Consider the following 72,089-nt stretch of genomic DNA (forward strand, 5'->3'; position numbering starts at 1 on the left):
CAAATTGTAATATTTACCACATGTTGGATCGAGTGGCCTCAGAATAATTAAGAAGGGGGGGTTGAATTAATTATTCCTAAACCTTTACTAATTAAAAATTACTCTTTTAAGGCTTTTACAAAATTGTTAAGAGAATGAGGAGTAGAAGAGAAAACTTAACAGAAAGTAAAAGCAGAAATTAAATGCACAGCGGAAAGTAAAAGAGTAGGGAAGAAGGAAACAAACACACAAGAGTTTTTATACTGGTTCGGCAACAACCCTCTCTTGTTCTCAGTCAAACCCAAGTAGATGTACCCTCTACTTGTACCACAAAGGATGTACCCTCCAATGTGTTGAGACAAAGATCTCAGGCTATTAAACCTTTGATACTTTGTGAATGGGGATACAAAAGAATTCTCAGGCGGTTAGTCCTTTGAACACTTTTGTATTAGGGAAATGGAAGAATCAAAAGAATTCTCAGACTGTGTCGTTTTGAATTCTTTGATAAGGGAGAAGGGAGACACAAAAGAATTCAGGCGGTTAGTCCTTTGTTCTTTTGGAAAAGGGAGAAGAGAGACACAAAAAGAATTCAGACGGTTAGTCCTTGGCAAATTCTTTTTGGCAAAGGGAGAAGAGAATGAAAAGATGAATAGCACAAGTTTTCAAGGTTTGGAAAACCAGAAAATTTCAGAAAGCTTTTGGTACAAAGAAGAAGAAGTTCAAAGAGATTTCAAGGCTTGTAAAGGATTGATTGGAAAAGCAAAATTATTCAAGATATGAAATGAAAAACAAAGCCTTGCTTTTATAGACTCTCCATGTCTGGTCAAGAAGACCATTCAGAAGAGTTATAACTTTTAGAAAAACTTAAAACCCATTTGAAAAAGTCAAAACCTTTTTGAAGAGTTACATCTTTTGATTTTTCAGAAACAGTCACTAGTAATCGATGACCAAATAAGTGTAATCAATTACACAAAACTTTTGAGTGAAAGGATGTGACTCTTCACATTTAAATTTGAGTTTCAACGTTCAAGGGCACTGGTAATCGATTACCAAAACATTGTAATCGATTACTGCCTTTTGAAAATAATTGGAACATTGTAAATTCAGTTTGAAAACTTTTTCAAACTTATTTTGCTACTGGTAATCGATTACAACAATATGGTAATCGATTACCAGAGAGTAAAAACTCTTTGGTAAAGGTTTTGTCAAAAACTCAAGTGCTATTCAAAGTTTTGAAAAAAAAATTTAATACTTATCTTGATTGAGTCTTTTCTTCATTCTTGAATCTTGAGTCTTGAATCTTGATCTTGATTCTTGAGATCTTGAATCTTGATTCTAGGCTTTCTTCTTGAGTCTTGAATTCTCCTTGATTCTTGAACTCTTAACTTGTTCTTGATTCACTTGAGATGTTCTTTGATCTTTGAGCTTTTTGTTCATCACCTTTGTCATCATCTTTTGTTGTCATCATTGTTATCATCAAAACACCTTTGAATCACATTCACCATGAAGCCTTGCTTCTACAATCTCCCCCTTTTTGATGATGACAACTTCTGAAATCAAGAAACACACACACACTTTTTCCTAGTGGATCACTCTCATAAATTCTCCCCCTTTGTTTTTGAATTTATGCTTATCTTAAAAATAAGTTGATTACTCATGTGAATTTTTGATTTAATCCCATTTCTCTCCCCCTTTGGCATCAACAAAAAGCCAAAGTGCGTATCAAACAAATTTAATTTAAACATCCATACGATGTTCATAAAAAATATCAAACAAATCATGAAGCAAGAAACAAGAACCATGAAATCATGAAGCAAACAACCATGCATAGATTAATTATAAACTCCACATAGTCAAATAATATACTTAATATTGGTCCAAACATACCATGCAAATAAGGAAATAATAAATTGTTCAAATACCATACTAATATAGCCAAAATACATGAGAATAGAAAATAATCAAACAAGATATCATAACCATTCATCACACTAAAAATATAATACTTCATAGAATGTCATATAATCAAGAAAGTCATTCATAATAACCAAATAAAAGTACATACCACTAGTCATATATCATCAAAATAATTGAGTTTAAAACTCATAACCGTAAACAACCAAGAGCAAGTAAATATAATCATCATGTTCAGTCATACTAATCAAATAATAAAAGAAATACTAAGTATTTAAATGTCATAAAAACATACCAAAATACAAGGATTAGAAATAAAATATAATCATTAAACAAGAAAAGAGAAGCTTATAGAAATCAAACACGATAATAAATTATCCTCATATTATAATAGAAGCATGTGCATAAATAACAAATAAGTCATAAGTCATCAAAACACAAATCATTTGTCTAAGTTAGAAAGAGTATTTGGTTAGTGGTTTTGTGAAGATGTCTGTAAGTTGATTTTTAGTATCTACAATTTTTTTTAAATACAGTTACTTTTTTTTTAAGACTAAGTGCTAATTGACTACCAACACTTACCAAGATGAGTTTTTGTTAATATAGAAGGTTCTATCATATCAAAATAATTTTGTTTGAAATACAATATAATAATTTTGAAAAGCATAAAAAATATTTTGAACAATCAATCAAGTAATTCAAACATATCAAACAAGAATCATACAAGGATTGAAGGATATAACAGGCATTATCAAACATTCAGATTTGTTAAAGATAATTTAAAAACTTAGAAAGTTCAAAGAACTCAATCAATCATGTAATCATTATTTTCTCTAAAACCTACATGCTCAATATCTTTATCATGCTCATGCTTGATAATACATTTTTCATAATCAAAAAGATACTTTATATATGAAAATTCTTATATATAAAAATAAATAAATATAACATAATGGATTTAAAAAAAAAACTTTATGAATGAACCTTAAGCAAGTAATTCACATGTCGTATTTAAAAATTATACAAGAATCATACAAGAGATATAAAACCATACATAACCATTCATAAATGACTAATCACATATCACATCAAAAATCATGCATAATCATTTTAAAATTATATTATCAAAATAATCAACATAACTTTTTTTAAAAAAATCATAATAACTCTCAAACACAATCAATCATCAAACATTTCAAATTAATTAAATTTAATTAACAATCAACTAACTATGCACAATTCTTTCAAAAATTCAAATTTCAAAATTTTAAATTTCAATTTTAAATTTCAAATTTCAAATTTCAAATTTCAAATTTCAAATTTTAAATTTTAAATTTTAAATTTTAACTTCCAACGTTTAATAACTTCCACTTCTAATTTTTCAACTTCCATTTTCAACTTTCAACTTCTAGTAACTTCCATTTTCAACTTCCAACTTCTATTTTCAACTTTCAACTTCCAATAACTTCCAAATTTTAATTTTCAAACTTCCAATAACTTCCAAATTTTAATTTTCAAACTTCTAAAAAGTTGGACACAATTTCCAAAGAAAAAAAAATCAATCATGTATATTGAAATTCTTTTAAACTAAATATAGTTAATTAATCATGATAAATTTTAACATAAGTATCAAATAACAATCATCAACACATATCATGGTAATTATTTACTTAATTCAATTAATATATCATGTCAAAACAAACAAAACATAAGCAATTCAAACATTAATCAATTTAAACAAAATTAAATTTATCATATATATTCAAAATTAAAACTAAATATCGTTAATTAATAATTGTAAACACAATCAAACAATTTCAACAATTATTTTCTATTAGCCACAAACAAATAAATTAACTGAAAATACTACTCATACCTTAATTCATAGAGATGGCTTAGATGTTACCTCTTTTGAGATTTTATTGATATTGTTGTCGTCGTATGTAACATGTCCACTTTTGGGGGAAATGGTTGTAAACTTGGATATATCTCCCATCATATGCTTGGAACATCCACTGTCGATGTACCACTTCTTCCTTACAGAATCTTCTTTGTTGTTTTCATGAGATTTTGTCATGAGACAAAAGTTGACTTGGTCTTCATCATGATCTTGGAATAACCTGTTCCTGAAAATACGTTTGAAAAACAAAGAATCTAAAGAGGCCATTAATCTTGAAGTTGTCAAACTTTCTACAAGAAACCTGCTCTGATACCACTTGTTGGATCGAGTGGCCTCAGAATAATTAAGAAGGGGGGGGGGGGGGTTGAATTAATTATTCCTAAACCCTTACTAATTAAAAATTACTCTTTTAAGGCTTTTACTAAATTGTTAAGAGAATGAGGAGTAGAAGAGAAAACTTAACAGAAAGTAAAAGCGGAAATTAAATGTACAGCGGAAAGTAAAAGAGTAGGGAAGAAGGAAACAAACACACAAGAGTTTTTATACTGGTTCGGCAACAACCCGTGCCTACATCCAGTCCCCAAGCGACCTGCGGTCCTTGAGATTTCTTTCAACCTTGTAAAAATCCTTTTACAAGCAAAGATCCACAAGGGATGTACCCTCCCTTGTTCTCTTTGAACCTAGTGGATGTACCCTCCACTAGAACTGATCCACAAGAGATGTACCCTCTCTTGTTCTCAGTCAAACCCAAGTAGATGTACCCTCTACTTGTACCACAAAGGATGTACCCTCCAATGTGTTGAGACAAAGATCTCAGGCTGTTAAACCTTTGATACTTTGTGAATGGGGATACAAAAGAATTCTCAGGCGGTTATTCCTTTGAACACTTTTGTATTAGGGAAAGGGAAGAATCAGAAGAATTCTCAAACTATGTCGTTTTGAATTCTTTGACAAGGGAGAAGGGAGACACAAAAGAATTCAGGCGGTTAGTCCTTTGTTCTTTTGGAAAAGGAGAAGAGAGACACAAAAAGAATTCAGGCGGTTAGTCCTTGGCGAATTCTTTTTGGCAAAGGGAGAAGAGAATGAAAAGATGAATAGCACAAGTTTTCAAGGTTTGGAAAACCAGAAAACTTCAAAAAGCTTTTGGTACAAAGAAGAAGAAGAAGTTCAAAGAGATTTCAAGGCTTGTAAAGGATTGATTGGAAAAGCAAAAGTATTCAAGATATGAAATGCAAAACAAAGCCTTGCTTTTATAGACTCTCCATGTCTGGTCAAGAAGACCGTTCAGAAGAGTTATAACTTTTAGAAAAACTTAAAACCCATTTGAAAAAGTCAAAATCTTTTTGAAGAGTTACATCTTTTGATTTTTCAGAAACAGTCACTGGTAATCGATGACCAAATAAGTGTAATCGATTACACAAAGCTTTTGAGTGAAAGGATGTGACTCTTCACATTTAAATTTGAGTTTCAACGTTCAAGGGCACTGGTAATCGATTACCAAAACATTGTAATCGATTACTGCCTTTTGAAAATAATTGGAACATTGTAAATTCAGTTTGAAAACTTTTTCAAACTCATTTTCTACTGGTAATCGATTACAACAATATGGTAATCGATTACCACAGAGTAAAAACTCTTTGGTAAAGGTTTTGTCAAAAACTCAAGCGCTATTCAAAGTTTTGAAAAAACTTTTTAATACTTATCTTGATTGAGTCTTTTCTTCATTCTTGAATCTTGAGTCTTGAATCTTGATCTTGATTCTTGAGATCTTGAATCTTGATTCTTGATTCTAGGCTTTCTTCTTGAGTCTTGAATTCTCCTTGATTCTTGAACTCTTGACTTGTTCTTGATTCACTTGAGATGTTCTTTGATCTTTGAGCTTTTTGTTCATCTCCTTTGTCATCATCGTTTGTTGTCATCATTGTTATCATCAAAACACCTTTGAATCATATTCACCATGAAGCCATTGTTTGTTCAAAATATTTTTTATGCTTTTCAAAATTATTATATTGTATTTCAAAACAAAATTATTTTGATATGATAAAACCTTCTATGATGATAAAAACTCATCTTGGTAAGCGTTGATAGTCAATTAGCACTTAGTCTTAGGAAAAAGGTGATTGTGTTTTAAAAAAAATTTTATAGACACTAAAAACCAACTTGCAAACATCTTTACAAAACCAACCAAAGACTCTTTCTACACCATTAGAAGAGAATTAGGACTTCTAGATGCAAATGACTTAGACAAATGATTTATGTTTTGATGACTTATGACTTATTTGTTAATTATGCACATATGCTTATAATATAATGTGAGGATGATTTATTATCTTGTTTGATTTTTATAAGTTTTTCTCTCTTGTATGAATACATTCATTGTATGGTTATCCATTTTTATATAATTTGACATGATTAGATTTTTGTCAAAATTATATTAATATGCTAAAATAATTGAGATAAGTAATGAGTTACCATGTATGTGTTCATAACTAATTTTTGTTACTTAGAATTAAGTTTTGATTCTCTGATAATAGATTTAGATTATAATTATATTTTGTTTTTTAAAACCTTGTATTTGGCTATGTTTTTATGACATTTGAACACTTTTGTATTTTTTTTAATACTTGTTTAGTATGACTGAACATTATGATTATATTGACTTGCTCTTGGTTGTTTATGATTGTGTGTTTTTAAACTTAATTACTCTAATGATATATGACTAGAGGTATGCACTTTTATTTGGTTATTATGGATGACTTTCTGGATTATATGACATTCTATGCAGTATTATCTTTCTAAAATTGATGAATGGTTAAGATATCTTGTTTGATTGTTTTTCTATTCTTGTGTATGTCACTTATGTTGTTTTTATATATATATTTGATCTATTCATGTTTCTTGCTTCATGATTGGTTTATATTCTTCCATGATTGTCTTGTGAATGATTAGTAGTATATGTATGTTTCATACTTGTTACGCACTTTGGCTTTTTGTTGATGCCAAAGGGGGAGAGAAATAAGGATTAAATCAAGAATTCACATGAGTAATCAACTTATTTTTAAGATAAGCATAAATTCAAAAATAAAGGGGGAGAATTTATGAGAGTGATCAACTAGGAAAAAGTGTGTGTGTTTCTTGATTTCAGAAGTTGTCATCATCAAAAAGGGGGAGATTGTAGAAGCAAGGCTTCATGGTGAATGTGATTCAAAAGTGTTTTGATGATAACAATGATGACAACAAAAGATGATGACAAAGGTGATGAACAAAAAGCTCAAGGATCAAAGAACATCTCAAGAGAATCAAGAACAAGTCAAGAGTTCAAGAATCAAGAAGAATTAAAGACTCAAGAAGAAAGCCTAGAATCAAGAATCAAGATTCAAGATTCAAGATCTCAAGAATCAAGATCAAGATTCAAGACTCAAGATTCAAGAATGAAGAAAAGACTCAATCAAGATAAGTATTAAAAAGTTTCTTTCAAAACTTTGAATAGCACATGGTTTTTTGACAAAACCTTTACCAAAGAGTTTTTACTCTCTGGTAATCGATTATCATATTGTTGTAATCGATTACCAGTAGCAAAATGAGTTTGAAAAAGTTTTCAAATGAATTTACAACGTTCCAATTGATTTCAAAAGGCTGTAATTGATTACAATGTTTTGGTAATCGATTACCAGTGCCCTTGAACGTTGAAATTCAAATTTAAATGTGAAGAGTCACATCCTTTCACTCAAAAGCTTTGTGTAATCGATTACACTTATTTGGTAATCGATTACCAGTGACTGTTTCTGAAAAATCAAAAGATGTAACTCTTCAAAAAGGTTTTGACTTTTTCAAATGGGTTTTAAGTTTTTCTAAAAGTTATAACTCTTCTGAATGGTCTTCTTGACCAGACGTGGAGAGTCTATAAAAGCAAGGCTTTGTTTTACATTTCAACAATCTTGAACACTTATTTCATACAATCCTTTACAAGCCTTGAATCTCTTTGAACTTCTTCTTCTTCTTTGTACCAAAAGCTTTTTGAAGTTTTCTGGTTTTCCAAACCTTGAAAACTTGTGCTATTCATCCTTTTCATTCTCTTCTCCCTTTGCCAAAAAGAATTCGCCAAGGACTAACCGCCTGAATTCTTTTTGTGTCTCTCTTCTCCCTTTTCCAAAAGAACAAAGGACCAACCACCTGAATTCTTTTGTGTCTCCCTTCTCCCTTGTCAAAGAATTCAAAATGACACAGTCTGAGAATTCTTTTGATTCTTCCCTTTCCCTAATACAAAAGTGTTCAAAGGTCTAACCGCCTGAGAATTCTTTTGTATCCCCATTCACAAAGTATCAAAGGTTTAACAGCCTGAGATCTTTGTCTTAACACATTGGAGGGTACATCCTTTGTGGTACAAGTAGAGGGTACATCTACTTGGGTTTGACTGAGAACAAGAGAGGGTACATCTCTTGTGGATCAGTTCTAGTGGAGGGTACATCCACTAGATTCAAAGAGAACAAGGGAGGGTACATCCCTTGTGGATCTTTGCTTGTAAATGGATTTTTACAAGGTTGAAAAAAATCTCAAGGACCACAGGTCGCTTGGGGACTGGATGTAGGCACGGGTTGTTGCCGAACTAGTATAAAAACTCTTGTGTGTTTGTTTCCTTCTTCCCTACTCTTTTACTTTCCGCTGTGCATTTAATTTCCACTTTTACTTTCTGTTAAGATTCTCTTCTACTCCTCATTCTCTTAACAATTTAGTAAAAGCCTTAAAAGAGTAATTTTTTAATTAGTAAAGGTTTAGGAATAATTAATTCAACCCCACCTTCTTAATTATTCTGAGGCCACTCGATCCAACACCACGTCGCAGTTTTTGTGGTTTTTAAACTCTTTGCATGGAGGACGTTGTTGGACCATTAATTTTCGTTAAATAGATTTTGTAGTTGCAAACAAAATTGGTTTTTCCCTCTTTGATTAAATGAAACAGTAGTTTTTTGGGACTTTGCATTACTCTATTTGTTAACCCTGTGATGAAATTCCAATATGTGGATTGTTGTTGTCAAAATCTTAATGGATGTAATCAATTCAAGTTAGCTGATGAATTAATTTTGTGTCCTCTGCTCAGTGCTAATCAAAGAGACATTGAATACAAGCATTGTTTCGATTCAATACAAGGATGTTGATGAATGTTAACGAGTCAAGATAACTGATAAAGACAAATTGAATACAAGGATTATTTCGATTTATTACAAGAATGTTGATATATGTTAACAAGTCCAGATAACTCATGAATTAAGGTTTTTTTTGAGGGAATTACGCATGAACTAAAATATAAGCTGACATTTACTAATTAAAAACTCAGTTTTTTGACTACTCAAATATTAATGGTAAGTCATTAGAATCAATAAAATAGGAAATTGCTATTGCACAACTAATTTGGAAATTTAGTATAATCAGTACTAAGTGAGGACAAATTCAAGGCAAGGATTATTTCGATTCTATTAGAGATGATAATTGCAAATATGACACATTGATTAATCAAAGAGAGATTCGACAGCGTTCCATATCAAAGTTTTCTCTACCCTGCATCTTTAGTTGTAGTTTTGTGTTGTAATTTCAAGTTGATGCTAAATTTTTTTTATTACAATGATAATTGTCAAAATGTCTAATCACATTTAATCTAGCAAACACAGATTTGATATTTGCCATCTCTTGCCTTATGTCAATTAAGATTTGTTTATTAAAATTTAGGCATGAATCTTTAGCTGTAATTTTGGATGCCAAAATAAATCTGTTCATTAATTATGAAATCCATTATATAAAAACGTCAAATCACATTTAATCCCCCAAATCGGCATTTCATATTTGGCATCTCTTGCTTGATGTCAATTAACATTTGTTTATTAATTTACAAAATATTCCATCCTTTGTTGTAAATTGCGTTCTGAATTCTTGACCTCTGAAAGTGCAGATCTGTTGCATAGTCGATTCTATATCCAGAACTTACTCCTCTATATACAATATCTTTATAGCTGAGTCTGATCATTCCTACATGACTGATTTTCGAAACTACTTTAATTCAAATTGCATGTTTAATTTTGTTTTTATTACACAATTGAACATTTGGAATTACTTTGATGTATAATTTCGTCTCTGTGTATTTCAAATCTTTATTGTGGTGAATTGATATACCAAACAGCTTCATTGATATCAACTGCAAACATGCAAAAAAATGTACATGCAAATGCATATACCTCTGGTAAAGCCAGAATGTATAGAAAAGGTATCCTTAAAAAAAAAAAGGCTCAGCCTGACAGATCACATGAGGCAAATATAGATTCCACTCTGAAAGATATACAATGTCATGGTGAGAAATTATAAATAAGATGTTTTCTTTTATAAAAACATTAATTTGTTCAACTTGACTTAATTTGTCTCTATTCTTAACTCATGACAGCTAATTCATTAGAAGATATAAATTCTAAATCTCCACAAGGTATGATGATAGAAAATCCTTACTCACTTTTTTGCCCAAATTCTAATATTATCAATTATATCTAACGTAAATTGTTACAACATCTGATTCTAATTCTTTGTCTGACGATGAAAATTGCGAATCCAATAGTAATGAACCTGCAATCGATACTGAAGGTAATAATTATAGCTCTGATATAACGTTAACGATATCAACTTATATCCTTTAAATTAAATTCCACTATCTCATTATACAATTTCAGGCTATTCTGACTTAGGTGATCAGGCCATGGAATGTAGACATTGCAATGCAAAAATGTGGTATGATGAAAGAATTTCAAAAGATAGAAATACAACAAGTCCAAAATTCACCTTATGTTGTGGAGATGGAAAAGTTGAGCTTCCGTTATTACAAAATCCACTGAAATATCTGGAACGACTTCTGTTTGATGGTAAAGCAAGAGATAGTAAAAATTATCAATGTAACATACGGACATACAACATGATGTTTGCCTTTACGTCTGCTGGTATTAAGCTAGACAAATCAATTAATGAAAGTAGAGGACCTCCTACAATTAGAATTCAGGGTCAACCATGCATCGAATAGGCAGCTTATTACCAATGCTTGGAAAGCAACCAAAATTTTCACAATTGTATATCTTTGATACGCAGAATGAAGTTGAAAATAGAATTAATACAATGAGGTAGTACTTCTTTTGTTTCTTTTATTATCAAATATGAAGAATTCTAATTCGGAAAGCATGTTTTGTGACACCAATGGATTATTTTTATATTGTTTTTTGCAGTCAACATGTTGAAATTCAACCAGAGATTGTTTCAACTTTAAGTCAAATTTGGATGAGTACAATGTCCATGCAAAAAGTTTTAGAATGGCCAGGGACAGATTGACAGATAGTCAAGTCGATAATGTAAAATTGAGATTGATAGCTGCACGTGAGAAAGATGGTCGTACATACAATCTCCCAAATGTTTCTGAAGTTGCTGCTCTGATTGTTGGTGATTTTGATCCAGACTCAAGAAGGGATATTATTGTTGAAACTCAAAATGGAGAATTACAAAGAATCCATGAATTACACTCTAGCTATCTAGGACTCCAATACCCTTTACTCTTCCCTTATGGTGAAGATGGATATAGACCTGATATACTTCACCGTTGTACACCTAGCAGCACAAAAAGGAAGAGAAATCATCTAACGATGAAAGAGTGGTTTGCTTATAGACTACAGTCCAGATCAAATGAAACACAAACTTTGTTGCATTCTAGAAAACTATTCCAACAATTCATTGTTGAAGCATACATGATGGTTGAGTCTGAAAGACTTAGCTACATTAGGAACAATAAAAAAAACTTAGAGTTGACAAGTATTGTAGTTTACAAACATCATTGAATGCTGGAAGCAGTAAAGGCTCTTCTAAAGGAAAAAGAGTGATTTTGCCGTCAACCTTTGTTGGTAGTCCACGTTATATGGACCAACTTTACTTTGATGGTATGACAATATGAAGCCATGTGAGTTTCCCAAATCTTTTTATTACTTTACCTTGTAATCCAAATTGGCCTGAAATCCATAGAGTACTTGCACCTTTGAATCTAAGAGCAACAGATAGACCGGATCTTATCTCACGTGTTTTTAGATTGAAGTATGAGCAGATGCTTTTTGACTTAACAAAAAAACACCTGCTTGGAAAAGTAGTCGCATGTGAGTATGCCATTAATATGCTTCTTAAAGTTACACATTTGTTTATTGCTTTTCATGTTTCCTTGATATAATATAACTATACAGAATTTCTATATTACTGTTCCACTATTAATACAATCAGCTAACAATTGCAGATATGCATACAATTGAATTTCAAAAAAGAGGACTTCCTCATGTGCATTTATTGCTATTCTTACACCCAGATAATAAATATCCATCTTCAGATGACATTGACCACATAATATCAGCAGAAATTCCTTTGCATGAAAATGACCCTGAACTCTATACATTAGTCCAAAATCATATGGTACATGGCCATGTGGAATTCTCCAATCTAAGTCTCCATGTATGAAAGAAGGCAAGTGTAGCCGTTTTTACCCTAAAATGTTTCACCCTCAAACTATTTTAGATTCAAATGGCTATCCAATCTATCGTAGAAGAAATGATGGCCGTACCATTTCAAAGAATGGAGTTATTATTGATAATAGATATATAGTACCTTACAATGCAAAATTGCTGAGGAAATACCAAGCACATATAAATATTGAATGGTGTAATCAAAATACTTCCATTCAATATCTATTTAAATATATAAACAAAGGTTATGACAGAGTCACTGCTGTTGTTATTCATGATGCTAATGGTACACTTGAGAATGCTATCAGTCAAAATGATGAGATTAAAGAATATGTGGATTGCAGGTAATATTAATTCAACATGTATACTTAAGCTACTCATTGTTTCTTTAATTAATTCTTTAATTATGAATTTTTTATGTCAGATATATTTCTCCATGTGAAGCTACTTGGAGAATTTTTGATTTTCCAATACATGCTAAAAAGCCTTCTGTGGAGAGATTACATTTTCATCTGCCAGGACAGCACAATGTTCTTTATGAAGATGATGATGATATAGATGTGTCGCAACCTACCCTTCGGCGGGAGGGCGACGCGAGACTCGCGGGATGCGTTTCCATGAAAGGAATACGCGCGGAGTCGCCACCAACGTTTATTTGAGGAAAACGTCGGAAAAATCGGAAAAGACGCGATCTACGAACTTTTAAGTGAAAGGTTCGGGAGTTGTATTTACGCACGGGGAAGGTATTAGCACCCCACACGTCCGTCCAAGGGACGGCAGCCTTTAATCGAATGTGCAAACATGACTTTGATTTTTACGTTCCCTTTTATGTCTTATATCTTTATACCTTTATATTTTTTCCTTTTTTTGTGGTCGACAAGGGTGTTTCCCTTTGCTCCTACGTATTCCTCAATTTTGGATGAGAAATCAGACCTACGTAGTTCTTTCGGAACAAAGTGTTTGGTTAAGTTGTTTTTGTCTTTTTTGCAAATATGTTGTTATTGAACAAAAGTCATTTGAGGTGTTGGACCATTAAACGTCTTTTGATTTTGAAAGGAGAGAAACGTTAAGGCGTTGGACCATTAACGATCTCTTGTTTTTGAAAGGAGAGAAACGTTAAGGCATTGGACCATTAACGATCTCTTGGGGTGGTCGACAAAAGTGAGGCTTTTGCTCCTACGTATCCTCAATTGCGATGAGGAAATCAGATCTACGTAGTTCTTGCAAAAGCGGTAAAGTTACATGTTGATTTTATGCTTTTGAACGGTCCATGTTAACCGATAAAAGCAAAGAGGACCGTTTAAGGCGTTGGACCTTAAAACGGTTTTTAGTGATTTTCGGACAAAACTTGATTTGTGAGTCTATTTTAGTCTTAGTTTCACTTTGGTTATTAATCAATTCATTCAAGGAAACTTCCAAAGAAAAACGTCCGATTGATTTTTTTATTTATTTTATTCAAAGATATTTTGATTATTTTATTATTATTTTTCAAGATATTTTGATTATTTTATTATTATTTTACTTTTTTTGGTTTAACCGAGGTTATAGCGTGAACGATCGGTTAGATTTCATTTTAAAAGTGATTAAATGAGATTACAACACAAATGATCGGTTGAAATTCATTTTATCATTTATTAGATGAGAAAACGGCTTAAATAAACGGTAAAAGCGCGTTAAAGACGGAAGAAAAGAAATCGAAAATAAAGATGAAAGCTTAAAAAAACAAGAAATGAATTGAAAGTGTCGGATTCGAAAACTTACCCGTTGAAGAATGAAGAACGGATGAAGAACGATGAAGAACGGACGAAAACCTTCACGATTTGCTTACGGAAACATCTCGGAAGCGTTACGGAAGCACCTCGGCTTGGATTTTCTTCACGGAAACAATTTTTTTCACCCAAAACAGCTGAAATACATAGCCAGGGGGCTGAGGGATCCTTAGAACAGCCCCCTTTAGCCTTTTTATAGGAAAAAGGGGGAGGAGGTTGCCGCCCAGCTCGCCCAGGCGACGTTAGCTCGCCCAGGCGAGTTGGGTTGCTTCCTCCAGAAGCAACCCAGCTTCAAAAAACGTTCGGAAGGCCTAATTCAAAATTTCGAAATTGCTATTTGCACCCCCCAATTTTGATAAGTTCACCCCCCTTCTTTCATAATTTACGGAAAAGTTATGAAGCCTTACGGAAGCATATAGGACTTGATTTTCTTCTTTTTTTCTCTTCCGTCTCACCCGTATTAAGTTAATTATGCTTATTTAGAGTTATGAGAATTTTACGGAAGCATTACGGGTGTCCCGGAAGCCCTGGAATCCCATTTTTCAATAAAACGGGGGGTATGGTGGCCATCTAGCTCACCCAGGCGAGCTAGGTTACTTCAACCTTAAGCAAGAAATTGCCCAGAAACCTCTAGAAGGGCCCAGATTCGAAAATTACTGTTTGCACCCCCCATTTTACTAAATACACCCCCTTTGGCTTTTTTTGGTGATTCTTTTTTCGTAAAGTTACGGAAACTTACGAATTTCGTAAGATACTTGTTTTCTTTCCGTAATGTTACGGAACCTTGCGGATTACATAATCATCCCCTTTTTGACTTACGGAATGTTACGGAAAGTAAAGATAAGACACTAATTTCGTTCCTCTCGATTGACGAGAGTCGCGGGTAACCATAAAATTTCCGCATGCAATGACTTGTTGTTCCCGGAATTTCACAAATTGCCTAATGATGGGTGCCAAGCACCTCACAAGGACCAAAGAAAGGTCGCATGTCATCAAGCAAAGGTCCCCGGACGAAATTAGGGTATGACACTAATTTCGCTCCTCTCGGTTGACGAGAGTCACGAGTGACCATGACTTTTCGTTCCCGGAATTTCACAAATTGCCTAATGATGGGTGCCAAGCACCTCACAAGGACCAAAGAAAGGTCGCATGTCATCAAGCAAAGGTCCCCGGACGAAAATTAGGGTATGACACTAATTTCGCTCCTCTCGGTTGACGAGAGTCGCGGGTGACCATGACTTGTCGTTCCCGGAATTTCACAAATCGCCTAATGATGGGTGCCAAGCACCTCACAAGGACCAAAGAAAGGTCGCATGTCATCAAGCAAAGGTCCCCGGACGAAAATTAGGGTATGACACTAATTTCGCTCCTCTCGGTTGACGAGAGTCGCGAGTGACCATGACTTGTCGTTCCCGGAATTTCACAAATCGCCTAATGATGGGTGCCAAGCACCTCACAAGGATCAAAGAAAGGTCGCATGTCATCAAGCAAAGGTCCCCGGACGAAAATTAGGGTATGACACTAATTTCGCTCCTCTCGGTTGACGAGAGTCGCGGGTGACCATAACTTGTCGTTCCCGAATTTCACAAATCGCCTAATGATGGGTGCCAAGCACCTCACAAGGATCAAAGAAAGGTCGCATGTCATCAAGCAAAGGTCCCCGGACGAAAATTAGGGTATGACACTAATTTCGCTCCTCTCGGTTGACGAGAGTCGCGGGTGACCATGACTTGTCGTTCCCGGAATTTCACAAATCGCCTAATGATGGGTGCCAAGCACCTCACAAGGACCAAAGAAAGGTCGCATGTCATCAAGCAAAGGTCCCAGACGAAAATTAGGGTATGACACTAATTTCGCTCCTCTCGGTTGACGAGAGTCGCGGGTGACCATAAAATTTCCGCATGTAAATGACTTGTTGCTCCCGGAGGAACAAAAGGTGCAGAAGACTATGTCAGTCTCTGCATGCTATCAAGCGTTCTGTCTTACAGATAGCAAAAGAAAGTTTATACGGATTACCACTCGGGTATTTCCGCGTATCATCGGGCCCGCCGCCTCTGGATGACACAAGGGTGCAGATAACCGTAAGGTATCTCCGCGTGTCATCGGGCCCGCCGCCTCTGGATGACACAAGGGTGCAGAATGACCAAATTTTGTCTCTGCTTGTCATCGGCCCGCCGCCTCTGGATGACAAAAGGGTGTGGATAACCGTAAGGTATCTCCGCGTATCATCGGCCCGCCGCCTCTGGATGACACAAGGGTGCAGATAACCGTAAGGTATCTCCGCGTGTCATCGGGCCCGCCGCCTCTGGATGACACAAGGGTGCAGAATGACCAAATTTTGTCTCTGCTTGTCATCGGGCCCGTCGCCTCTGGATGACAAAAGGGTGCGGATAACCGTAAGGTATCTCCGCGTATCATCGGGTCCGCCGCCTCTGGATGACACAAGGGTGCAAATAACCGTAAGGTATCTCCGCGTGTCATCGGCCCGCCGCCTCTGGATGACAAAAGGGTGTGGATAACCGTAAGGTATCTCTGCGTGTCATCGGGCCCGCCGCCTCTGGATGACACAAGGGTGCAGAATAACCATAAGGTATCTGCTTGTCATCGGGCCCGCCGCCTCTGGATGACACAAGGGTGCGGATAACCGCAAGGTATCTCCGCGTGTCATCGGGCCGCCGCCTCTGGATGACACAAGGGTGCGGATAACCGCAAGGTATCTCCGCGTGTCATCGGGCCCGTCGCCTCTGGATGACACAAGGGTGCATGTCACATGACCTCAGGGTCAGTATGACAAAGATTATGGGGCGGCCGACAAAAGCAAGGCTCTTGCTCCTACGTATCCTCCAATGAGGAACTCAGACCTACGTAGTTCTAGATAACTTGTGAGACTTGAGAAAGTCTCCACTGGAAGATGCTGACATCTCCGGAAAAGGCGCAGATGACCACATTGGCCTCTGCTCATCAATCACACTTGGGGTCACTGAATAACGAGGTGCGGATAACCGTAAGGTATCTCCGCAGGCTACCAGCTCTTGGATCATGGTAACAAAAAGCGGTGCGGTCGATAAAAGCGAGGCTTTTGCTCCTACGTATCCTCCAATGAGGAACTTAGACCTACGTAGTTCTGGATAACTTGTGAGACTTGAAAAGTCTCAGTGTTTTCTCCACTAAAATGCAAACATGCTTTAGCAAAGAGACAAATATTCCAACTGATTTAGAGCAGCATATGCTTTTTTGAGTGAAAACAATGCGTCTACCGGGGAAGGAGAGTCTGCTGATGAAATCTCCCATAACCATAAATGAGATTTTGGATGTTAGCATTTCGTTTCTAAATGACCATTTAGAGGAAACACTGGGTTCGACAAAAATAGAAGAAATCCACTCAAGTGTATCAATCTTGCACAGGTAAGTGTTTGATCCTAATTCTGAACCATAGATATGTCATGACTTGACTTTGCAAATTATTTCCTATCAAATCAAAATTACATGCGTGATCATGGATCAAATAGGACTTCCTTGGGAATGGGTTCTTTTAGGGAGTTTTCGGCTTTGATTATTTTTTGCCTTTTCCTTTTTTGTTTTGGTTTGCACGAGGCGAACAAGTCACCGACGCACAGGATTTTGGTTGGTAATCAAAGGGAGAAGACCACTTTAGGTCATGGTTTCCTTTTCTTTCTTTGTTCATTTGATGACAATTCTGTACTGTTCAAGATATTGTCTGGTCCAAAGACCTCTCTGCACATTTCTTCTGGTTTCTTTGACCAGGAGCTTCCTTCTTTTTTACTTTCTCCCATTCTTTGGTTGGGAATTTTCTTTCTTTTCTTTTTTCTTTCTCCCACTCTTTGATTGGGAATTTTCTTTCTTTTCTTTTTTCTCTTTCTCCCACTCTTTGATTGGGAATTTCCTTTCCTTCCTCTTTTGCTTTCTCTTTGATTGGGAATTTCCTTTCCTTCCTTTTTTGCTTTCTCTTTGATTGGAAATTTCCTTTCCTTCTTTTTTTTTTTGCTTCCGAGGGTAAGGTTTATGGTGAGTCAGGATTTTGGCTCAAGGCTTGTAGAATGGCTAGACATGATACATGTCAGGGTTTGGTTTGGTTCAAGGATAAAAAGGGATGCCCCACATTATTTCCATGACACAAATGCAAAAATGATAATTTGGAAATTTTATGTAAAACTGGTTATGCATGCACCTATGCGGACACTCAAGTGTCAAATTTTTATGGTCATGTGATGCTAGGGCTCAGGATTCATTTCCTCTATTTTAGTCAACCCAACGTTTCCAAAATATGTTCTTTTATCAATTTGTGCATTCATCCGAGTCCATTTTGGGCGTCTGGGAAAATCTTCACAGCATTCACCCTTCAGGTGTATACACCTTTTTTCAAAAACTAGTTATGATCAGTGAATTTTTCCAAAGAAAAGTTGGAAGTCATCTCTTTTCAAAAGCATGTTGGTTTTTCAGCTTGACAACTTATTTTTTCTTTTTTCTCCTTCTTTTTTTTATCATTATCATTTGTTTATTTCTTTTTCTTGTTTTTTTTTCTTCTTTTTTTTCATGAGGTATTTTGCTACCTAAACATGTGCATATTTTTGTGAGGTATTTTTGCTATATACATGCATATCCAAGGTATCTTGCCACCTAAACATACATATATATGTTTTGTGAGGTATTTTTTTGCTACATACACGCACATCTAAGGTATCTCTCTACCTAAACATACAAATATATATTTTGTGAAGTATTTTTTTGTTTACATACACGCACATCTAAGGTATCTCTCTACCTAAACATACATATATATATTTTGTGAAGTATTTTTTTGTTTACATACATGCATATCTAAGGTATTTTCACTACCTAAACATACATATATATATTTTGTGAGGTATGACTACCTTCCGAGCTTGCGCTTGTTTTATTTAAATCCCCAGGATCATGAGTAACTAGGTGCGTCCTACTATAAAAAGTGATCAAATAACAAGCATAGATTCAAAAGGTACTAGGTTGCCTCCTAGTAGCGCTTCTTTAACGTCTTTAGCTGGACGCCTTATGACTTGTCGGTCACTGACCTAGTACTTTGCTTACCTTTGGCTTTGGACTTGGTTGCCTATTGGTCGGCCATGTGTCGTAGGCAATACTCAAACCTTTTTGTGGATGAGCAGAGGTGAACTCTAAAGGTGGTGGCGGTGCGTCTATTGCCCGCTACCGACCATCCCCAGGCTGCTGTGGTGTTTCGCCCTGCGCCTGCCTGGAGACGCAGTACTTCTTGATGAAAGCTCGATTAGTAGGGTGCCTGATGCCCTTGCCGGAGGTGACAGGTACTCCGTAGAACTGACAGAGACCCGTAATTAGAGCTTGACAACTCCAAGACCCTGTTGGACTTCTTCGGGTCCACTGGGTGTCTTGCAGGCGCGATCCCTGCAAACAATAGATGAAATCAGAAATCAGTTGAGCGATGTGCATACTTACCTATGATGATGTGACCTTGTCGGGAGGGTACGAGCACCCTGTAGGACTGATAGAGGCCCGTAACCAGAGCTGGAAACCCCAGGGCCCTGTTGGACTTTTCCGGGTCCACTGGGTGTCTCTTGGGTGCGATCCCTGCAAACAATAGATGGTATCAGAAATCAGTTGAACTATATGCATACTTACCCATGTCAGGACGACACAAACCAACTGATACTTTTGCAGGGGGAGATTGGCATTGCGGTCGCTGGGCAGAATGTTGCTAAGTAGCAATGTCATCTATATCTGTGTAAGAGTGGTCATGTTGGTGCGCATGATCCACACTCGTCTCTTTGCAGCGGCACGGGTGAAATCTTGCCCCGGTATGCATAGTAGCTGTGTGATAGCCTCCCTCTCTGGTTGTGCTCGCACAGTTGGCCCTCCTCCAATATCAGGGGGTGGCCCAGGAACCGTTAAAAGGAAACTACTGGCCCCTTAACCGGAAGTGCAAGTCTCGGTTAAGCATTTAAGGGCAGAGGACCTTAAATTCTTTTAAGGTGTGGATGTCGAGCACACTGAAAATGAGGACACGTAGCCCTCTAAAGGTGAGGGCGTGCAGCCCTCTCAAGGCGAGGAGGTGTAGTCCTCTGGAGGTGAGGGCGTGCAGCCCTCTGCTGGCGAGGACGTGTAGTCCTTTCAAGGTGAGGGCGTGTAGCCCTCTGACGGTGAGGGTAACTAGTACCCAAGGTGAGGAGGTGTAGCCCTCTCAAGGCGAGGACATGTAGTCCTCTGGAGGTGAGGGCGTGCAACCCTCTGATGGTGAGGACATGTAGTCCTCTCAAGGCGAGGACGTGTAGTTCTCTCAACGGTTAGGGTAACTAGTACCCAAGGTGAGGGCGTGTAGCCCTCTCAAGGCGAGGACATGTAGTCCTCTAGAGGTGAGGGCGTGCAGCCCTCTGATGGTGAGGACGTGTAGTCCTCTCAAGGCGAGGACGTGTAGTCCTCTCAACGGTGAGGGTAACTAGTACCCAAGGTGAGGGCGTGTAGCCCTCTCAAGGCGAGGACATGTAGTCCTCTAGAGGTGAGGGCGTGCAGCCCTCTGATGGTGAGGACGTGTAGTCCTCTCAAGGCGAGGACGTGTAGTCCTCTCAACGGTGAGGGTAACTAGTACCCAAGATGAGGGCGTGTCTCAAGGCGAGGACGTGTAGTCCTCTGATGGTGAGGGCGTGCAGCCCTCTGATGGTGAGGACGCGTAGTCCTCTCAAGGCGAGGACGTGTAGTCCTCTCAATGGTGAGGGTAACTAGTACCCAAGGTCCACCCTTATGAGAAAGCAAGAGATCGACTCATCGAGAGGGCCGGTCATCCCAAATCCACAAGATTTGGACATTAGATGCAGGAAATCTATGCAGTTAACATGATTTTTAGGGATGCAGATGCATGCAACCTTTGTCGTGAAATTTGGTAAATGCGGACTTCATTTGAAACAATGCAATGTAATGGAAAGTTGTACAATGTTCATGACATTCTTTCCCTATTTTGTGATTTTGATTTTGATTTAATTTTTTTTGGAAAACACAGATTGACTGTCCTTTTGAAAGAGGTGATAATTCATGCAACCTCATCCTATCTTTTTTGCAAATCTCTCCGGGAACTCCCTCAGAGTGTGTGTTCTGTTTGATTTAGTCACTTGACCATTTTGGAGTGACGACAATGGAGTCGTTTGATGTTTGATCAATCCATTGAAATCCTAGGGTTTGTCCCCCTTTTTTTTTTGTTAAAAACATCGATGGGTGAGAACTTTTGATCGGCCCCTATGTTCACTTGAGGCTCATGCACGGTGCCCCTCATTGCCCCAGTGTAAGGCTTTGAGGTATCAATCGTTGCCTTTCGTCATGACCTTGTAGGAGGGAACCTATTGGGTGAGAACTTCTAATCTGCCCCTAGGTTCGCTTGAAGTTTTTGCATGGTGCCTTTCGTTGCCCCAGTGTAGGGCTTAGAGGTACCAATTGTTGTCTTGTTTTCACGACCTCGTAGTGAGGAAGAATGAAAGAAGCAGTTGATTCTTGCAAAAAAGAATTTTCCAAGGACGAGAAATAATTGAAGGATCTTTCAGTTGATGGATTAAGTCAAATGACTCCTATGTAGAAGCAAGATGTTTTGATGTCTTGATGATGCTAAAGGATCAAGTGCTTCTAAGTTTTATCCAAGAAAATCAAGATATATGATCAAGTTTGATCTCTTTAGAATCTTTAGGAAGAAGTTTCCAAATTGAAACAAACAAAGGTTTGACCAAAGAATTCTATCATTTCAATTTGAGATTTGCTCTCTGGTAATCGATTACCAGTAGTTAAAAATGTTTTTATTCAAATTTTTAAAACCTGTAATCGATTACGTAAGTCTTGTAATTGATTACCAGAGGGGATTTTCAGAAAATAATTTCCAAGAGACATATCTATTCAAATGTTTTATGAACGGCCATTCAAATGTTTTAAAGAGAGTTTTCATTGCCCAAACAGTTTTATCCTCTCGAAAGATCAAGAGTTTTTCTGAACTGAAATGTCTTATCCTCTCAAAAAGATTCCTTGGTCAACCACTTGCATATTCAATAATGAATTTTGATTGGTCTTCATTGTACAATCTATCCCTTTTAAGAGAGATTTCTTCTTCTTATTTCTGAAAAGGGATTAAGAGACCGTGGGTCTCTTGTAGTAGAGGATTCTTGAACACAAGGGAAGGGTTGTCCCTATGTGCATTGTTAATCCGAAAAGAGAGAGTGAAAGTTTAATTGGGGAATAATATTCGTATCTTAATTCAATCCCCTCTTCTTCTCAAGGTAACTGAGGCCATTTGTCCAACATCCTATTCTTGATAACTCACTTCTCTCTAAAAAGACAAAATGAGGTCACATGAACGTCTATATTTTTACTTGAAAACACAGTCAATCAAATGCCTTTTTATTTTTTATTTTGAAACTTATTTTTTATTTTGAAACTTATTTGTTTTGAACTTTGCTCGTTGTTTTACAGCACCCCCACCAACGTGCAAGATGAGTAATCTCTGATTGAACGGTCTTGGAAGTCAACACTTAGGAGCGCATGTTGCTTGAGCAAACAGACCAATGGCTTACACTCACATTCCGGTGGAAGTTGAATAAGCAAAGATGTGTTCGTGAGAGGATGTCCATTTTATCTATATCATTTAACATTGTAACTGTGGTTTATGGCATAAACTTGAAAATCCTGATGAGTCATAACAACAGCTTCCAGAATTGCCCCATGTATGGTGTTGCTTGTTAATGTTAGGATTCAACAAGCGATTCTCCTCAAATTTCAGCCAGCCCGTATCAATTAGACCTTGCACCTTACGCTTCAGAGCCCTACAATGCTCAATGGAAAGCCCTGGGGCTTCTCCGTGACAAGCACACGTTGCATTCGAGTCGTATTCTCAGAGAAATGGAGGTTGATGAACCTTGGCTTGGGTTATGGCTACCATTGAATTATCAAGTAGATATGGGATCAAGTTTAGCATATGACAACGGAATTTGGGGTGAACCCTACAGGCTTTTTGCTGCAAAATTCCTTTTTGTTGGTGTTTTTTTTTTTGGTTTGTGCTAAAGGTGGTCTTCGTCATTGGAAGTGCGGTAGACAGACTTTGTGGTTGATTTAGGGATGGCCTTTGTGGATAACTGGGTGGTGGGTAAGGAGGAGGTTTGTTATTGGCTGAGTAATGACATTGTTGGGTTGGTGGGAAACTTGGCCGTATAGGAATGGCAGTCACAGCATGGGTTTCTCCCTCTTTCTCACCCTCTTCATTTGCCCCAGTTTTCTCAGTCGTCCTAGTAGGATGATCAAATTTTCCTCTTTTCGGATCCACTTCGATCTTTTTGCTGGCGAAGACCAAATCTGTAAAACTTGAAGGTGTGTAACCCACCATTTTTTTCATAGTAGAACACCGGTCACGTGTCTACTATCATTGTGATAATCTCTTTCTCTGTTTTTGGGGGTGCTACTTGAGTTGCCAAGTCTCTCCATCTTTGGGCGTATTCTTTGAAAGATTCGTGCCCCCTTTTTGCACACTTTTTGTAGTTGCATCCTATCCGGAGCCATATCAGAATTGTACTGACACTGCCTAATGAAGGCAACCATTAGATCCTTCCAAGAATGGACTCAAGAAGGTTCCTAAGTTAGTATACCAGGCGACAATTGTCCTAGTAAGACTTTCTCAGGAAAAATGTATCAGCAGTTTCTCATCTTTTGCGTATGCCCCCATCTTCCGACAGTACATCTTTAGATGGTTCTTGGAGCAAGTAGTCCCCTTGTACTTGCCAAAGTCCGGCACCTTGAACTTGGGAATGACCATGTTTGGGTATTAGGAACAACTCTTCTAGGTTAGCAAAGGCATAATCTTCACCTCCTTCAATGGCCCTGAGCCTTTCCTCTAAATGATCCAACTTTCCCATTCCTGCCATAGTCATGAGGGTTTTTAACCACTGTGGAATGCAAGAGGTGCAGTTGTGGGTGATACTGAGGGCCCTCCAAAGGGTTTTGTAGGGGTATACCACCAACTGCTTGCCCTTCAGTGGTATATCCGAGCCAAGGCTCGAAGTCGGCTAGATTGTGATAGGGAATTTCATGGGTCTCTTCCACGGTTTAAGAGACATGTGCATGATCAGTTTGGGGTTGCTGGCTTTCAATGGGTATAGGAGTGGAGTTATTGACATTCTTATTGGGAGTGTACGCTACATTGGGTGGCGTATAGTTGAGAGGCAAGCCATATGACGGGAAGGCGTGCTCGTTTTGAATTTGCACATCATGGGGGCCGCCCGTACTTCCTAAATCTTTGCCTACCATATTTGAGGTTGGATGATTCATTTGCTTGAGGCCGGATGGGGACGTCGGGTTCACCTTAGCAACAACGCTGGTAGCGGCAATTGCAACCGCATTGGCTTCCATTATCTTCTTCACGCTCATCATGGCCTCCATCATTGTGGCCATTTTCTCTTTAATGGCCTCCATGTCGGCCTTCATCTTCTCTTGTACCTCCTCTACTTCACCCATTACTCTAGCTCTAGCACGAGTTCGGTAAGGGCATCGTAAAGCGTGTCCCTTTCTTTTTTATAACAATGATTAAGTTCATTTTATTTTATTTTTCAAGGAAAGAATGCAACGAGCAATGCAACCAATGAAAAGCATGGATGCATGCGAATGATGTACAGTTGAAGTATTGCGAATTTTTACGCAAGATATGGGGTTGAATCAATTTAGATTTTCAACATGGTCCATGACATCTTTGTCAAGGTGAAACTGGAAGTAACAAGGACATCAATAATCCTAAATATGTTTGGCAGTAGACGAAGCAGTGATGTGACTCGATTCATCTTTTGCCCCAATTTTGCAAGACGGTTACTTCCATATTTCAACTTGACTTGATGAACCTTTTTGTAAAAGCATGAGCTTGGTTCAACCCTATAATCCAAGGAATGGCAATTCTGATCGCCAATACTTCAACAACATCTCATAGGGATGAATGACTTGGGCATACTTTAAGCTTATGCACGGAAAATGTAATTATGAAATTGAGATGCCCGAAGAAACACCATTTCCTAGTTAACCATGCATTAGGTACCATGTTCAATTATTTTGTTTTTAAGTGAAACGGGTTTATGATCCCAACATGGTTGGCTCGTGGTGCCTAACACATGAAACTAAGAATGTAGTGTGAAGTTTCACGCTTCCCCTTTTTTGTTTTGTTTTGTAGAGGAAAACGCAAGGATGAGCAAACATGAAAACAAATGGTATCCAATTTTGCAGATCAAAAAGTTTGTTGAACGCATATGCATGATGATGCCATGACTCATGCAAAATGTGAGGCTGGAATATGATAACGGACAAATGCAGGATATGTCCATTATGATGTTATGAAGAGATGCTTATGCGATGCATGATATGAATGCATTTTACGGACACGAGAGCCCGGAAAATTATCTCTTCTTACTTGCGCATTTGGGGGCGCAGTGCCCCATGTGTACAATTAAGAAGGTGATATGGACCTTCCGGCTTCCCGTGACAAAGGACGAGACCAACATACAATGCATGCTAGAGATAAAATGCGGGAGTGACTTGATTCGCACTGATTTTTGGAGTAAAAACGTGGGATAAACTCATTTTATTCAAAAAGTTATAACTAGTCAAGATCTGAGCGACAATACAAACTTCCTAGCGGTTTCTAATCATATGGTCCATTAAGTCTATCATATGTTGACAATAGCTGAGAAGTCCGTGGATCTTCTTGGGGGCGGAGTAGGTGTCCGCCATTGCTTTGGCCTTGGCTAGCAATCGGGGAAGTTCTTGACTCCTATTCAAAGTAAGAGCAAATCGGTCCGTCCACATTGTTGCCTCTTGGTGCCATGAATCAATTACCCTCTCCCTTGCTTCGCTTTCTGCTGATATCTTGGCGTACTCATCCTCTAGCCTTTGCTCGTGAGTCGCCGCTAGATTTAGCTTCTCTTTGCACTCATCGATGATGGCCCACATATTCCCTTCAGTCTCGCTTAACTATTGGGACAAATTTCTTTTCGACCTAAGGTAAGCCTTTAGCTCGTCCTTCAAGATCATGCCTTTGACCCGTGATGATTCCTTTCACCTCTTCGGAGCTTGAGCTTACTATTGCTGCCCTATAAAGCCCCTCAAAACTTTGCTGGCACATGTTCTTCCTTTCGGGCCTTCTTGGTTTCTCGTTCCAAGGCTTCAGCGGTGGCCATATTGACGTCCCTTAGTTCATCATACTCTTTTCAGACTATGGACTTGAACTTCTCTTCGACTACTCGGGCTCTTTCAAGCTCTGCCTTTAGGGCTTGTACCTCATCACTTTCTTCCGAAGCTTTAACCTCATCGTCCCTCACAGTCTTTAGATTTGGGAGCCAATCCAATCCTTGTGTTCGGACTCTCAGCCACTTATGATAGCCGCCGATGATCCCATTACTGCTTCCCCTAAGCTCTCTGTCCTTTCTTCACGCCGCATCCCATGCCTTGCGAACTCCTTGGAGTACCCTCGCGTTGTGGTCACTAAAACCCCGTGCGATGAAAGGCGTGATGCTTTCGTCTAATGGCGCTCCTCTCATGGGGTAGCCAAGCTGTCTTATGGCGAGAACGAGATTATAATTAATACAACCCCTTATTCCCATCAAGGGAACATTTGGACATCCTTCGCATGAAGATAGAATCTTGATTCTTCCTTCCTTCTAGCGAGGGAACCAATTAACAGACGCCCCCCCATGCTAGCCAAGAGTTGGTCCCAATTCGCCTTTCCTTTTTCGACGCACGAGCGGTAACCTTGTAGCGGATAGACGGGCCTACCTTCTTGGAGAAAAAGGTGTGAAACCAGCCCCACATAGAGAGCTGGAGTACAGCAAACAATCCTTGCATTGCTTTCTTCACATCTTCGGTCGAAGGTGTCATATAGGTCGGCTAGCATAGCGACAACCGGACTTTCCTTGTGGTTATGATAGGCGAGAAAAACGTCGATCGCTGCCAGGTCCACCAACCCATCCACATTTGGAAAGAGGACTCCCTCGAAAATCAACAGTGTGAGAATATCTATGAATGGGGTCCACTCGCCTTTATCTGCCAAGATTCTTGCTTTTACCTCCAAATATTTTCTCGGTATTCCGACCACCCCATTTTCGACTTGCCTTTGGCGGTCTAATTCCTGTGCCGAGATTTGGACTTTTTTAGAAATTCTGGCCAATGAGGGGTAGAACCCTGAGAAGAGGTATGGTTTCCTTCCCCCTAGAGGACATCCTAGGATCTCTTCAAATTCTTCCACCATTGGTGATAGCTGGAAGTCCCCAAAGATGAAGCACCTCAACGGCTGATCATAATACTAGGCGAGGGAGGCAATTGGTTCCATGGAGACTTCTACCCTAGCTAGGTCCCAAATGCTTACCATAGGCTTTGCGGAAGGCTTGCCGTTGAAGTTGACCCATTAATTGCCCCAACTTTCGTAAACTGGTGACCTCTAAGCTCTTGATTTTGACTTGATAAAACCTCTTTTTAAGCGAAGGCTTTTGACTTGATCCCATGTTTTACTAAAGTGAAATAAAATCTAGTGCGAATCAAAACTCCGACATCTATCATGGGTGGAATGGATGAATGCATGAAGGAATGCATATGACACGGATGCAATTTATGAATACGGGAGCTCGGGAAATTGTCTCCTTCTTAGATACAACGTCTTGGGGTAGCAAAGTGCCCAACGTATGTATTTAAGAAGGTGACACGGACCCTCCGTTGGTTTGCCCAAGAGAGGGGATTAAGACGGAACCCGCACATGATGCACATGCGAAAGGTACAATACGGGGATGTACATAGTATGATAATATTCACTGAACATAAGCAAACGGGTATATGATACTTATGCATGGCAGTGTGAAAAATGGCACGCAGCGTGTTTGCTCCGTGCCCCTATTTAAGGGACCTATAAGGGAGAGAACTAACTAGGCTTTTAGCAATAATACCCAAGGTAGTCATATCTCTCTTGATGGTTTCTAGAGGTATCATCCCCTTCGAAGAACATATTGCAGCAGTAGGGACTACTAGCAACAATAAGTTTTCAAAGAGAAAAGCTCTAGATGAGGGTTCACTGTAATCAAGCAAGTCGGAGACCTAGCATGATCACAGATTCACCTCCACTCCTTATGTTCCCATGAACCCGGGTATAGGGCCCTTTTTCACTCACAGTGTGTGCAAATAGTGTTAGTGTTTGTGTGCATCAAATGAATAAATATTTACCTCATGCATACATTCTAAAACACACTAAAAGCAACAAATAGTTTATATACACAAGAACATAAGACAAATAAAGGGAAACCAACAAAGGAGAAAGTCATGATAAAACATTGCACAAGATTAAATGGCCTAACTCTCTAAAAAACAGTCCCCAGTGGAGTCGCCAACTGTCGCAACCTACCCTTCGGCGGGAGGGCGACGCGAGACTCGCGGGATGCGTGTTCCATGAAAGGAATACGCGCGGAGTCGCCACCAACGTTTATTTGAGGAAAACGTCGGAAAAACCGGAAAAAGACGCGATCTACGAACTTTTAACTGAAAGGTTCGGGAGTTGTATTTACGCACGGGGAAGGTATTAGCACCCCACACGTCCGTCCCAAGGGACGGCAGCCTTTAATCGAATGTGCAAACATGACTTTGATTTTTACGTTCCCTTTTATGTCCTTATATCCTTTATACCCTTTATATTTTTTCCTTTTTTTGTGGTCGACAAGGGTGTTTCCCTTTGCTCCTACGTATTCCTCAATTTTGGGATGAGAAAATCAGACCTACGTAGTTCTTTCGGAACAAAGTGTTTGGTTAAGTTGTTTTTGTCTTTTTTTGCAAAATATGTTGTTATTGAACAAAAGGTCATTTGAGGTGTTGGACCATTAAACGGTCTTTTGATTTTGAAAGGAGAGAAACGTTAAGGCGTTGGACCATTAACGATCTCTTGTTTTTGAAAGGAGAGAAACGTTAAGGCATTGGACCATTAACGATCTCTTGGGGTGGTCGACAAAAGTGGGGCTTTTGCTCCTACGTATCCTCAATTGCGATGAGGAAATCAGATCTACGTAGTTCTTGCAAAAGCGGTAAAGTTACATGTTGATTTTATGCTTTTGAACGGTCCATGTTAACCGATAAAAGCAAAGAGGACCGTTTAAGGCGTTGGACCTTAAAACGGTTTTTAGTGATTTTCGGACAAAACTTGATTTGTGAGTCTATTTTAGTCTTAGTTTCACTTTGGTTATTAATCAATTCATTCAAGGAAACTTCCAAAGAAAAACGTCCGATTGATTTTTTTAATTTATTTTATTCAAAGATATTTTGATTATTTTATTATTATTTTTCAAGATATTTTGATTATTTTATTATTATTTTACTTTTTTTGGTTTAACCGAGGTTATAGCGTGAACGATCGGTTAGATTTCATTTTAAAAGTGATTAAATGAGATTACAACACAAATGATCGGTTGAAATTCATTTTATCATTTATTAGATGAGAAAACGGCTTAAATATATGGTAAAAGCGCGTTAAAGACGGAAGAAAAGAAATCGAAAATAAAGATGAAAGCTTAAAAAAACAAGAAATGAATTGAAAGTCTCGGATTCGAAAACTTACCCGTTGAAGAATGAAGAACGGATGAAGAACGATGAAGAACGGACGAAAACCTTCACGGATTTGCTTACGGAAACATCTCGGAAGCGTTACGGAAGCACCTCGGCTTGGATTTTCTTCACGGAAACAATTTTTTTTCACCCAAAACAGCTGAAATACATAGCCAGGGGGCTGAGGGATCCTTAGAACAGCCCCCTTCAGCCTTTTTATAGGAAAAAAGGGGGAGGAGGTTGCCGCCCAGCTCGCCCAGGCGATGTTAGCTCGCCCAGGCGAGCTGGGTTGCTTCCTCCAGAAGCAACCCAGCTTCAAAAAACGTTCCGGAAGGCCCAATTCAAAATTTCGAAATTGCTATTTGCACCCCCCAATTTTGATAAGTTCACCCCCCTTCTTTCATAATTTACGGAAAAGTTATGGAAGCCTTACGGAAGCATATAGGACTTGATTTTCTTCTTTTTTTCTCTTCCGTCTCACCCGTATTAAGTTAATTATGCTTATTTAGAGTTATGGGAATTTTACGGAAGCATTACGGGTGTCCCGGAAGCCCCGGAATCCCATTTTTCAACAAAACGGGGGGTGTGGTGGCCATCTAGCTCGCCCAGGCGAGCTCAGCTCGCCCAGGCGAGCTAGGTTACTTCAACCTTAAGCAAGAAATTGCCCAGAAACCTCTAGAAGGGCCCAGATTCGAAAATTACTGTTTGCACCCCCCATTTTACTAAATACACCCCCTTTGGCTTTTTTTTGGTGATTCTTTTTTCGTAAAGTTACGGAAACTTACAAATTTCGTAAAGATACTTGTTTTCTTTCCGTAATGTTACGGAACCTTGCGGATTACATAATCATCCCCTTTTTGACTTACGGAATGTTACGGAACCTCACTAACTACGCAACGATGCTTCCATTTGATTTCCGGTGTGTCACGGAACCTTACGGATTGTGCATCAATATTTTCTTTTCTTTTTCGGCATGTCCCGGAATTTCACAAATTGCCTAATGATGGGTGCCAAGCACCTCACATGGACCAAAGAAAAGTCGCATGTCATCAAGCAAAGGTCCCCGGACGAAATTAGGGTATGACAAGATGATATCCTGTCAAAGCCAAGTATTTCAGATTCAAAATTCTTAGCTTGGATGAATAGCAACAAATGTTTTTCAGAGGGTAGAAATCTGAATTATTCACAATTTGTTTCCAAATTTGTCTACAACCAAAAGACTAGATCATGGAACCTTAAAAAGAAAGGCAATACAATTGGCAGGCTAATATGGGTTCCACCAACCACTGGTGAATTGTTTTATCTAATAATGATGCTTACTGCATGCAAAGGAGCTACTTCATTTGAGGATATTAGAACAGTTGAAAATGTTCTATACCCTACATATAGAGAAGCATGCTTCACAATTGGTTTTTTGCAAGATGACAGAGAATTTGTGGAAGCAATCAAAGAAGCTAAGGACTGGGGTACAACTAATTATTTGAGGAAATTATTTGTGTTAATACTATTATCAGGTGTCATTACTAAACCTGAAGAACTTTGGAGTCAGACATGGAATTGGTTAGCTGAAGACATTGCATATCATTATAAAAAAACAACTCTGAACACAGGTTAGTTTTAATCAGTTTGTAACTTTCTATATTGAATAACATCACATATATGCATTGTTTAACTATCTCCTTTATCATTTGTTAGAATTACACATTGATGATGAGCAACTTAAAAATTTAACATTACTGGAAATTGAAAAACTTCTGCATGCAAACCAAAAATCACTCAGAGGCTATCCTACAATGCCATATCCTGAGAGTGCAAATCCTGCATCGTGTCTAGAGAATAGCTTGATATTGTCTGAACTTAATTACAACAATGATGAGGCTAGATCAGAATTCGAAAATCATTTTCTATCCATGACAGGTAATCTACCAATTCATGTATTATAAATTGCATTAAACAAAGTTAAATTCCATCTGTATTTTCTAATTTTCCATCGGCTAATTCTTCATTTCTATCAAATCACAACTTATTTTTTATTCTAGACGAACAAAAACAAATTTATCACAAAATTATGGAAGTTGTCAACAACGATGAAGGTGGCATGTTTTTTCTATATGGATATGGAGGTACAGGAAAAACATACATATGGAGAACATTAGCAAGTTCACTAAGGGCAAAAAATCAAATTGTGATTATGGTTGCTTCTAGCGGCATAGCTTCTTTGTTATTGCCAAGAGGCAGGATTGCTCATTCCAAATTTAAGATACCTGTGCCAATTTTCAAAGACTCAACATGCAATATACTTCAAGGAAGTCAGGTAGCAGAATTGTTAAATCAGACAAATCTGATAATTTGGGATGAAGCACCCATGGCACACAAATTTTGCTTTGAAGCACTTGATCAAACTTTAAGAGACATTATTAAAGAAAAAAAAATCCCAATAAAATTTTTGGAGGCAAAGTTATTGTATTTGGTGGAGATTTCCGACAAATTATGTCAGTCATTCCAAGAGGAAGTCGTTCAGACATTATAAATGCAACAATCAATTCATCATATCTGTGGCCTTCCTGTGAAGTCTTAATACTCACCAAAAACATGCGTTTACAAAGCAATGCCCAATCAATTGATGATCAAGAAACTACTAAATTTGCAAAGTGGATTCTAGATATTGGAGATGAAGTTATTGGGAGTCACAATGATGGATATGTTACCATTGAAATTCTTGAGTACCTATTGATTACTAAATATAATGACCCCATTGATGCTATAGTCAAATCAACATTTCCAAATTTATATCAACATCACACTAATCCTGAATTCTTCAAATCTCTAGAGCAATATTAGCTTCCACCAATGAAACAGTTGAAGAGGTCAATGATTATATACTTTCCTTGATTCAAGGTATTTATGCACATATGAAATTTACAAAAACTAAGGTCTACTCAGTATTTATTCTCTATTTAACTTTGCATGCTACCTCAAATAAATATAATAGGTGAACAAATGGAATACTTAAGCTCTGATTATATAGAGAAGTCAGAAAACATTGACAGTTGGCATTTCCAATCAATCACAACTGAATTTCTCAATTCACTAAACACATCTGGTCTGCCAAATCATCGTATCAAGCTAAAAATCGGTAGTCCTATAATGTTGCTAAGAAACTTAGACCAAATGCAAGGACTCTGTAATGGTACTAGATTAGTAATTACTAGACTAGTCAAACATGTCATTGCAACTGAAATCATTTCTGGCAAAAATCTTGGCGATAATGTTTACATCCCAAGAATGTCAATGTCACCTTCACAATCACCATGGCCTTTCAAGCTTTTAAGAAGACAATTTCCAATCATGCTATCCTATGCAATGACGATTAACAAGTCTCAGGGCCAATCACTTTCTATAGTTGAACTTTAATGGCCAAAACCAGTTTTTAGCCATGGACAATTATACGTTGCATTATCAAGGGTCAATTCAAGGCAAGGATTAAAAGTTCTTATTCATGATAAAGAGCAAAAAAATATGACTTCTACTACTAATGTAGTCTTCAAAGAGGTTTTCAAAAATCTTACAAGGTAACTCTAAATTTTCAAACAACAAATTGTACTATCTATTGACAACAATTCCTAACTGTTATCTTACTCTTATACATTCTAACATACAGCCAAAGATGATATCATATATTACAATGTTAAATTTTACATTGTCAGGTATGTAATCTTAATCACCACATTAATATCATCCATTTATAATTTCATTTACTTAACGTTATATTATTTAGCAGTTTATCACAGCTTAACATTTGCTTTGACATTTACATGTACAAATTTTCTTTATTTCTCTACGAAATATAGAAATTTAAATTGCTGAAGTTCAATGATGAAATATCTAGCGTTCATATGCTACTGCTTATATGATAATTATGCCTTAAACAATATTTTTAAAAAATCGTTCATGTCAATCGTCCAAATGTAGCACATCATGCTGCATATACTCCATTCGTTCAAATCAACATCATTCTTATTTTATAGAAAAAAAACTACATTAAAAAAATCCAATTATCCAACATGACATAATCAGTTTTAAATAATTCCCATATATATCCTTCAGACATGATATCATTAAAAAATACCATATCATACCCCCTCTGCAATACATTAAAAATGAAATCCTAACAAGCAATTCTAGAAGTTGGCCCAATGCTCATATCCAAGCCCAAGATAAATTTACACAGTTACTGCCCTACAATACCAACGGTCTTTAGCTTCTATTTCGAACAAAAACTCTACATCTACTTCGCACCTTTTCAATTCACAATTATTGACATCACATCTATTCACAACCGTGTGGCATTGGAAAGAAGCAAATATTAAATACCACACTGTAGAAAGGCATATCATCTACTTTCTTCTGCAAATCCTTTTCCATTTCTCTGTCCAAACTCTACTTTCACGACATGCACAGAATGAGCACCACATCTTCAACCGCATCAACTGAGGTAAGTCATTTATACTCTTCTCTTCACGGCACCTACCTCTTTGTTGGCTTTATTGTCATTTTCATGGGTTTTTGGTTTGTGGTTTTTCTGCTATGTGTCTGATGCACGTGGTTTGGGGGTTTTGTGCAATGCCGTTGGTTTTTGTTGTGTCATTTTCCTTTCTTTCTTTTTCAAGTTTGAAAACAAAACTGGATTTGAAGGTGTCAGGCCCTCCTTGGTCGTTTCCTTTCTAACTTTTATGTGCATGGCTATCATTTTCGTTTTTGTTTTCCTCTTTCGTTTTGCTCTGTTGTTGCCATTGTTCTGTTTTTTTTGTTTAATGTCTTTGCCTTCGATTTGGTTTTGGTTTGTATGTGCATTAGTCCTTTCCGCTGTTTTTCTTTTTTGGTGTTTTGTTTACAAACCTTTATATTGTTCGTCCCTGTGATTTTACAATTTTTCTTTGGTTGACAAGTTTCTTTTGCCATTTGCTTTTATATCCCTGTCATTGCAGATGAAAAATTGCATCATCTGACTACCATTGATCATCCAATTTATCGCTGCCTTCAACAATGACAAGGTCATCTTTTTTCCCAATTCTTTCATTACTATTATTGTTACATATACATGCATTTATATTTGTCACTTTTTTTTCAGAATACCATACAACTTCCTGCGTTCTATCATACACAATGGGCACCAAACTATCATGAGTTTGTTCATCTCAGATACAATGGAGCCATTTATGAAATACGAGTCAAACAACACAAAGATAAAGTGTATTTAGCAGATGGACTCCAAAACTTCCGGAAAGATTTGAAAATCTACGAGTCAACCAACATCAATTTTTTTGCATGTGACCATCACTCTATTTTTGACATACATTTCATACCACCACTGGAGCGGCAAACTTGTGGCAGGCAGAGGCATTCATCCAGAAAGCACATCTGGACTCTTCAACTTACTCAGGAAATGCTGGATGATCCTGAACCCCTGGTAACCTGACTTTCATATCTTAATCTATTTAAACACATTTTTACCATTTTAACAATTCTACCTTTTCCAAATTACAGAAACTCCCCCATTGTACAGAAGTTCCTCTTAAAGCTTGCGGTAACCACATGACAATCTTAAGGCGACATGGCCCCCCACTGCAATGGAAAGTTGAAACCCTGAATCTTGCTATTGGTGGAAAATGTGTTGTCCAACCATGGTATGATTTTCTTGAAGAAATGGATTTTGATGATGGAGATGAAATTTCTATTTACTATAGGTATTATGAAAAAATTTGGGATATCATAATTAGGAGGCAGGAGGATTGGAAGGATAGTGACAACAACTAGGCTGTCTTTATCATTTTGTTGTTAATGTTTTGCTGTTCCGACAAACAATGTTAATGTTTTGCTGTTAATTTCAATTTCCCTGTTAATCAGCTTTATCATTTTGGTGTTCATGAACATATAGAAAATGCTAACAAAACAACCGTGCACGTGCACGGGTTGTAGACTAGTTAAGTATAAATGGATCCAAATATATAATTTTTTTACCGCAAACATCCAAATCTCATTAAACAAGTTTCTCATTCTAATATACTTTGTTTTAACTAACTACAAAATTGTTCATATAGAGTATCATCACATGTAGAATATATAATTATAAGTTAATTAATTTCATTTTATTTTCTTTTTGTAGGTCATAAAGAATACCATCACACAATACCGAGATTTTTAATGATTATGTTAAATGATTAAAACATGACACTTAATATTGATTTGTCGGATAATTATATTTGTAACATTGCTTTATGACTTATGTTTGAATGAATTTATGTTCTAATTGAATGTTTTTAATGCTACGCTTGGATGATTTAAGGGTGAATTTTTCAATTTAATAGTAGTATTTTTTTTTTTGTATTGTAGTAGGTTTTTTTTGTGTGTGTGTGTGTATTTTCTCTCCTATTAAAATATTAAAATACAGAATTCAATTATTTAACTTAACGTTGTTAGAGTAAATTATAATATTCTTTCATACGAGTATCTTTTCTTATATGTTGAAGTATACATTTTAATTTAGCTTAATTAATATCGTCAAAGAGTCTTTTTTAAATATTTTAAAATATATTTTTAATTTAAATATATTAAAATATTTTTAATTTATCAAGTTACTCTTCACTCGCTTGATGCCCTGATATTTCTTTCTGAATACGCATTAATATTGCTTCTCTTCATTGGGGATCGCAGACAATTAAATTAAATGTTTTGATAGCCACAAAATGTCTAACCAAATTATTGTTAGTAGTATATAAAAAATTAGAAATAACATTCAATGGAAAAAATAATTTATGATAAAAAATATATATAAGAATTAATTAATTTAGTAACATATTTCTTGTAAAAAAAATGCACAAATTTATTTGGCTTCATTTAGGGTGGATGCATGCAGTTTTCAGTTTTTTTTTTGTTTTTAAACTTAAATTTGAAAACAAAACCTATTTAGATAAAAATAAATTGCAATGGTTTTTAAATAAATTTCAAAACCATTTTATCCCACTTTTGGAAACAAAAATAAATAAATTTGAAAATGCACTATCCCTTTCTATACATTCTATCACTTGTGACACTCTTTACCTCACATAAGAGTATCCTTAAAACGCATAGTAGAATATATCTAAAGCGGAATTTTCAAAAACTTTCTTAACATAACTTACTCGTAAGACAAAGACATCACATAGTCTTGCTTCCTAAATATAGCATAAACAAATAGAAGCAAAATAAAACATCTTCGCATCCAAAGGCCATAAAAATTGGTAACTAAACTATTATAAGTTTTAAAATATAAATCTAAAAGAATAATTATATTGTCTAGTCCCAATGTCATGGTCAATCAAAGCATTACATTCCATAATAAAACATAAACAAAACAACTATAAATGGGGCCTAAGCCTCTCCTCCTGCATCACCAATAACATCTAATTAAACCTCCCTTGCAAGTGACAATCAATCAAACAAATCATAACTAAACTATTAATTACAAGTTTTAAAATATAAATCCTAAGAGAACAATGTACTATAATGTCTAACCTCGATGTCACATTCATACAAAGCATTATTCCATAATGAAACATAAACAAAACAACTATAAATGAGGCTTAAGCCTCTCCTCCTACATCACCAACACATCCAATTAAACCTAACTTGCAAGTAACAATTAGTCCAAACACAAAAAACACAATCAAGAAAGGGGGTCAAATACATCTCACTCATGTACACAATATATATATAAGAAAATGAAGAATAGTTGGGGACATGGATTCCCAGGTAAAGCATTCATTCATGGCATAATTATAAGATTAATTACTTCTATTGACATAGACACACATGCATTATGATGTTTAACTAACTCATGACTTGGGGTGAGTATACAAACCAAGGTCCTAGAATTAGCCCATGGATCTAGACCCTAGAGATAACATACCTCTTTTTTTTATCTGCATAGTTATAGCAAATTTTTGGACCCAACCTGTGAAACTTGCTTAATCTGCGGCCTCATGGGCTAGTTCAAAAACTTCTAAGTTTATGCTTTTCTTTACTCTTTTATTTCTCTCTTTTTTATTTACTTTTACTCTCTATTTTTTGGAAATAATATAAGAGTTTATACAATATATACGAGAATGAGACTTTTAAATTGTTAAGACATTGAGACTTTGATACTTTTGTTAGAACGTGCAAGTATTGATATGTTAAGACTTTGATGAAGATTTAGAAGGTTCGATATTGTTACAAATGGTTATATGTTTTCGTTACTTATGTTAAGACTTGATCTTTTAAATATGTTAGTATATTTTAGTTACAAATTGCAAATGTTAAGACAAGTTCAATATTTAAAGATGTTGACAATAATTAGAGTTAATTTTTTAATATTTAATTGAATGCTTACATGTATATTCTTTTTTATTATTAGTTTTTTTAAAGTTTTTTTCAACTTTATGGACTAGATACAAACCAAAAGAATAAATCAGTTTATCTAGTAGACTAGGCTTGTTTAGCTCTTATAAAATGCAAGATTCGCAGGTTGGGCCTTAAATGGGCCAGATCGATCCACATACCACCCTTACTTATGACTTTGTGTGCATGTAGTGTTAGTCAAAACACTTGTGAAAGAAGCATGGGAGGACATGCATTCAATAAATTCCTATACCATAGGTAATTCGACACCACACTCTTGATCAAGATGAGATTTTCGACAACCAGGGCCAACCCAACATATTGTTGGGCCTAAAGCAAATTTTAAAGTAAGGCATTTTCAACATTAATAATAACTTTTTTGAACAAAAAAATAATAAAATATTTTAATTATATATTTTATTGAGATGTGTGATCAATGATAAGTAATTCAAGAATAAAGGAATATAGAGAGAAAAGAATAAAGAAAGTGACTTTTGGACTGATTTTGGTGAGGATTTTGTGGGCCTTTGACATAGTCAATTAAGAAATATCTTCATTAATTGAAATTAATGAGTAATTATTGTTTCTTATTTTGGTCTACATAGTAATTATTTTTTTAAGTGGAAACAAATAACAAAATAATGGACCTTACAAAAATTATAGAAAATACTAATGTTAAATGATTTTGTTTAGGGGGCCTAAACCAAGATCGACCCTATCAACAACATGTCAGGGTTACCCAATATTATAAAGATACTCCAACCCATGAGATCAACATAAGCTACACAAAGATTCCAGGCTAAATAACACTTCCAAGGTTAGAGTCATACTTCAATTCATTCATGGTCTCCCAAATTAAGCTCAACAACATTATTTGAAATAACTTTATTATTAGAGAAAAAAGGCTACACACGAACAATGTAAAATGGTTTTATATTTTCATCCAATCACAAACCACCATGCATGTATGCCAACTTTGTTGACTTTTACAATAAATATTACTACAAGAAAAATGCATATATTACACTACTACAAAAATGTCTTTTAACGACGGTTCTGGAATGCTTTTAACAACGGTTTTCAACCATCAATGAAACAATCATAGTTAAAGGTCTATTTCTTTTATTGATGAATCAAAACCATTGTTAAATGTTGACTTTCAAGGATGATTTTCAAAGTCGTCTCCAAATAAGTATCTTAAATGTCTCACTACCCATGTCAACCAAATCTTGACGAGCATTCAAATTATCCTTTGTCTTGCCTTTAATGTTAAGAAGTGTGTTGATTAAACTATCGCAAAAAATTTTCTCCACATGCATCACATCAATACAATGTCTAACATCTAGGACAGACTAGTATGGAAGATTGAAAATATCGACATCTTCTTTCATATGTTTTTCTTATTTGCATCTTTATTTTGGGTCTTTCCAAAGATAGTATGTATGTCCTTCACCTGCTCATAAAGTTCATTTCTCGATAAGGGTATCAGGGAAAATCCAGACTTTGGACTTCCATTAAAAGCTTTTTACAATCGATATGGGTGATATTCTTTGAGAAATATTTGATGCCTAGTGTAGACTATCTTCTTTCCATGCTTAAGTTGCACAAAGCTTGTTTGATTTTCACAAATTGAGCATGCACAATGCCCTTTAACACTTTATCCACTCAAATTCCCAAATGCTGAAAAGTCATTAATGGTACAAAATACCATTGCATGCAACTTGAAGGTCTGTTAACGGTACCCATCAAACACGTCAACCCTGTCCTCCCACAACTTTCTTAAGTCTTCAATCAAAGGACTTAGATAAACATCGATATCATTTCCTAGTTGTTTTGGACCCAAAATCATCATAGACAACTTAATGTATTTTCGCTTCATGCACAACCAAGGTGGCAGGTTGTAAATCATTAGCAAAATAGGCCATGAATTGTAGTTAGTGCTTAAGTTACTAAAGGATTCATTCCATTGGAAGAAAGTCCAAGCCTAAGGTTTCTTGCCTACTTTCCAAAATTGGGAAACACACAATTAATTGTCTTCCATTAGGGAGAATCAACCAGATGTCGGAGTAATCCATCATTTTTTCTCCCACTGTATGCTATGCAAGGTTTTTTGTGTCATCTCTATTAGCAAACAATCGCTTAAACCTTGGAATTATTGGAAGAAACCAACACACATTATCTAAGGAATCTTTCTTTGTGCTTTCCTCATTGCTACCATCGTCATCCTTCACTTTTTACCATGATACCCCACACTTGGGGCACTTATGCATTTCTGCAAATTCATTTCTATACAATATGCAATCATTACGACATGTATGTATTTTTTGTACTCCATACCCAGAGGACATAGTATCTTCGTCGCCTCATAGTGATTTTTCAGTAAAGTGTTTTGGTTTGGAAGCATCCTCAGAAGCACGTCAAGCAATTCAAAGACACTTTTATCACTTCACCCATATTTTGCCTTCAAATTTACCAAATCTAACACCGGTGACAATTGTGCAAACTTTGTGCACCCTGGATACATAGGCTTCTTCAAATCACTTTGTAATGTATCATACAAAGGTACATGTGCTTGCTGAAAAAAATCTTGTCCAACATCGCGAATCATGTCCTCTAATCGATCCCCTATGTCTACATCAACATGCTCAATTTAGGACACACTTGGGGTTTCTAGCAATTGGCCATGCCATATCCATATTGTATAACTCAAAATAATCCCATCACAAATAATATGTGTCTTTATGTCATTCACTGCATGTCGTCTCCCATTTCCACATTTGACACAAGGACACAAATATTTCCTACCCATTTCCTGTGCATTTTGTTGAGCAAATTTCAAAAACTAGTCAACCCTATTCTCATACTCATCACTAATGCGTGATGTTTTCATCCAACTTCGATCCATCTTTCCTCTTCTATGATACTCACAAAGTAATCCTATGCATGAACATCTCACTTTTTTCATAAAGGTGTGGTCCTATCTCATTTAGGAAGGGTTCTTATTATACTTGATTCATGTGTGAAGATTAAGTCTCTTTTTTTTAATTTAACAAAATTTTGGCAATATTTTGCATTGGTCTCGAGGTACATGACATGAAAGCAGTGACATCAATTCCACCAAAATCATGCACATGGAGAACAATACGAAATTCACTAAATCGAAATTTAGCAAAAGAGACTTAACCTGTATGTATGAATCAGGTATAAAAAAATAACTTTTCCCAAACTGTCCAAATGGACAATTCAAGATTCAATACAATGACTAATCCACACTATTTGTATTAATCATTGTATTGAAACTCAAACAGGAAACTAAGGTTCAGTCATAATGTACAAAACTTTAATATAAAAAAATACTTAGATATCAAGAAACACATTATAAAACATTTAAGTTAAGGATTGAGATACTACCAAAAAAATTATTTTGTAATAAGCACATAAGTGTCACAGAGAGATGTGTACCTCGAAAGATGCTCACTAACAAAACAAAGAGTTAAGACTCACATAAGTTGAACGTCACCTGCACCAACACAACACAACAAAGGAAACAAAGATAAACTAATTTTTTAAAATAAAAGTTGTTTTAAGAAAAGGAAAATAGTGGAACATATTAATTAAGGATAACTTATGGTCTTGACATAAACAATATTAGATTTTAAATATATAAAAGTTTTCTTAAATACAAGCTACACCAAAAAGGAATAGATCATATTAAATTATTTATTTCATTAAAATATTTTTTTTTCTTAGCATGCATTAGCAATTAAAAGTTAGAAGTCTCTATTTCAGTGCAGAAAATTAAAAGTTTCAGTAGTGGAAATTATCAATGGTGTTTGATTAATACTTACCAAAAGTTAAATTTAGTGATAATTTAAATTAAGAGTTTCAGTAGTGGTGTTTTCCTTGGAGGAGAGTCCTCATTAGATTCAAATCCTTTCCTTTTGGCATGACCTCTAAACTTCTTGGTCTTCTACTTTGGTTCCTATAAGAAAACATCAAAATTGTATTGAAGCCACAACACAACAATCAATCATGGTATCATCCTTATTTTCCACACATGCTAGGTTCTTTGAAAATATTTGGATTTCATCTACAATTGTGATAAAGAGAGCAGGTCATATGCTTTAAATTACTCACAAACGATACATTCATCATAAGAGCATCCCCCTACAAGATGTACAAGCACAAAGAGGACATATGCATAGTGGTCCTATGAACATAAATAAAAATAGCTTTATAGTACAAACCAAAACTCAAAATGGAAACATTATAAATGGGGATGATGAAAAAATCTACCAAAGTGCATGAACTAATCACATGTAATATACCTTATTAACACTTAAGAGGAAGGAGGTGCGGATAAGAAGCAATCTGAAACTAATCAAAAATAACTCTTGGACTATTAAAAAGCACATTAGCCCGAATATTTTGACTTTCAACCTGTTAAAAATATAGAGGAATTAAATAATGGTACCCAAGAGACACTATAAGCATTGATGCAATCCTACCCCCCAAGGGTATTGGATAGAAGACTCCAAGAGAATTGTGCTAGAGCTGCTAAAGAAGGTCCTAGGGTTCTCATAAACCTCATGGTAGATTTATGAGCCCATGGGCCAAGGTTGGGTCCACTCTTCTTTGTAAATATTAGAATATGTTTTTCTTTCTTTTGGGCCTTGTATTTCAGGGCATTTTGAGTAATCTTTGTAGTAGGGACTTTTTTGTATTTTCATGTATTTTGGCATGGGGTGAGCTTAACTATTATAGGGGTGTGTGTAACTAAGCTCTAGCTTCTCATCTCAAGGAGGTGAGCTTAGTTATTAGAGGGGTGTGTGTAGCTAAGATCTAGCTTCTCTAGGAAGCTTTTCAAAGAAGCTTTTCAAGTCAAGCATGCTTCTCAAGGAAGCTACCTAGGCTATAAATAGAAGCATGTGTAACACTTGTTGTAACTTTGATGAATGAGAGTCTTGTGAGACACACTTCAAAGTTCAGCTTCTCTCCCTCTTTTCCTCCTTCAATTTCGTGCTCCCCCTATCTCTCTCTCTTTCTCTTTCTTTTCCTCCATTGAAGCTTCCTCTCTAAGCTTCTTATCCAAGGCACTCTCTTGGTGGTGAAGCTCCTACTTCCATGGCTTATTCCCTACTGGATGGCGCCTCCTCTCACCTATTCTCCTTTATCTTCGGTTGCATCTCCATGGTGGAAAATCACCATTGAAGGACCTCATTAAAGCTCAAAGATCCAGCCTGCATAGAAGCTTCAGAAGCAAGCTTCCATCAAGCATGTAACTTGAATTATTGAATATACCTTCTATTTTTCCTTTTTTTCCCTCTAAGGATCAATGTCAGTAATTACTCATCAAGAAATCTACGAGAATAAAGAAATTCACCTTTCCAAGTCTAAGGAAAAGATGTGCTTGATCATGTTGTGCATCTAGCACTAATATGTCAAGAACTCCATTCCCAATTTATAGCTGCAGACTACCATCAGACCATCTCACAAAGCAAACATTAAATAATAGAAAATATTTTTCCTTAAAAATATTATACTTCAACCTGATCATGAATGACATTTTTTATTACAAAATAATTAATGTAGCTCAAATTGAACTATTATGGCCTTGAAGTTCCAAAAACAACTACCAATGGTAAGAACATGTGCACCCATTTTTTCCGCACTCTCACTCACATGCAGTAATGCAACCTAAGCTACATCATACAAGGACTCAGGGAGTAGCTATTTCTTATTTGTTTCCAACCACAATTATTTGCTATATGTAGTAGTAATTAATCACATTCAATTATTTCAGCTTTTGTGTGATGATAATAAATTAAAGCACCATTGCCATTATATACTCTCTTCAATTAAAATAATATTAATCTACAGAGTATATGAAACAGCAAAAAACCAAATTCACTCAAACAATAATAATGTTGGCTTTTCTAAGTGATGCCTTTGGAAGTAACCAAGCAAACGACCTGTTTCTCCTTCTCCCATATCTATTTTCCCTTACATAACGAAGATAATTATCATATTTCAAAACCAAGCAATTGTGCCACACATATCACTTGCCAATTTCAAGACAAGCAGTATGCCTCCTTACTTGGTAGTAGCATAACATGTTTGGATCACATTTTACCAAACTTCAAAACCCAATTTAGAGCTCACATATTATGTTCCATCCATAATATGAACATTTTTCTTCTTCTTTAAACCATGACGTGAGTGAAATTGGAAAATATTGCTTTCCCCTTGAGTCAAATCATAATTTGCAAATTATAATCCAAACATACTATAAGCCAACCCCATGCGTCATTAATAAGAATAGTTCACATTATGGCAAACTTTTCATTATGTTTTAAGTGACCATTTTTAAAAGTAATTTAAAAAGAAACACATTAAATCAATCAAAAAGATAAAACAACCAATAAAAGGGATACAAAGGAGAGTTTGTAACTGCATTCAAAAGAAGTACCTCTTCTATGGTCTTATCCTTCAGAGCTTCAGTAGACCTTAAGGCTTTGATTTCACCATGACAAGTCACTAATTCTTTATCTTTTTCTTCAAGGATGATCAAATTGAGTTATTAGTTATTACAAGGTCTATAAATGAACCACTGATAAAAAGATAGTAAAATTGGACGCTCTCAAACTATTTTCAACTCATTCATTTTGGGTTGCAAGAAGAAAACTATGATTTCTTGAGAATGAGGTATTACACGCAAACACAATGTATACAAAGAAAACATATCAATATGACACATAAACAATAGGAATATAAGACAGACACAATTCACTAAAGAAGTCCCCACAAGATTTCAATTTCTATAGAACTAAGAACATCAATGCAATTGGTATAGTGTTTCACACCTGATCAACAATCCCTAAAGAAAGAAAGGAACTAAAAGCCATAGAAATCAAAATGAAAACCGCAACACCAGATGTGAAAACATTTCATTGCCAATAATAAAATCACAGAAAAACAAATATCGCTAGCTTGTACTCTCTATTTTTCTCAATGAACTCCCTCTTTATTTTTCTCAATTATATAATAATAGAACAGGCAAAATATAATTGATTAAAAAATGCACCTTTAAAGGAAACCATTAAAGGAAATGCAATAGAACAAGCTAATGGAGAATACCTGATCATCGGAGAAGGAGCGACGCTTACAATGGCTTTGCTGCCTTTGAAGGCGGCAACAACGAATGAAGGCAGTGACAACGGACAAGGGCAACGATGGTGATGGCAAAATGTCAAGGGTTTTCAAAAATCGATGGTGCGAGAGAAAGGCAATGATAGAGCGCGAGAAAAAGGGAGCAAAATATTAAAGCGCATTTGAAGAAATTTTTTGAAAACCAACTTTGAAATATTGTTTTCAAAGACGGTTTTGAAAAAACCATCTTTAAATATTTGCAATTATTTATAAAATTGTGACTATTTTTTTTTCAAATATTTGCTAAAATTGTTGTTGGTTCAACATTGTAAAATCCTATTTTAGTAGTAGTGTTAGGGATGAAACCTTCCCTTTCTAATCCCTTACAAACTCTGATTGTGAGGGATTAGCAAAGGAAACTACAACCATTGAAGATGAATCATGCATGTACAATAGTTTGTTGTATTATTGTATTGACATAACCATGTATTATTGTATTGCATTCAAAAGTATTCATTTTGATGATTAATCGTTATAACCGTAGTTGTTTTCATTATTAAAAAAATACTTAAATTATAAGTCATAAATATGAATATTTCAAATATAGTTATAAAAGTAGTTTTTTTTAATAAATTTATAGTTTTTGATGATAAAATATACTTTTTAAACAAGTAAAAATTTGTAAATTTGACTTGATGGAAGCTTGCTTGAGAAGCTTCTATGGAGGCTGGATCTTTGAGCTTCAATAAGGTCCTTCAATAGTGATTTTTAGCCATGGAGTTGCAGTGAAAGATAAAGGAGAAGAGGTGATAGGAGGCGCCATCCGCTGGAGAATAAGCCATGGAAGGAGAAGCTTCACCTCCAAGAAAGTGCCTTGGATAAGAAGCTTAGGAGGAAGCTTCAATGGAGGAAGAGAATGAGAGAGAAAGGGGCATGGGAATTGAAGGAGATTAGGGAGATAAATTGAACTTTGAAGTGTGTTTCACAAGTTTCTCATTCATCAAAGTTATGACAAGTGTTACACATGTTTCTATTTATAGCCTAGCACATGGGAAGCTTCCTTGAGAAGCAAGGAAGGTAGCTTCCTTGGGATGCTAGAGGAAGAAAGCTTCCTTAAGAAGCAAGGAAGGTAGCCTCCTTGGGAGGCTAGAGGAAGAAAGCTTCCTTGAGAAGCTAGAGGGGGTCTACTCACACCCCTCCAATAGCTAAGCTCACCCCCATGCCAAAATACATGAAAATACAATAGAAAGCTTCCTTCAGAAGCTAGAGGGGGGGCTACTCACAGCCCTGCAATAGCTAAGCTTCCATGCCAAGATACATGAAAATACAAAAAAGTCCTTACTACAAAGACTACTCAAAATGCCCTGAAATACAAGGCTAAAACACTATACTATTAGGGTACCCTTAACTTTTACCCTTAATTTGTAGGGTACCCTATAAACCTAAAATGACATAAATACAAGGTCCAAAAGAAGGAAAACCTATTCTAATATTTACAAAGAAAAGTGGACCCAAACTTGGCCCATGGGCTCAGAAATCTACCCTAAGGTTCATGAGAACCATAGGGCCTTCTTTAGCAGCTCTAGCCCAATCCTCTTGGAACCTCTTGCTCATGGCACCAGTGACTGGTCCCTTCCTAGGGAGGATTGCATCATCCCCTCCCCCTTGAAGAGGATTTGACCTCAAATCTGTTGGTTCCTCCACCTCAGTATCAGCTCCACCTGCAAAAGGAATTAAATCAGAAATATTAAAAGTGGTGCTGACTCCATACTCTTCTTGGATGTCCAACCTATAGCCATTGTTATTGATTCTCTCCAAGACCTGAAAAGGTCCATAACCTCTAGGACTAAGCTTGGATTTCCTTTTAGTAGGGAATCTATCCTTCCTAAGATGGAGCCAAACTCAGTCCCCCTCATTAAGAACTAGCTCCTTTCTTCCTCTATTGTCTTTTGTTGCATACACCTTTGTTTGGTTCTCTATTTGGTTCCTAACCCTCTCATGCAACTTCTATACAAACTCTAACCTAGATTACCCTTCCTTATGTATAAAAGAAATGTCAAGTGGGGGGGGAATTAGGTCTAAGGGTGTTAGAGGATTGAACCTATAGACAATCCCAAAAGGGGATTGCTTGGTGGTTTTATGAACCCCCTTATTATAGGCAAATTCTACATGAGTAAGATACTCATCCCAAGACTTATGGTTTCCTTTTAGAAGAGCCCTTAAAAGGGTGGATAGAGACCTATTCACTCCCTCTATTTGCCCATCAGTTTATGGATGGCAAGTGGTAGAGAAAAAAAGCTTAGTTCCTAACTTAGCCTATAAGGTTTTCCAAAAGTGACTAAGGAACTTAGCATCTCTATCTGACACAATGGTCCTAGGCAAACTATGGAGTCTTATAACATCCCTGAAAAAGATTTTGAGATGTAAGAAGCATCATCTACCTTGTGGCATGGTATAAAGTGTGTCATCTTGCTAAACCTATCCACCACCACAAAGATAGAGTCTACACCTTTTGGGGTTCTAGGAAGCCCAAGGATAGAGTCCATACTAATGTCTACCCAGGGTGCAAATGGGATGGGTAAGGGTGTGTATAGCCCATGAGGCATCACCCTAGACTTGTCTTATAAACAAGCCACACACCTAGTGCAATGCTTATGGACATCTTTTTTCATATATGACCAATAAAACTTTTCTTTGAGTAAGACAAGGGTCTTGTCTATCCCAAAGTGGCCCATGATCCCACCCTCATGGCTCTCTTTCACAAGTAATTTCCTGATGGATCCTTGGGGTATTCAAAGTTTTCCCTCTTTGATCAAGTACCCTTTAGCCAAATAGAATCCATCTTGGGCGTTTTGCCGACAACTCTCATAAATGGGAGAGAAATGTTCATCTGAAGCATATAATTCCCTAATGTTATCAAATCCTAAAATTTGAGCTCCTAGGGAGCAAAACAATGTGTGCCTCTTAGAAAGGGCATCAACTATCACATTTGTTTTTCCTTTTTTGTATTTGATAACATATGGAAATTGCTCTAGGTACTCTACCCATTTTGCATTCCTTTTGTTTAACATGTTTTGCCCTTTAATGTACTTAAGTGATTCATGATTACTATGAATGGCAAATTCCTTGGAAACAAGGTAATGTTCCGAAGTTTGGAGGGTTCTTATTAAGGCATAAAGCTTTTTATCATAGGTGGGGTAGTTGAGGGTGGCACCATGAACTTTTTCACTAAAATAAGCAATAGGGTGCCCACCATGCAACAATACAACTCCCACACCCACTCAAGAGGCATCACATTTGATAACTGCTAAATAATTGTACTATTGATGATATAAAATAAAGCAAATTTGTCTTTAAAAATAATTATTTAGCAGTTATTTGTGCCTAATTGATAAGAATTGATGTTTTTTAAAATTCTGGTTGCAGATATAAAAAAATGGAGGGACTAAAAGCAAAAAGCTGTAGAAATGACGAAGAAAAAGAGAACTCAGCATCAAGCCCATCCCATAGGCTCGCTTAGCACGCATCACGCACTGAGCGCGAAGGAAAGCAGTGGCACTGAGCGAGAAGTAGGCACTAAGCGTGAGATCTAGCACCCGCGCTAAGCGTACAAACCAGAACACTGGCACTGAGCGAGAAGAGCTCGCTAAGCGTGAGAACTAGCCTGCACTGAGCGAGGAAGAGCACGCTAAGCACGTGTATGATGGCCCAAGTCCACTTCAGCAGCTATAAATAGAGAGCCAGGCCAAGGGGAAAAGACACACTGAGTCTTAGAGCATTCTCACTACTACCCAAAAGCCTGAGACCTCTTTCTTAAATTCTCTTCTCTCTTCCACCATTTTCTCCATTTCTTTCTTTCACCCCTTTTCTTCCATCTGTTCTCATACCCCACATTCTAGTGTAAGGCCCTCAATGGCCATGAGAGGCTAAACCCCTAGTTAGGGCCTGGCAGGCCTAAAAATCCAAAGCAATGTATGATGTACTCCTCATTATTTATCAATGCAACATGTGTTTTCTATCCTATTGTCTTCTCTATTTATCTCCTATGCATTATTCATCTTTACATTCTTTTAGGGGTTAGGTGCTCGACAGAGGGTAGCTTCTAATAAAGATATAAAGAAAATGTGCATGCATTAGTTTTAGGGGTTAGACGCTCGACAGAGGGTAACTTCTAATATAACAAAAAGAAAAGACAACATAAGGAAATCATTGCTAGACATAGGATGATAACTTTATGCCTATGCATTTAAGCACACATCTAGAATTCAAGCTTCATGCATTTTATTTGTTGAATCTTTTCATAGGAATCTGGGGCAAGTAAATGAATAGATGTGGGTAGGATAAATTCACTTGAAATGATAAAGAAAAATCCTAAAATCATACATCCTAGGCAAACAAGGCATGCTAGGTCCTAACATTTGCATTCCATCGCATTCCCTATTTAATTCTTTTGCTTTCTACTATTTATAATTTCCTATTATTGTTTCCTATTTTTTCTTCTACCATTCTCTTTAATTATTTATTTTCTTATAAATTGAAAAGTACAACACAAAATCCTTATGGAATTCGACACTCGAACTTCCGAGTTTTACTACTTGGACATTTGGTTCACTTGCCAAACTGTTAACAACATTCTGGCTCAAAAGTTTTAGAAAAGTTAGGAAGAGCTAGAACAGGTGCCTTGGTGAGATTTTCTTTGAGCCAAGAAAAGGCTTGGTCTGTCTTTCACCCCAAGTGAATGTCACATTCTTCTTCACCAGGTCATTGAGAAAGGTGAGGCAAGTGTAGAGAAATTAGGAACAAACCTTTTGTAGAAACTTGCTAACCCATGGAAGCTTCTAATATCTCCTACACTTTTTGGGGTGGGCCATTCTTGGATGGCCTTGATTTTCTTAGGGTCCACTTGGACCCCATTTCTACCAACTACAAATCCTAAAAAAACTATATTATCTACACAAAAGGTACACTTCTCTATATTGGCATAGAGAGTGTTTTTCCTAAGAACTGAAAGAACTTGCCTTAGATGTCCTAAGTGACCATCTAGGCTCCTACTGCACTCTAAAATATCATCAAAATAAACAACTACAAATCTACCTATGAAATCCCTTACGACATGATGCATAAGCCTCATAAAGGTGCTTGGTGCATTAGTGATCCCAAAAGACATCACTAGCCATTCATACAAACCAAACTTGGTCTTGAAAGCGATTTTCCACTCATCACTCTCTTTCATCCTGATTTGGTTATAACCACTTTTAAGATCAATTTTTGAAAAGATATTGGCACCATGCAACTCATCAAGCAAATCATCAAGTATAGGAATGAGGTGACTATACTTTACAATAATGTTGTTGATGGCCCTGCAATCTATACACATTCTCCACTTTCCATCCTTTTTAGGCACCAACAACACTAGCACAACACAGGTGCATAGGCTCTCTTGGACCTAGCCCTTCTCCAACAATTCCTTAACCTGAGACTATATCTCCTTAGTCTCCTAAGGGTTAGTCCTATAGGCTGGCCTATTAGGAAGGCTTGCTCCTGGGACTATGTCTATTTGGTGTTCTATTCCCCTAAGAGGAGGTAGCCCAACGGGTATCTCTTTGGGAAATATATCACCAAATTCATGTAAGAGTTCTTGGACCTTGGGGGGTAAGGTCTCAAATGTAGGAATTGTGGTAGTGTTAAGGGAGGTTTCCCTTGATAGGAGAAGGTAGAAGGATTGTTTAAGAAGGAGTGCTCTTTTGATATCACCTTTTGTTGCAAAATGATTTTCCTTCTTAACAATCTTCTTGGAAGAATCTTTTTCCTCTTTTTCCTTTCCCTTGGCCTTTGAAGACAAGGCCTTACTATCCTTCTTTTTCTTTTGTTTTTCTAGTTTTTTTTCCTCATCCCTCTTATCTTTCATAGTTAGTTTATCCTTGGCCACCTAGGAAGGTGTTTGAGGATGCAACAGAAACTTTGTTCCAAGGTGGGTGAGGGTTATCTCATTAGTTAGGCCATTATAGATGATTTTCCTATCATATTACCATGGCTTACCTAAGAGAAGGTGTCCTGCTTCATAGGAACTACATCACAAATCACTTCATCCTTATATGTTCCAATGGAGAAGGACACTTTCACTTGTTGATTGACTATCATTTCCCCTTGCTCATTGAGCCATTGAAGTTTGTATGGCTTTAGATGAGGAGTGATAGGAAGGCTCAACTTAGAGGCTAATCTTGTGCTGCAACAATTGCAACATGAACCACTATCTACAATGAGAGAGCATGTGTTCTAAAAAAATTTACACCTTGTGTGAAAAATATTCTCTCTTTGAGATTAGGTCAAGTCACAAGATTGGCCTCCTAGAAGCCTTTTAACCATTAAAAGGTCCCCTTCTTCTTGGGGGTAGATTTCTTCACTAGATTCTTCCCTTTTTGTTTCTTCACTTTCACTAGAGGAATGTGAAGTAGTAGCCTCATCTTGGCTACTATAAATGTCTTGACCCCTCATAATCATGGTGGGGCATTGAGAAGCAATGTGTCCTCTTTCAAGACATTTAAAGCACTTTATAGAGCTAGTAATATCTTGCATACTAGCCTTAGGGTTTGCTTTTCTATTGTCTTCCCCAAATCTTCTTTAGGCTTAGAAGGTGCAGCCCCTAAGATGCCTTGACCTTGGTCTTTCTTTGGATAAGGGTGGGAGCCATAAGATTTTGAATTAGGCTTCCTTTTAAGTTGTTGGTCTACCCTTATGCAAAGTTGGACTAGGTCATCTAGGTCCCTATATGGAAGGAGCTCAACCTTGTCCCTCACTTCCATATTAAGTCCACTAAGGAACCTAGCAATACTTATTCTTTCCTCCTCCCTAAGCCCAGCTCTAAAAAGGAGTAGTTCCATTTGTTTCCTATACTCTTCAACACTCATACTCCCTTGTCTAAGCCTTTGGAGCTTGTCCATAAGCTCATTTTCATATTGGGAAGGGATGTGCCTCTTCCTAAGGGCACTTTTCAACTCATTCCAATACTCTACAGGAGGATCCCCATGAATCCTTCTTTCCCTAACAAGGGAAGTCCACCAATAGAGGACATACCCTTGGAAGCTAAGGATAGCCAAAGGAACCTTCATTTCCTCACTTGTATGATGACAAGCAAAGAGTTGCTCAACCTTCATTTCCCAATCTAAATAAGCCTCTACATTGTCCTTCCCATGGAAGTATAGGAAGTTAATGTTAGCCTCTTGGGGCTTTCTTTCCTTTTTTTCTCCTTTGGGAGTGAGGTCTAGGATGTGACCTATGCCTTCCTCCATAATAGTCACTAAGTTCTTCACTTAGGCTCTTGTAGAAGTCATGACTACTATAGGAGGCATGTTTTTCTTTTCTTAACTCTTTTAATATTTTCCTTCTTTCTTCTTTCCTTATTTGTTCCCTCTCATCTTGATTTATTTCTACCATCTCTTTTCCTTTTTCTTTTCTTTCTAGTTTTTCTTTTCATAACTTGAGGGAACTCAACTCATCTAATATTCTAGATAGAGGGTCCTTATGACTAGTACCCTTACCATTAACATTAGATGAATGATGACTCATGTTAGTTCCTGAGTTGTGGTTCTTTCTTGTTGGGGGTTTGCAAAAGGTAAAAGCTAGGGTTCAAAAGAACTCAAGATAAGCGTGATAAGCAATAAGAAAGTATTATTCAATAACAAGATAAACTAGGTGTGACTAGTAAAGAAAATAAGCTATGAAAGTAAGCAAGAAATTGAAGTGTAAGAAATGTAAACTCAGTAGATCCTAAGAGTGTTTGGATGACCACATTTAAGGTTCCCAACAAAACACTCACTATCCTAAGGGAAAATTGCCTAAAATTATTACACACAAATGGAAGTAGGGTAACCTATTGGAGGCTCCCAACACACTTCCAATGAAAAGCCTTTTCGTTACAAAATTTGAAAGCAATGAAGGTAAACGTACAAGTGTCCAATTACAAGTAAATTGCCAATTACAAAATTACAAAAAAGTCCTCAATTTGGGTGGTTGTTCTCTATTTGGTGTTTCACTCAATCTGGAGTGCTTCTTAGTCCAATAGCTCTTAAGGTGCTTGGCCCCTTGCTTCTTGACTCAAATTCTACAATTGATGACACCAATCCTCCTTTCCAATTCCCTATATGGCAATTCACAAACAAGAAAACAAAGAGATAAATAATAACCAAAGACCAAAAAATGAAATGAAAGCTAAACCAATAGAGTTTTAACAAGACAAACTTTCAAGAATTTTCAATAATTAAAGCAATGAAAAGCACATAAAAGCAAGCTAGGATTCAAAGAGAAACCTATAATGGCTCTAGAGTAAAGTAAAAAAAACTATAAAAAAAACCTCTAGAAACCTCTAGTTTTGGCACTTGTTTTCACACTACTTTTCAATTGAAATTTCAGAACTAAGATTTGTCTAAAATAGTACTAATTATAGAACAAATTTTGAGCCAAAACAACAAGCACACTTCCCTTTTCACTTTTTATTTTTTTTATTTTTCTTGGACACTGATTTTCCTGCCAACTTGTATGATTTTTATTATTTTTCTTTTTATCAAAATCACTTGGTTTTTTTTTTCTAATTTTTGTCCATATGTATAGAAAATTCAATAAAAATTTCAGCTCAAAATTCACAGTGACCAATTCTCAGTAAGTTTTACAAGTTCATATGTTCAAGTTGCGAGCACCGGCGATTTCAGACTTCGAATTTTTTTAAGCATGGTATATTGATTGCCTTGGGTGTACTTTCAATTTTCCTATGTATGTTAAACTCACTAGGCCTGTTTACCACAATTTTAGGAGTTCAATATTCACTTAGGTTCAAAATTTTAGCCAGCAATTCAATCACCAAAACTCAAATTCACAATAGACACAATCATAAGGAAACCTAAAAGTTCAAGAAAAGGTTCACAATCAAAGACTCTCTAAGAATTATGCATGAACATGTTAAGGACTAATTAACATGCAAGATTTGACTCAAATCAATTAATAGGCTAAAAAAATTTCATATACTCATGAACAAATGAGTTAGACAAAGAAACAAGAAAAAATAAAATCCAGCACAACATAAGGAATCTTATGTGACAAGTTTCAAGACTAGACATGACTTCCATGACAAAACTATAATAGCTGAACATACCACTCTAGATTTTTTAGGTTTTCTTCTACTTTAATGTTTTTGTAAGAATTTTATGGTTCAGGTTTCAGCCACAAAAATTAGCAATACAAAACTCAAAGGAACCTAAACTCAACACAATTCATGGTTCAAGAACAAGAATAAGAAATTTGAACCATAGAAAATCAAATCTAGCTTCTATAGCAAGTTTAATCGGTGGAAATTCTAAAAAATCATGTTAACAACATTCAGCACAAGACATGTGAGGAGATACATGGAGAAAAATGAAGAAACAACAATAGAGGAGAAGGTAAAGCTGAAAATTAATGGAGGTTTAAGGAGCACCTACTTGAAGTTATTGTGCTCTAATACCACTTGATGAAAGCTTGCTTGAGAAGCTTCAATGGAGGCTGGATCTTTGAGCTTCAATAAGGTCCTTCAATAGTGATTTTCAGCCATGGAGTTGCAGTGGAAGATAAAGGAGAAGAGGTGAGAAGAGGCATCATCCACTAGAGAATAAGTCATGGAAGGAGAAGCTTCACCACCAAAAGAGTGCCTTGGATAAGAAGCTTTTTCACCACCAAGACAGTGCCTTGTATAAGAAGCTTAGAGAGGAAGCTTCAATGGAGGAAGAGAGTGAGAGAGAGGGGGGGAGGCGTGGGAATTGAAGGAGATTAGGGAGAGAAGTTAAACTTTGAAATGTTTCTTACAAGTTTCTCATTTATCAAAGTTATGACAAGTGTTACACATGTTTCTATTTATAGCCTAGCACATGGGAAGCTTCCTTGAGAAGCAAGGAAGGTAGCTTCCTTGGGAAGCTAGAGGAAGAAAACTTCCTTGAGAAGCAAGGAAGGTAGCTTCCTTGGGAAGCTAGAGGAAGAAAGCTTCCTTGAGAAGCTAGGGGTTACTCACACCCCTCCAATAGCTAAGCTCACCCCATGCCAAAATATATGAAAGTACAATAGGAAACTTCCTTGAGAAGCTAGAGGGGGGCTACTCGCACCCCTTCAATAGCTAAGCTCATCCCATGCCAAAATACATGAAAATACAAAAAAGTCTCTACTACAAAGACTACTTAAAATGCTCTGAAATACAAGGCTAAAATCCTATACTACTAGGGTACCTTAAACTTGTACCCTTAATTTGTGAGGTACCCTACAAACCTAAAATGGCCAAAATACAAGGCCCAAAAGAAGGAAAACCTATTATAATATTTACAAAGAAAAGTGAACTCAACCTTGCCCATGGGCTTAGAAATCTACCCTGAGGTTCATGAGTATCCTAAGGCCTTCTTCAACAGTTCTAGCCCAATCCTGTTGGAGCCTCTTGCTCATGGCTCTAGTGACTGGTCCCTTCGTAGGAAGGATTGCATCATGACTAAGAAGTAAAATTACAAGGCAAAGATCAAAAGATTTGTAAGACATAATGTTTTGAAAGTAAACCAAATTGAAATGCAAACAAAGATAATATGACAAAGTTAAAATGCTTTCAAAATGTAAATTGAAATCAAATGCAAAACAATATGAAAGTTGCAGAAGCGTAAAGAACAATAAATAAACGAGTTTGAGTTCATAAAAGAAATAGTGATTAAAAAGAGTTAAGAGTTTCGAGAAGAAATATAGAAGAAACTTGCATGTTTGTAAATTGATCAAAGAAATGAAAGAACGGAAATTGTAAACTGCATTAAAGTATGAGCTTGAACATACAATTTTCTTGGTAATCGATAGTCATTTCCTTGTGTGACGTGTTGGTGTAAAGGTGTTTGTGCGATCTTCATCGCCAAGAAAATATGACTATTGTTGTGCCTATTTATAAATTAATATAATTCGACTCAATGATCAATTTACAAGATTTGTACAATTATACTACTTATTTGAACTAACTATCTAAGATGTTGACACATGTATCTTGGTGCTCTCCATTTGAAAACGTTGATAACCATCTTTGTGCACTTGATCGAAACCTATAAGTCTTTGATGATTCTTTACTTGTCTATTCGAGGAGCATGGAACTTTAAATAACTTTTCTTCGTGATTTGTCTTGATCTTCAAAGTTCAATTGTTTCGATCTTTTCACCAAACTCTTGTACGCTTATACTCTTTTCAATCAATAATTGAACATAATCTTAGTATCATGTTCTTCAACTCCATTCAATTCCAATAAACTTTCTAAGTTCTATACTTAGAAAATTTTACTTGTACCCCTCACAATACTATTAGTGCATGACCAATAAACTCTTATTATTGTCACAATAAACTCTTATTATTGTCATTATTTTTATTGTTATGGGCGTTATTGTTACTGTCCTTGCCATAGTATATTGAGAGAAAAAATAGGAGATTGCAAATATGGAACAGGGGGAGAGAAAAGGGTTTATGTTTTATTTTCTCTATTATCACATATCTTGAATTATTATAATGGATCTTTTACTTTGTTTAAATTTACATTAGAAAACTTCGCTTGATCCAACCAAATTCTAAAAACCAAAAGATCAGACATGATATGCAATATTTATGGATCTTCTTCAACCATATCTTGTGAAAAAATATTCAAGCAGAAGAAGCAACTCAGAATTCCCATATCTATCGATGATTTTCCATTCAAGAAAATCTTCTATGTGGATACAATCATATAATTAACTTCTTGCGCGCGTCACTTTTCTACTATCACTAATGTAATCAACTAAAAGCTAGCTAAAACATTTAATTATTGGCTTCATGCACTTTTGTGAGAATCCAACTCAACATAAATATCAAGTAAAATTTAGTGGGTTGTGTCGCGGAGTTAACTCGGTCTAGTAGCGTTGATATCGATGATGGAAGAATTCACATACTATTCATCCAAAAATCTCATCTAAGAAACGATAAATTTAAACTTCATCTCAGTAAAGCTCAAACTAAGTTTAACGGATGATTGCCAAAGTTTCTTATTAAGAAATTGTTTTCTAGAAACTCTAGGCATGCCAGAACATCACTATCCATGTTAAACAATTTAAGCCGAAAGACAAAATAGTTTAATTTAAACACTTTTAACGTGACCCCACAAGATCCTAAAACCTTGATCATAATCTATACTGAAAAGACACGCAAAAGGAACAAAACATTATATATATATATATATATATATATATATATATATATATATATATATATATATATATATATATATATATATATATATATATATATATATATATATATATATATATATATATATATATATATATATATATATATATATATATATATATATATATATATATATATATATATATATATATATATATATATATATATATATATATATATATATATATATATATATATATATATATATATATATATATATATATATATATATATATATATATATATATATATAATTGTTAGCAGCACAAGGAATCACATGTGATCCTCTCTTACCTTTCTTTTAAACTAATACTTCTTTTTAGTGCACATACACGCTGGCTGTTAAACTACTTGTTTTAGTAGCACTGGTATACATGAAGCGGTCCTTTTGAAACCGTTTAAAGTTTGAATTAGCATAAAATTAAATTGGATTGATCATATTTCGGTTGTATATATGTCCAGGAGTTTTTACTTTAGTTCCGTACTAATAATACACACAAATTATCGGATTGATTGAAATTTATTAAAATTAACTAAATTTGATGAATCTTACTTTTAAATCACGGTAGAAAAAATGAAAAGTAAGAACAAGAAAATAAGATTGTCCCTAACTTCCCTCTTTGAGGTATTTTGAGACATGGAGTTCGTCTCCTGTTTAAGAACGGTACACAAATCTGAACAATGAAAAATAATTTATTTTATAACTAACAGAAAAAACACACACACAACTCAATAAATATGGTTCATTCAGTAAGAAATTACACATCATCATGCAGTACCTTGTAAACGTCATAAGATCCATATTAACTTTTGAAACATTACCTTACCTTACCTTAAGGCATAGACGCATGGTATTAATATAATAGGCACTTAGGATATTTTTGGGGATTTCCTTTGTAAATGTAACAAAAAAAGGTTAAAAGGATTGCAGCAACAATAATAATAATAAGAGATCAGTGCCAAAAAAGAAGAAAGACAAAACAGAGAAAACTTTTTAATTTCACAAACTACAGAATAAGATGCACATCTTGCAGCAGATAGGAGAACAAACACTTAATAAATGGATTGTTTATATAAAACAAGAAAAGAAGAAAAGGTTAACATTCTCGCACTGCATAAAAGATCTTGGATTTATATAAATAAACTAATTAATTGTTTATTATAACATGAAAGACTTCATGCGTCTAGCTCCAGCATTCCACGAGCACCATCTTTCCAAAAATATGATCATTGATCACACAAGACAACACCTGTCACCTTAGATGACGTCCAAGGCATGATAGCCTTAATATTTAAAGATCACACAATACTCAAATTGGTATTCAATTAACAATATTATTATAATTTAATGAAATTTTAGAGATTATATAGTCTCCTTGAGAAGTAAGCAAATCCAACAGCAGGGGAAAGACCATTAGTCCTCTTGTAAATTTTAGCTTTAAAAAATGCCCACCACTATATTTTATGTGTCCTCCTCTGGATTATGCCTCTTGTAGCAGGTATAAATATGCAATACTAGACTCAAAATATGCAATAAACACTAGACCTAAATCAGTGTCCCAGAAATTGGAAGCAAATATTTTATCCAAGCACAAACTTGAAGCCTTATTCCATGTATTGGGGGGAAGTTATGGCTGGCCATATGGGTAGAGGTGTCATAGAGGAGCAGGTATGGAGGAAGGGACCTTGGACTGCTGAAGAGGACAGGTTGCTTGTTGAGTATGTCAGGTTGCATGGTGAAGGCAGATGGAACTCTGTTGCTAGGCTTGCAGGTAAGAAACACCAAACTTTTTTCACTGTTTTGTTTCTTAATATATATGATTGGATTTTCACATTTATAAGTGACAATATAGCAAAAAAACAAGTGAAATTGTTTTCAACTTCTACTCTTCATAGTGGCTACATTCATGTTCACCAGAAGCTCTTCATTTTGAAAATTATACTATTGTCTGGTAGAAATTATGATATGATCTATGTATCTATGGTTTTAGTCAATCTCTACGTGATACGTAGTTGAGTTTTTCAATTCACAATAAAGACTAGATAAAACTCAATATGTATCATGGCTGAAACCATTAATCTGAGACTATATAATAATTTCTCCTGGTCAGGAAGGTCTTTCCTTTATGGCTTTTTTCTTCCAATACTAACCATATCTTTTTCCTTAATATTAAGGGACAGTGATTAACTATGTATTATTGTGATTAGTTTTATGGTCAAGTTATTATGTATCCAAGTGATTAATTATGTTTTATTGTTGTTGTTCATTAACAGGATTGAAAAGAAATGGGAAGAGTTGCAGATTGAGATGGGTGAATTACCTAAGACCTGACCTCAAGAGAGGACAGATAACATCACAAGAAGAAAGCATAATTCTAGAGTTGCATACAAGGTGGGGAAACAGGTAAAGTTTCAATTTCCGTTCTCTTGAACTTGCATGTCCCTATTGACAACATATTTATTCAAGGCCTTGTTTGCTAAACCAAAAACTTCAGGTGGTCAACAATTGCCAGGAGCTTGCCAGGGAGAACTGACAATGAGATAAAAAATTATTGGAGGACTCATTTCAAGAAAAAGGCAAAACGTCCCTCTGATGCAGTAGAGAAGGCTAGAAATAGACTGCTGAGGAAGCAGCAATTTCACCAGCAACAACAACAGCAGTTGCAGCAGCAGAAGGCACAACAACAACTGCAGTTCAACTTTGACGTGAAAGGCATCATGGCCTTTCTTGAAGACAACAGCCATAAAGCACCTTATATATCTCAATCTAGACTAGTGGTGAACATGCACCAAAACACCACAGAAGAGCAAGGATACTTGTATTCTATGCCCAATGGAAACTGTTCTGCTTCTTCTGCATTAGAGACCTCAGCTGAAGAAGTTTTGTGGGATGGTCTGTGGAACATAGATGATGTTCATGGCAATTTCAGTGTAGCTAGTGCAGCAAGCAAAGTTGGTTTATACAATTTAGTTGCTCCCTTCTGTTAAGGTTTTTTTGGTTAAGAAAAGTAGTCCTAACTAATCTAAGTCACAGTTTCATCATAAAGCTCCAAAAACCAGGAGCTTTGAAGTTTGGATTAGTTATTATTGCATAAGGTGTGTACTAGAGGTAGTAAATGATGTTATGAAGGAAACATTGTAACCTGTCAATAAAGTGTCCCATTTTTGCTTATAAAACTAAATTGAACTTTGCTTTTTTGCTTTGATCATTGTTTTGGATAACAAGCACTAATGACAGCTTTCCAATGTCTTGGAAAATAATTAATAAAGAAACAGGAAGAAACAAGAAATTGAAAAATGGGACTATCCCTTTGCATTTATCCCAAAAGTTTAATTGAGTTGTTAAGAAACCCCACATGAATAGTTTTATATTACATTTTTAATAAATCTTCTCATGTAGTTTGCTTATTGGAAAAAAATATTTAAATATGTTTTTGATCTGTGATATATATTCGAATTTTGTGTTTGATCTTTGATAAATTTTTCATTCGCATGTGCTTCCTAATATTTGAAAAATTTTGTTTTAGATATCTGTCATCAGATAAGTGATGATGTGTCCGTTAAATATTTGATCACTTGATTTGTGGTGGCTCAAAAACCATCAATATTTATTTCAAAGTTAAATTTAAATTTTCTAGTAGTTAAAAACTACCCAAATCAATTAAAGTAAAAAAATAAATAAATCAAACATTGAGAATCCTCTTCTGAGTCATCCTCGAGTCCTTCACCTACCTTCTTCTCCCTTCAACCTTCATCTTTCAAAATAGATCTCAATTTTTTTTTAAGAAAGTAACAGATCTCGCTGATAACAACTTCTTCGAAGATAAATATCAACCCAATCTCATCACACTGTGCAAGAGCTCCCATGTGACATCATGCTTTTAGTTCTGACACAATGTGGTTAGCTTAAATGCATCGGGGAAAACACCATGCTCACAAAGCTTGGTAACCAACCCCACGTGAAAGGCTTGTGGATGACTCGGAAGAGACTTCTCAATGTTTGATTTATTTATTTATTCACTTTAATTGATTCTGGCAGTTTTTAACTGACAGAAAAATTTAAATTTGATTTTGAAATAAATACTGGCGGTTTTTGAATTGCCACAAATCATGTTATCAAATATTTAACGGATACGTCATAACTTAAGTGACAGCAGGGATCTAAAATAAAACTTTTCAAATATCACAAGCAGATGCAAAGGAAAAATTTATCAGAAATTTGAGTATATATCAGAGATCAAAAACATATTTAAGGCAAAAAAAATTATTTTATTTTGCTTATTGAAAAAAAAAACTCTATTTTATTGGTTAAATTCATTAAAAATCATAAAAAAAAAACATCTTTTAATAATTCTTTTTCATGATTATCTAGTTTTTTTAAAAAATAACCAATGAGATAGTGTGTTAAAGAGTATGTGTTCTAGCTAACCCTTTTGTCAAAGAGAAATTTTTTTTTATTCATAATAATAAAATTTAAATACCAAAGGATATATAACAACTCATATACAATGTTCAATTAACTGAGTTAAACCTTGATTCAGTAAGGAAAAATCTGAATAATAAAGAGGTGCACCTATCATCAGTCCAAATTCAAATTTTAGTAAAAAAAAACCATGGGAGGAGAATCTAAAATTTATTCTTTTTATTAAAAGAATAGCAAGTGATGAAGTGAGAGATTCGTAAATCATACGATCACAGTGGTTCTAATTAATGATATGTCAAACCATTTTGGGATAAAAACTTATCATGTTAACTGCAGACACGAGTAATTTTATATACACTTTGCCACAATCTTAACAATGATTCTCAGCATTTTTGCTTTTCTTTTGCATTTGTCTGAAATTAAACAAAGCCACACCAAATGGTAAAAAAATATACTCAAATTCCGTAAAGCACTTAAAAAGAACTAATGAAGTACCCGTTGTGTTGGTTCAAATCATTGTGACACTGCAAAGCAAGATCAAAGCTAGAAAGGAAGGATATAATCACACACACAGACACAAGGCACAAAAAATGAATGTTGTTATTACTCTTCTTCTCTCAATATTGACTCTGTACATTACACTACTCTCTCTCACTGCCTATGACAAACATGCAGGGGATATATATAGCAGTAACCCCAACAATTATAACATCCATGGCAGTTAAGGCAGTTACAAAACAGAAAACTAGAGGCACCAATACAATAATCTCCACCTTTACTCTACATTTCTAAGAGCACTAATCTCAGCCAAATCCTACCAAGCCTAAGCACTTCTTAAATTTATCCCTTGGCAGGGATTTAGTTAACATATTAGCTGGATTGTCTTTAGATGCAATCTTCACAATTTTGATTACTCCTGATTCCACCACTTCACGAATGAAATGAAGCTTTATATCAATGTGTTTGGTCCTTGTATGGTACATCTGATGATTGGCCAAATGAATAGCACTTTGGCTATCACAATGTATCTGGATAATCTCTTGTTCAATCCCCAATTCATGCAGCATCCCTTTCAGCCATATACCTTCCTTCACTCCTTCAGCCAAGGCATTATACTCAACTTCAGTGGTGGATAGAGCTACAACTGACTGGAGGTTTGATTTCCAGCTAACTGCAGTTCCAAACAAAGTAAACACATATCCTGACAATGATTTCCTTGTGTCCAAGCACCCTGCAAAATCTGCATCCACAAACCCTTCAATCATTGTTCCATCTTGAGAGTTTTTCTGATACAGTAAGCCTGAGTCCAGAGTTCCATTTATATATCTCAATATCCTCTTTAAAGCCTCCCAGTGTGCTTGACTAGGTTCCACCATGAACCTGCTGACAACACTCACAACATGAGCCAAGTCTGGTCTTGTACAGACCATTCCATACATGATGCTTCCAACCCCACTAGTGTAAGGAACTACATCCATCTTCTTCCTATCATCATCTGATATTGGACCTTGGCTTTTCGAGAGCTTCATGTGTTGCCCCAAAGGTGTGTTCACAGGTTTGGACTGATGCATCCTAAACCTCTCCACTACCTTCTGCATATAGGCTTGTTGGGATAATAGCAAAGTTCCTTTCAGCTAATCTCTTTTAACATCAACACCAAGGATTCACCTAGCTTCCCCAAGATCCTTCATCTCGAATTCTGAGTTCAACCTTGACTTTAGGTCATTGATCATACATTTGTTGCAGCTAGCCACCAAGATGTCATCTACATACAACAGGAGATATAGATAATCCTCCTGGTGCAGAACATAAACACAGTTATTATAGCTGCATCTCTTGAACTCCATCTTTATCAAGAAATCATCAAATTTCTTGTACCATTGCCTTGGGCTTTGTTTCAGGCCATATAAGGATTTTTGCAGGAGGCATACCCTATCATCCACAGCAAAACCTTTTGGTTGCCTCATGTAAATGGTTTCCTCCAAGTCTCCATGTAAGAAGGCTACCTTGACATCCAATTGTTCCAGGTGTAGCTTGAATTAGTTGGCAATTGACATCAAGATTTTGATAGAGCAGTGCTTTACCACAGGTGCAAATATCTCATTGTAATCCACACCCTCAACTTGAGTAAATCCTTTAGCCACCAACCTTGCTTTGTATCTTGTCTTCTGAACCCCTGGAATTTCACCTTTCTTTTTGAAGATCCACTTGCAGCCAACTACCTTTTGTCCCTTAGGTAGTTCCACAAGCCTCCAGGTATTGTTCTTCCTAAGTGCCTCAAGTTCTTCTTCCATTGCATGAAGCCAAAGTTGTCTCTCCTCACTTTCATGTGCCTCCTTGAAATTCCTTAGTTCTACTGATCCTTCAATTTCCTCTGCTGCTGCTAAAGCATAGCAGATGAGATCAGCTTGACCAAGCTTTCTGTTTGGTTTAGGAATTCTCCTTTCCCTATCACGAACCAGTTGGTAATCATTAATGGCGTGATCTAATCTCCTTAAATTTGAAGCTGAGTGTCCAGTTTCCTCTGTTGTACTGTCTAGGTCAGTAGTTGGATTTATCTGAGTGTTTTCATGTACCTTATCAGTAAGAGGCTCTACCTCAATATGAGTTTTCTCCTTTCCACAATTTTGAGTTTTCAGAATATATTCCCATTCTTGTCTCATCAAATGTCACATCTCTGCTGATGATGAGCTTAGAAGGTTTTGGATCCAACCTCCACAGCCTGTATCCCTTGACTCCTTCAGCATACCCAAGAAATAGACATTTTACAGCTCAAGCATCCAACTTGTCCTTCTTGACATGCACATATGCCAAGGCTCCAAACACCCTTAGGTTAGAGTAGTCTGCTGGACTTCCACTCTAAACCTCCATTGGTGTTTTGTATTCAAGGGTAGATGAGGGACTCCTATTGATCAAATACACAACTGTGTTTGCAGCATCTCCCCAGAAAACCTTGGGCAAACCTGCTCCAAGAAGCATGCATCTCACTCTTTCCAGGATGGTTCTATTCATCCTTTCTGCAAGGCCATTTTGTTTAGGGGTACCAGCAACTGTTTTGTGCCTCTTGATTCCATGATGTGTGCATAAAGTATTGAATTGATCTGAGACAAATTCAAGCCCATTGTCTGTCCTTAGGACCTTCAACTTGATTCCTTGCTGATTTTCAATTTGAGTATGCCATTCCTTGAACTTCTGAAATGTTTCAGCTTTGTTCCTTAGGATGTAGACCTATACTCTTCTTGAATAATCATCGATAATGCTCAAGAAATAAGATCCACCCCCATGTGTTTGGGTCCTAGATGGTCCCCATAAATTGCATGAAAATACTCAAAAGATCCGGTTGAGGTGTGCTTACCTGTCCCAAATTTCACCATGTGAGATTTCTCCATGACACACTGGTCACAAAACTGCAATTTGTGGAGTTTATCACCCATCAGCAGGTGCTGTTTTTCAAGTTCTACCAAGCCTTTCTCACTGATGTGGCCTAGTCGCAAGTGCCACAATTTAAACTTATCTTCCATTGTTTGACTTGCAACAGATGCTTGTCCAATAACTGTGGATCCTTCCAAGATGTACAACCCATTGCTTCGGCTTCCCTTAGCAATGATTGAGGCTCCAGTGGACACCTTCATCATCCCATCCTCAACCTTTGTAGTGTATCCTATAAGGTCAAACATGCTTATAGAGATAAGGTTTTTCTTGAGTTCTGGAACATACCTCACATCTTGCAGCAGCATTTCCCTGTTGTCAAACATTCTCAGTCTGACAGTCCCAATGCCATGCACCTTGCAAGCCTTATTGTTCCCAAGAAGTATTGTTCCATGCTCCTTTTGTTCAAGATCCTCAAAGTAATCCTTTACAGGACACATATGGTATGTGCACCCTAAGTCCATGACCCAACTTTTCTATGAATCATCAGATGAAGCCACCAAGACCCCAGCAGATTCATATCCTTCAGAAGCTTCTGCAACATCTGCCATTTCAGTAACCCGAGAGGTCTTGGTACCTTTCTCAGGGCAGTGTTTCTTGATACGACCAACCTTTTGACATTTGAAACATCGGACCTGCTTCTTGGTTTCAGGCCTTGACTTCTTCCATTTACCTTCTCCCTTCTTGCCTTTTCCCTTCATTGCTGCTAGACCAGATAACACCTCCTCTGTAATCTTTGAATCTTGGAGTTTCTGGAATTCTTTGGTTCGAATTGAGGTGACCACCTCCTCCAAGGTAATTAGTTGATCCTTCCCATATAGAAGAGCATCTCTAAAGTGCTCGAAGGTCTTAGGTAAAGCATTTAGAAGAATGACAACTTTATCTTCATCTTCTAGTTTCACCCCGATATTCTCAAGATCATCAATGTTCTTGTTGAATTCTGCGAGTTGTTCCTCTATCGTTCTTGATTCTGCCATCTTGAATGAATAGAGTTGTTGTTTGAGACACAACCTATGGGCCAAAGACCTGGTCATGTACAGCGATTCTAGCTTTTCCCATATCCCAGCCACAGTTTTCTCCTTTGCAACCTCCTTTAGTGACTTATCACCAAGACACAACATGATTGCACTTTTGGCCCGTTTAATCATACTTTTCTTCTCTGCATGCGTCAAGGTTGGCGGCATGTTCGACTCCCCTTCCAACGCTTCATCACATCCTTGTTGAATCAAGATTGCTTCCATCTTGATCTTCCATAGCCCAAAGTCATTGGAGCTAGAGAACTTCTCAATGTCAAACTTCATTGCCATTTCTTGAATGATGTTGTTAACCTTTGCCTTCCCACAGATGGCGCCACTTGTTGGTTCAAATCACTATGACATTGCAAAGCAAGATCAAAGCTAGAAAGGAAGGATATAATCACACACACAGACACAAGGCACAAAAACTGAATGTTGTTATTACTCTTCTTCTCTCAATATTGGCTCTGTACATTACACTACTCTCTCTCACTGCCTATGACAAACATGCAGGGAATATATATAGCAGTAATCCCAACAGTTATAACATCCATGACAGTTAAGGCAGTTACAAAACAGAAAAGTAGAGGCACCAATACAACATGTTTGATTTGGATGGGAAAGATATGAATTTAAAATCAAAGCATGGCATTAGAGCATAAAGAAATCCCTTGAAGCATAGATTATGGGACACTTTTCGTGTTAGTACAACTTAATACATAGTTCACAACTTTTTCGTTATATTCTTTCTGTTTGTTTAATCCACTCAGTAATACAAATGCTTTCTTATTTCTTTTTACATTGTTTCAAATTAATCAAGTGGAATTTAGGCTTAAACTAAACAGAACTAGATTCTTGAAACGTCACATATCTCACACGATATCTTTCTTTAATTTCACAAATCATGTATGTACGACGTGTTGATTATGCTCTGAACTTATCAACAGAAGTATCATGGATTCCAATATTCTGTAATAAATATATTTTAATTATTTTTAAATGATGGTTTTCTTAATCTGACATTTATTTGAGAGGGAAATACAAACCTCCCCCTACCTCTTTCCCGGCTAATATATTCTCAGTTAGTAAAACTCTTATCTCTTATTTTGTGGTTAAAATTAATCTTAATCCCTATATTTCTTTTTACATTGTTTCAAATTAATCAAGTGGGATTTTGGCTTAAACTAAGACAGAACTAGATTCCTGAAACGTCACATATCTCACACATATCTTTCTTTAATTTCACAAATCATGTATGTACGACGTGTTGATTATGCTCTGAACTTATCAACAGAAGTATCATGGATTCCAATATTCTGTAATAAATATATTTTAATTATTTTTAAATGATGGTTTTCTTAATCTGACATTTATTTGAGAGGGAAATACAAACCTCCCCCTACCTCTTTCCCGGCTAATATATTCTCAGTTAGTAAAACTCTTATCTCTTATTTTGTGGTTAAAATTAATCTTAATCCCTATATTTCTTTTTACATTGTTTCAAATTAATCAGCAGCTGACGTTCATTCGCATACAGAACTAGATTCCTGAAACGTCACATATCTCACACATATCTTTCTTTAATTTCACAAATCATGTATGTACGACGTGTTGATTATGCTCTGAACTTATCAACAGAAGTATCATGGATTCCAATATTCTGTAATAAATATATTTTAATTATTTTTAAATGATGGTTTTCTTAATCTGACATTTATTTGAGAGGGAAATACAAACCTCCCCCTACCTCTTTCCCGGCTAATATATTCTCAGTTAGTAAAACTCTTATCTCTTATTTTGTGGTTAAAATTAATCTTAATCCCTATATTTCTTTTTACATTGTTTCAAATTAATCAAGTGGGATTTTGGCTTAAACTAAGACAGAACTAGATTCCTGAAACGTCACATATCTCACACATATCTTTCTTTAATTTCACAAATCATGTATGTACGACGTGTTGATTATGCTCTGAACTTATCAACAGAAGTATCATGGATTCCAATATTCTGTAATAACTATATTTTAATTATTTTTAAATGATGGTTTTCTGAATCTGACATTTATTTGGGAGGGAAATACAAACCTCCCCCCGCCTCTTTCCCGTCTAATATATTCTCAGTTAGTAAAACTCTAATCTATTATTTTGTGGTTAAAAATAATCTTACTCCCTATATTTTACAATAATGAATTTGGTCAAGGTATTTTCAATAATTGGTAAATTTTGTCCATTACCCTTTTTTTTTATAATTGATGCCATATTCGAAATTCACGCTCTCATGATTTCAGGTGATATCTGCAAACCACAAAGTTAAGAGGGGAAATGACTTTTGTCTCTCATCCTAGTATTCCAAGGTATGAAGAAAGGAGGAACTTACTAATTATAAAAAATCTAAGAACTGAAACAAAATTTAACCGAAGATTCAACATTGAGCAGCTAAAACCAATTTATTAATTAGATGTTCGATCGGTGCTTTTTTGTGCACAAATGTTTTGTAATCATCTGGTGTGATGTCTTAAAAGTGTTAATTGGTGTCGGATATGGTACCTATGAGATGTTGTCAACTGTGTGGTGCTTATGTGACTAATTATGTTAGAACCCGATGTGGTGTGTGATGTTTGTTAGTAAATATTTGTTTTATAATTTAAAATTTATAAATATATATATATTATTTATATTAATTATATTTTATAAAATAAAATATTTATTTTAGAATTTATTACATAAAATTAGATTTTCTATATTTTTAAGATTTTGTTTTAATGGGTCAATACAATTTGTTACGTTTATTACCTATAAGTTGGTTTGGTTTTCAACCATCAGAGTTTTGTTGTTGCATAAAGTAGTCTATGCCTATATATATCTCTTTCCTCCTCCCTAAAAAGCACACAAGGAGAATAAATAATTTGTTCTACTTCTCTCTATATTTTGTTTTTTCCTTACTTATAAAAACTTATTTTTGAGAGTAAGAGCATTGGTGTTGAAGGTTTGGGGATCCTTTCACTGCACACGATCGGAACCAACGGATTGTCATATCTTTGGAGAGGAGCGCAATCAGATTTTTTTACTAGTGCAGTGGGGGCATTTTCTCTCTAAGGATAACGTTTGCGCGTTTCAACCCAGACTAATTATTTCTCCCCCTAAAATATTTTTTTCTTTGTGCTTATTGTTTGATATAGTGCATTGTTGATTCATGTTCTAGTAATTAAAGTTATTTTGCTACTGTTATTTTGTTATTTAATTCAAGGCTTTGCATTTTCTTCTTATTTATTTTATTTTATTTTATTTTAATTTTCTAATAGTCTTATAGAGAAAATTTTCTACTTTCTTCTTGCATAGTCTTTTCTGCAGTAGCATCATGTTTTATCAAAATGTTTGTCATGGATATGATTAAGTCCCTTTTTAGTAAGCCTGAAAAATTTATGGGTGAAAACATAATGCATTATCCTCCATTAAAAATGTTTTTATTATATTATTTCATTTCTTTAAATTTTAAATTAGTGGTTGTCATACCCTAATTTCTTCTGGGGACCATTGTTTGGTGGCATGCAACCTTCGCTTGACCGCCTCAAGGTACTTAACACTCATCGTTAGGTAATCCGTGAAGTTCCGCAACATTCTGTACGTTGAAAGGAAGCATTGTTGCACAATCCGTAAAGTTCCGCAACATTTTGGAAGTCAAAAAGGGCATTGTTGCGTAATCCGTAAAGTTTCACAATATTCTGGAAAGAAAATGGGTGCCGTTGCGTAATCCGTAAAGTTCCGTAACGTTTCGGAAAGGAATCAGCAACAAAACATACAAGGGGGTGTATTTAGTAAAAAGGGGTTGCAAATAGCAACCAGGCCCACTTGGGCCTTCCAGGGGGTTCCAACAGAAGGCGGTACCTTCTGGTGGAAGCAACCCAGCTCGCTTGGGCGAGCTGGGTGGCAATCACCTCCCTTTTTTCTCCTATAAATAGGGGAAAGAGGGCAGAGCAAAAATGTTCAGCCCTTCTGGTATTTAGGATTCTCTCGAAATTAATAAGGAAAATTGTTTCTGTGGAAAAAATCGAAGCCGAGGCGCTTTCGAGACGTTTCCGTGAGCGATTTCGTGAAGATTCTTCACCGTTCTTCATCGTTCTTCGTTCATTCTTCGTCGTTCTTCGGTCTTCAATCGGTAAGTTCTCAAAATCGAATCTTTCAATTCATTCTATGCACCCTTAGTGGTCCCCACTCATTTTGCGTACTTTGTTTTTATTTCGTTTGCTTTTCGTACCCCCTTTTGACGTGCTTTAACCATTTATTTAAAATGAATTTCAACCGATCATTTGAGTTGTAATATCGTTTAATCACTTTTGAAATAAAATCCAACTGATCGTTCACGCAGTAGCCACGTTTAAACCGAAAAAAGGCAAAATAATAATAAAATAAAATAAAATCAATCGGACGTTTTTTTCTTTGAAATTTTCCTTGAATGAATTGACTAATAACCAAAGTGAAACTAAAGCTAAAATCAACTCACAAATTAAGCTTTGTCCGCAAAAATCACTAAAAACCGTTAAAGGTCCAACGCCTTAAAATGATCCTCTTTTCTTTTATTGGTTAACATGGACCATTCAAAATCATAAAATCAATATGTAACTTTGCTGCTTTAGCCAAAAAACCAAAGAGATCGTTAATGTTCCAACGCCTTAACGTTTCTCTCCTTTCAAAAATCAAAAGACCGTTTAATGGTCCAATGCCTTAAATGACCTTTTTGTTCGGTTAAAATATATCTTGCTAAAAAAGGATAAAACACAACTTAACCAACATTTAGTTCTCGAAGAACTACGTAGGTCTGATTTCCTCATCGCAATTGAGGAATACGTAGGAGCAAGGGAAACACCCTTGTCGACCACAAAAAGATAAAAATAAAAAAAAGGCATAAAAAGACATAAAAACATAAAAAAAAAATGGAAATGAAACATTTTGAAGTCATATTTGCACACTTGATTAAAGGCTGTCGTCCCTTGGGACGAACGCGTGGGGTGCTAATACCTTCTCCGTGCATAAAAACAACTCCCGAACCTTTCACAATTAAAGTTCGTAGACCACACATTTTCCGGTTTTTCCGACATTTTCCTTAAATAAACGTTGGTGGCGATTCCGCGCATTTTCCTTTCTTGGAAGACGCACCTGTGAGCCTCGCGTCGCCCTCCTGCCGAAGGGTAGGTTGTGACAATGGGTGATTGTTAGAAAATATTTTCTTATAATTTAAAATTTAAAATTAAAGTATATTTCCTTTATCAATTATGTTTTGTAAAGATAAAATGCTTTTAGAATTAGTCTATGTGAAAAAACTGAAAGCATCCCACTATTTCCATTCCTATGTTAGGAAGCTATCTTTTACTTAGTCAAATTCCTTTGTGAATGTTACAAGTCTTTAAAATTAGAAAGTTTGTTGTTTGGTTTTTAATTTCTATTGTTTAACGTTATTGTTATTGCTGCAAGTATTTTGTTGTTACACGTTGGTGACTTGCCTCTATATATGTAGCCCATGACTAAAAAAATATAAATAAATAAACATATGAAAATACAACACACAAAGCAATAAAATGAACAATTGGATGAAGTTTTATATTCTACATGTCGTATTTTTAATATGGTACCTTATAAAAATTTTGAAAAAATCCCTTATGAGCTATGGAGAAAAAGAGAACCAAATCTAAAATATCTTAAAGTGTGGGGGTATCTAGCAAAGGTTA

The 72,089-nt window shown here is 36.0% G+C and overlaps 1 protein-coding gene and 1 pseudogene across 2 annotated transcripts; both read left to right on the plus strand.

Annotated features, from left to right (window-relative positions):
• Positions 1 to 11,129: 11,129 nt before the first annotated feature.
• On the plus strand, positions 11,130 to 35,500 carry LOC121174347 (uncharacterized; annotated as a pseudogene).
• A 22,990-nt stretch (positions 35,501 to 58,490) lies between these two features.
• On the plus strand, positions 58,491 to 60,657 carry LOC100818237 (transcription factor MYB59). 2 transcript variants are annotated; one of them, XM_041013162.1, is made up of 3 exons: positions 58,491 to 59,271; positions 59,774 to 59,891; positions 59,995 to 60,657. In XM_041013162.1, the coding sequence occupies exons 1-3, from the start codon at positions 59,112 to 59,114 to the stop codon at positions 60,485 to 60,487; spliced, it is 771 nt and encodes a 256-aa protein (XP_040869096.1). In that variant the 5' UTR covers positions 58,491 to 59,111; the 3' UTR covers positions 60,488 to 60,657. The 2 variants fall into 2 exon arrangements, with proteins under 2 accessions (XP_040869096.1, XP_040869095.1); XM_041013161.1 differs by having other exon boundaries at positions 58,721 to 59,271; positions 59,774 to 59,903.
• Positions 60,658 to 72,089: the final 11,432 nt, after the last annotated feature.

This window comes from Glycine max, chromosome 20 (genome assembly GCF_000004515.6).
Source record: "Glycine max cultivar Williams 82 chromosome 20, Glycine_max_v4.0, whole genome shotgun sequence".
Taxonomy (NCBI): Eukaryota; Viridiplantae; Streptophyta; class Magnoliopsida; order Fabales; family Fabaceae; genus Glycine; species Glycine max.

What these genes read in the sequence shown, in the direction of transcription:
- LOC100818237 (XM_041013161.1), top strand. Translation starts at nt 59,112, where the DNA reads ATGTATTGGGGGGAAGTTATGGCTGGCCATATGGGTAGAGGTGTCATA. An exon ending in CTCTGTTGCTAGGCTTGCAG is followed by an intron (nt 59,272 to 59,773) that starts GTAAGAAACACC and finishes GTTCATTAACAG; the next exon opens with GATTGAAAAGAAATGGGAAG. An exon ending in CATACAAGGTGGGGAAACAG is followed by an intron (nt 59,904 to 59,994) that starts GTAAAGTTTCAA and finishes CAAAAACTTCAG; the next exon opens with GTGGTCAACAATTGCCAGGA.